Source organism: Sturnira hondurensis, unplaced genomic scaffold, assembly GCF_014824575.4.
Source record: "Sturnira hondurensis isolate 20B ecotype Veracruz unplaced genomic scaffold, ASM1482457v3 Scaffold0000942, whole genome shotgun sequence".
NCBI lineage: Eukaryota > Metazoa > Chordata > Mammalia > Chiroptera > Phyllostomidae > Sturnira > Sturnira hondurensis.
The window spans coordinates 593393-663290 of NW_028073573.1; the positions used below are offsets into that span (position 1 = coordinate 593393).

At 49.6% G+C, this 69898-nt stretch overlaps 4 protein-coding genes across 5 annotated transcripts in view; 2 read left to right on the forward strand and 2 right to left on the reverse strand.

Annotated features, from left to right (window-relative positions):
- The first annotated feature begins 1235 nt into the window (after nucleotides 1-1235).
- Nucleotides 1236-3855, forward strand: MAP1LC3C (microtubule associated protein 1 light chain 3 gamma). Its single transcript, XM_037057594.1, has 4 exons — nucleotides 1236-1329; nucleotides 1434-1489; nucleotides 1643-1749; nucleotides 3383-3855. The coding sequence occupies exons 1-4, from the start codon at nucleotides 1272-1274 to the stop codon at nucleotides 3792-3794; spliced, it is 633 nt and encodes a 210-aa protein (XP_036913489.1). The 5' UTR covers nucleotides 1236-1271; the 3' UTR covers nucleotides 3795-3855.
- A 16414-nt stretch (nucleotides 3856-20269) lies between these two features.
- Nucleotides 20270-21574, reverse strand: LOC118994746 (beclin-2-like). Its single transcript, XM_037057423.1, has one exon. The coding sequence runs from the start codon at nucleotides 21572-21574 to the stop codon at nucleotides 20270-20272; it is 1305 nt and encodes a 434-aa protein (XP_036913318.1).
- Nucleotides 21575-31614: 10040 nt separating this feature from the next.
- On the reverse strand, nucleotides 31615-56342 carry EXO1 (exonuclease 1). The gene is made up of 15 exons (XM_037057482.1): nucleotides 55380-56342; nucleotides 54452-54625; nucleotides 50062-50181; nucleotides 49504-49627; nucleotides 48417-48554; nucleotides 47358-47570; nucleotides 45602-45789; nucleotides 44775-44871; nucleotides 42960-43185; nucleotides 42184-42186; nucleotides 40494-40737; nucleotides 39098-40076; nucleotides 36417-36518; nucleotides 34254-34447; nucleotides 31615-32086 (listed from the first exon to the last, which is right to left on the reverse strand). Exons 2-15 carry the CDS (start codon nucleotides 54610-54612, stop codon nucleotides 31945-31947), a joined length of 2931 nt encoding a protein of 976 aa, XP_036913377.1. The 5' UTR covers nucleotides 54613-54625; nucleotides 55380-56342; the 3' UTR covers nucleotides 31615-31944.
- Nucleotides 56343-67521: 11179 nt separating this feature from the next.
- The window catches only part of LOC118994772 (complement factor H-related protein 3-like), a 13536-nt gene continuing 11159 nt past the window's right edge, over nucleotides 67522-69898 (forward strand). The window contains exons 1-3 of one of the 2 annotated variants that reach the window (XM_037057495.1): nucleotides 67522-67704; nucleotides 68463-68639; nucleotides 69046-69219. In XM_037057495.1, coding sequence (XP_036913390.1) covers nucleotides 68579-68639; nucleotides 69046-69219 — 235 coding nt within the window. In that variant the 5' untranslated portion in view covers nucleotides 67522-67704; nucleotides 68463-68578. The remainder of the gene's footprint in view (nucleotides 67705-68462; nucleotides 68640-69045; nucleotides 69220-69898) is intronic. The other variant, XM_037057504.1, reaches the window with a different exon arrangement.

Genomic DNA, 69898 nt, shown 5'->3' on the forward strand with positions numbered 1-69898 from the left:
AAATGAGGCCATCTGTCTCCTCGGTGATGCCCTCCCTTAATCACTTGGCGCCATCCCTGATCACTAACCCTGAGGGCTGCTCCCTTCGATTCGCCCGGCAGACATGGGGGACACGCTGTCACCTTCCTTTACGACCCTCTGTTCATCTGAAGCCACCGTTGCGTGGCCTCACGGGACAGTCCGTGAAGGTCACAAAAACCCGCTCACCCGGAGTCCGAAGGTCTGCCTGGATGCCGTATGCTTCGGAGGCAGACTCTGGACTCCGGGGCCTGGCAGAGCTCTGTCTGCCTCTTACCGGCGCTTTGGTCCCAGGCAAACGGGCCTCCGCTTCCCATCTCACAAACGGGGATCTTGGGGGCAAATGTGCTTCCTCGCCTCCTTTGTTGCCGAGAAGGTAAGGTCCCAGAACATGCCGGCGTGTAGCCCGGCCTTGTGCCTAATCTGGACTTGAATCCCAACCGCCTTTCTTGCTAGCTGTGCGACCTTGGGCAAATCCATGAACGTTTCTTTTTTAAAAAAAATATTTTATTTATTTATTTTTAGAGAGAGGGAAGGGAAGGAGAAAGAGTGGGAGAGAAATATCAATGTATGGTTGCCTGTTGTGGGTCCCCTGCTGGGAATTGGTCTGCAACCCAGGCCTGTGCCCTGACTGGGAATCGAACCAGTGACCCTTTGCTTCACAGGCCCGTGCTCAATCCATTGAGCTACACCAGCCAGGGCCAATCCCTGGACATTTCTGACCCTCCATTTCTGTCTGGGGGGGAAGGGCGAGGACTGCTGTGAGAATTCCTCGTCCTGTCTCGGCCTCAGCTGGATGCATCTGGACCTTCCTTCAAGATGGTTCATTACTGACACACGCAAGTGTCCTTCCCACCCGGCAGCTTCACCTCCCCAGGGCCCTCCACCCAGGCCTGGGCTGTTTGATGACACAGTTGCTGACTTTATGATGAACCCTAATTTCTCCAGCAAAAAAACACACAAAATACATATATACATATATATCTTGCACTGGTCATAAGCAGAGTGACGTTTTCTGACCAATATGCAGGTGGCTATTCCGTTTCCATCTGCACACTTGACCTCCTCTGGCCCAGGGAGGGGGCGTGGGGGAGGGGAGGGGAGGGCCAGAGAGGCCTGATGTCACCCAGCCCTACAAAAGGGCCTCCTTTAGGCTCCTGCAGGCAGATTGGAAACAGATGGAGGAATGAGTTAGGTTCTGGCTGTGGGAATTTTTTTTTTTAAGCCAGGCACAGACACAGCTGTCGAGCAAAATGCAAACTCCACAAAAAAGCCCCAGCCTCCGACCCTTCAAGCAGAGGAAGAGCCTAGGTAACGTTCCCGGGCCAGCGTCTGGGTCAGCAGACGGAGAGGGGGGCAGGACACGGGCTTCTCTCGCTATTGACTTACTCTTTTTATACTTGAAACATTCGCAGCAACCAGACAAGAGGAAGTTGCTGGAATCCGGGCCAAGTTCCCAAACAAGATCCCGGTAAGACGGCACTGTACTTTTTGGAAAGGCTGTGCTGCTCTCCTTCTTGAAAACAAGAACAAGCACAGAAAACCCCGCTCCCTCTCTCTGCTCTGGGTTCCCAGGCCCTCGGGGCTCTGAGTCATGTCCTCAGGGGCTGACAACTTTCCACAGGTGGTCGTGGAGCGCTACTCCAAGGAGAAGTCCCTGCCTGTGCTGGACAAGACCAAGTTCTTGGTCCCTCAGGAGCTGACCATGACCCAGTTCCTCAGCATCATCCGGTAGGTGGCAAGGTGCTTGTGAAGGGTTCCCGGGTGCCTCCTTGGCCTTTGTGTTCCCCTGTTTGCTTTGTGAGTTTGTTTGGTTTTTGAGGATGGGGTGGTCCAGGAGACTAGAGGGAAAAGGGTTCCTTTTGTATTCCGTAGCAGCTGAAAAGATGTTGTGAGAGTTCCTCTATTTGAAACGGGTGGGAGAACCCCTCAGATAACTCATCTAAAGAATGTAGAGCTGCCAATATTTCTAAGAATTTTCTAAAGTTGTCTCGTCTGTGAGCTAGTCCTGAGTGTCTTTCCTGCCTGAGCGTAGGGAACACCCAACCCGCATTTTCCCAGGGAGACACCGCGCCTTTTCAGGGCATGTGCGCCTGGGGGGCGGGGACCTCTTCAAAGGGGTAAAGGCAACCTTCGCTGCTCAGAGAAGAGGGATGAGGACAGTGTCTCCAAAAGACACTCCTTCCTGGGACAAGGCCCAGCAAAGAAAACGTAGCTACCTTCAAAGCCTCAGAGGGTTACATGGTGTCTTCAGACCCACCCATGCCTTCAGTACAAATGACTGTGAGTACCGTGCATGGGACCTGGTGGGTAATTCTTCACAGGCCTACAGTCTGGAGAGGCCGGCCCTTGGAAGCCTGGGTAGCTACTGCAGCTTGTTTTTCAAGAATTCATTGCGAATATATATTTGTTTCTGTTGTCTTTGTTGTAATGAACTGTGTGCAAGCATCCCGACTCCTCTCCTCGGAGCCTGGCAAAGCCCGGAGGAGCTGGAGGTGTGGGTGCTGGGAACGGAGCTTCCTCCGGGATCCAGGGCAGCCCCACCCGTTCCCACTGCAGACCAGCTCTTTCTCGTCCAAATTGGGCCGTGCAGTTTATCAGAGTGAAAACCTTTGGGGTTATGCCGGGAGGGGTGATCTGGTTATAAAATGAACCAGGGCTCCAGCCACCAGTCTCCCGCGGATGCACGGACCACGCTCACCTGCAAATTCAAAGCTCTGAGGCTGGAGTGGGTGGGCTGCACCTGCCTGGCCCAGTAAAGGATATGGATATGAGCTGCAGGCGAGGCCAAGCCTTTGTCTGTGTGTTCCGCCATCAGGCTGTCTGTCTGTCCTCTACTCCGGGATGAACCCCAGCTCAGTTTGACATGTCTCGTTGAACTTTGCTGCTTCCCTGTCTCCTTGATGCCAGGGCGAGGGCGCAGGGGGAGCGGAGGTCCCTTCCAAAGGTCCTTCAAGGCTATTTAACACGAGATGCTGGAAGAGGCCGGGATCCCCTCTGTACCTCTGGGGAGATACCTTCAACCTCAGAGCAAAGAGAGGCTCATTTACTCGCGTTTTTGTGTTGGTGTGTCTCTTGGTTAACACTAGGAAGGCCTCCCCCTACTGGCCCAGCTAGGAGGCCCTGGGGCCGCTTAATCTCCAAGGAAGGCACCCGGAGCAGCTCCGCGGTCTGGAGCGCCACACAGCTGCGGATTCCCGGCCGCTTCCCAGATCTGCGAAACCGAAATCTCTGGGGGGGTGCCCAGGAATCTGCCTTTTCAACAAGCCTCTCCTGGCTGACGCTCAAGTTTGAGGACGACAAGCTGGAGCGAGCTTTGGGTTAACCTCTCCTTCCTGCCCTTCCCCTCCCCCCCCCGTGCCAGGAGCCGCATGGTCCTCGGGGCCACGGAGGCCTTTTACTTGCTGGTGAACGACAAGAGCGCCGTCAGCATGAGCGTGACCATGGCGGAGATCTACAGGGACTACCGGGACGAGGACGGCTTCCTGTACATGACCTACACCTCCCAGGAGATGTTCGGCGGCGCGGAGCCTTTGGTCGCAGGGATGGAGCGGCCCGGGTGGCGGGCCTCCCCCGGTTCTGGCCCTCCAGCCCAGGGGTGGACGCCTGCAGGGCCCACCAGCTCCCTCGCTGTCACAATGGACAGACAGACAGCCGGGCCTCCCCGAGGGAACAGCGCCAACCTGACCGCAGGTGCCCGCAGCCCTGATCCCTTGGATGCGCACGCGGTGTTTTCCCCAGAAAACCGCTGCAGCTCCTGCGAGTCCTGTAGCTAATGAGTCTATTTTGGGTCTAATGAGGTGCACACGGGGTGGGGTTTTGTACGAAGATTGTGTCTGCCGTTGGGGAAGCTGCAGGCCCTGGCTTGGGGCGTCTTCCGTGGGGCCGGAATCCCGTGAGTTTGGTCACAGAGAACGGGGCCTGGGGCGGGGAGTCTGGAACCAGGGAGCCAGCGTGAGCCTGGGGGTGGGGGGTGGCGGTGGGGTCCTTATCTCATTACAGAAATTGTTATATTCTGCAGCACCCACTGGACTTGGCTATTTCCCCTGTGTTCTGTCGTCTGTGTCTCCTAGCTTTATGCCGAAGTTGTAACTTTCAGCACAAAGCAGTTTAACCCTGAGTGCTGGCTGTGTGCCAGGCATTACCACACTCACTCTGCTTCCACCCGCGTGCCCCCACAGCTCCCGGTGGTTAATTATTCTCTTTCTACGGATGAGGAAACTGAGGCCTAGAAAGTCAGGGACGTTTGTAAGAGTCACACCACACGGTCTGCTGGGATTCGAAGCCAGGCTCCCGTCCCTCTGCTGGTCTCCCCACATGAGATGAAGTCACTCTGCAAGCTGAGCCCGGACTCAGCTTGAGCTCCGAGCCGAGGGTAGGGAAAGTGGCCCACAGGGAGACAGCACTACGGGGCACGGTGGTAGCCATCGCTGGGCAGATGTGCACCTGACACCCGTGCCCGGCGCTGGCCCTCCTCTCAGCCTTCCCTGTGTCTTTGGTCCTTGAACCCCGGTACCTAAGATGGTCATCTCACTGCAAGTGCAGAGGCCCCGCCCTGGGTGGCAGCTGGGTGAGCTGTTGTGTTCTGTGCGGCGTCCACGGTCCTTCCTGAGTAGCTTCCCTCCTACGTCAGCCTCTGGCTGGACATGAGTGGCTCCCGCAGCCTTTGGTGGTGACAGGCTGTGTTCACTTTCTACTCGTCTGTGACCAACCAGCTGAAACTCACTGCATCAGATCCTCGCGACTTCGTTACGTTTTCATGGGGTCTTCGGGTAAGGGTTTTAGAGTCTGCACATGTGTGCACACACACACACACAAATCCACCGTGTCTGCAGCCGGTCTCTGACCTGCGGTCTGGGGACTCAGCCTGGAAGAGCTTAAAGGCTGGGAGTGACTCGAACAGCTGGGAGCTGAAACCGTCTGAAGGCTTCTTACTGCTTTCGTCTGATTCCAGCTGGGCTGAGTCACGGCTGCGGCAGCCGAAGCGGCGGACCAGAGTGACTCCACGTGGCCTCCCTCGGCGTGGGTTCCAGCGGGGGACACCCCCGAAGGAGCAGCTGGACAGCATGTGATCCAAGAAGCCGAGACCGAAGCTGACCTGTGTGACAGTGATGAATTTCAGTTGAGTTAGGTCCAGATTTTTCGCTTTATTTTCTTAGCCTCTACTCGGGTAGTTAGAATTAACTGGCAATTTGGGCTGCAGTAAATTAGGACCGCTTTTCCTGTCGGCCATTCCTCATTATCTATTGATTCTTACAGGTCTGTGCATTTCAGTAATTAACTCTTTGAATGCCATGTGTGTTAAAAATCATTCCACAGCTCCTCTTGATCCTGTTTGTGGCAGACTGTCTTTCTCACGTAAACTGCCTTTTAGTCTTCTGTGACCTTTTCCTTTGTGGATTATGAGGTTCACAGTCTTAACAGAAAGGCTCTCCCGACCCCCAAATTATTAAGAAACGCAAGCCCTTCCTGTGTTTACTTCCAGCACCACGATTTCGTTTTGTTTACATTTAAGTGTTCAAACGCATTGGAATTGATTTTGAAAACGGAAGTACCGAGGTTCCACTCTCTCCACATGCCTAACCCATTGTCCCGTGTGCCTCATAAATAATGTCGTGTGGGGGGAGGGGCATAAGGGGACGAAATGGTCATGGGAAACGCAATAAAAATAAATACATAATGTGTCCATGGACCTTGAACTTGCTGTGACTGTCTGTCTGCTCACCGTGATAACCCAACCTCCGTGAGAACAGAGGCTGTGCCTCTCGGCTTCCCCATGGCTCCCAGCGATGCCCAGCACCTCTCAGGTGCCCGGTGAATGCGTGGTGATCAATTAGAGGCCCCCGGTGTTGACTTCAGAGGGACACCATGGAATGAGTGGACTGTGTTCGAAGTTGTTTGCACTGTGCCGAGGTCAGGCAGGGAAACCTTTTTTTCCCCTGTGCCTGTTGCAAGGCATTAGTCATCCTCTCCTCACCCCCAGAAAACCAAAGAGGGGGCAGGTAAAACGTGTGGCTATTTATGTCACAGCTGACATAGGGCTCACAGCTGACCCCAGACTTCCTTGACTGCCTAGACCAGAGGTCAGCAAACTGCTGCCTGGGGACGTCCCGCCTGGGGCCCCCTTTTGTAAGTACAGTTTTGGTGGGGTGCAGCCTCACCCCTTGGTTGCTGTCATCATCTCCGGCTGCTTTGGGACCACAGTGGCTCGGCTGAGGGATTGTGATGGCAGGCTTCGTACCTGCGAGGCCTAATATGGGGGTAAGAGGGGCAAAAGTAAGTTAAATTACCAGCCATCATTCCCTAAAAGATAAATCATAAGTAAGGATATGAGATAGTAATAATAAGAGGACAAATAATACAAATAAATTAAAATAAAAAAATAAATACAAACCATACAAGAATAAATCGTTTTACACACTCACAACTGTGAGCCCACTTTTAGCCACCCCTGTGTTTACCATCGGACCTTTTCCGGGAGTTTGCGGACCCCCAATGGTAGGTTAATCGTTACAACTTTCCCGTAAGATGGAGTGGAAGGTAAATCACAGCAGAAAGAAGTATCTAGTTCTTGTTGTTGTTCTGGTCCCACACGGGACAAGAGGAAAAGTCCTTCCAGGTCAGCCGGGTGCGCGGACTGTGTTACCAAGGCCTGGGCTGGAGGAGTGTAACACCCAGTTCCCCACAGGTGTCCTGGTGTTCAAGGTCACGGCTCCACCGGTGCTCGTCTTCCCCACGGCCCCTTACCTTTCATGTGAAGAAAATATGTACGGGTGACTTCGAAGGGCGTGTTGCTTTCTTTTGTGAACTAAAGTAAATAGATTGCACCTGTTTCCCAGGGAACTCGCGCCGGGTTAGGAGGACCTGCACTTCCTGTGGCAGATGGGTCCAAGGTGCAGAGGGCTAGGTCTAGGACAAGTTCCCCAACTTCCATGCAGTTGACCTTGGGCAAATAATTCTTTGTCCCGGGAAGCTGCCACATGCATCGTGGGATGTTCAGCAGTGTACCTGGTCCCCGCCCACTAGATGCAACTGGCCCTGCCCCCAACCCCCAACCGTGATACCAGGGACGTCTCCAAGGCGTCACCAACGGTCCCCTAGGGGCTGAAATTGTCTCCATCTCAGAACCACGGTCTAGTGGTCTGACTCCAGACCTCTAGACCCCCAGGGGGGGTCTGCAGGCCAGCAGCACCCTGGCCTGGGACCTGGTTAAACGTGCAGAACCTCAGGCCCCTCCCCAGAACTACTGGATCTGAACCTGGAATTCACCGAGATCCCCTTGCTGACTCATAAGCACGTTGGCCTCTGAGACGCACTGGGCCAGGCCTTTGGGGAGGTGGCACCGCAGCTGCATTCGCCTCGCTGCCCTGGGAAAGGGCGGTCATCGTCCTTCGTCTGACCCAGCCTGTGTCAACTTTTGGAGGCCATCCCTGACCCAGGACACTGCGGTGTCCTGGGAAGAGCCGGGCTTTGTCATCAGACCGACTTGGGGTCAAAAGCAGGGTCTTCCTCTGTGGTCTGGGGCCCCCATCTGAAAAATCGCCGGTTTGCCCTTCAGCACAGGAAGACCTTCTGAGCAGGTTATTGTCGAAAGGTCAGCACACCTGTCGCTTCAAGGTTCTCAAATAATTTATTTTATGGGAGTTTCTACACAGTGATAAAATCGCAAAGGCAGCACGTTTCGGTCTAACGACACTGTGCTGGGGATTCCTCTGTCCCTCCCAGAAACTCCCTGGTCAAAACCTGTCTCCCTTGACATTGAAGGCAGACCTGGAAAGGACCGCCAGGGGGCGCCAGCACCGCTTCATTAGATACAGGTGGCCCCATAAACATAAATACCCCAAAGTTAAAGTCCCTAATGGGTGTGTCAGAAACTTCTGAGAGGCTAGCTCTAGCCAAAAGGGTGAGCGGATATAAAGGCACGAGTGGCCCCGGGTGGATTCGGGAAGCAGGGTTTTCGAGAGAGCACCGTGTAGGAAAGGAAGTCAGGAAAGGGACAGAAGTAGAGAATTTCTAATAAGGAGTCTCGGATGTACATGTCATTTTATCCTCGGATGATGCCTGCTAACAGCCACTTCATTCGGAAAGCTTAGCCACCACTGTGCCTCTCACGCATTAAGCTATGGTATTAGAATGGCTGTTCAGTTACCGGAGTGGAATTGTCACGTGGGTGTCAACGGCGTGGACTCGTGGATACAGGGGCAACGGGAATCTGAATGAGGGTGGGGGCCAGTGGCCAAGAATCTCCCGTGAACTGATTCAGCTTCCAAACTAACTTGAGATAAAGAGCAGGGCGCCCTGCACGGGGGGACAGATTTTCAGCTGGTGAAAACGGCCAGCCCGATGCCAAAAACGAAACAGACGGCGGTATCTTGGGAATATTTAAGTAGCATGGTCTCCTCTAAAGGCCCCACCTCTCCTGGGAGCAACTCCCCTCGTTTTGGCCTTCAAAGAGGTCACCTTTTCTCCGCATTCTGTGTCGTTGTCACTTCCTGTCAAAAACTTCCTACACTGGCTCATTCTTTCCGGTTTGACTCTCTCTCTCTCTCTCTCTCTTTAAACATTTCAGTGTCATTGCTCAGGTTTTTTTCACATCTGGCGTGTCCATCCCTCTAGGGACCAGCTCCTCATCCTTCAAGATTCAGGGCAACCCCTTAACTTGGTTCTGTGCTCCTTCCCTTTTAATCTGTTTCACTCATTTATTTGGGATTTATGGCGATTTTAGTCAATATTGACTACCATCATAAAAGATTTCTTATTTTTTTAATTATTATTCCTACTTTGAGGACGAGGAAGCCAAGATGCAGGAAAACCAAATTATGTTCCTAAATGCATGGCTTTGGATTATGCTGGGTCCCAAATGTTGCATGGGACGTACTTAGAGTTAAAAAAAAAATGTTGTCCATCTGAAATCTCATTTAACTTATGTCCTTTATTTTCTTCCTCTCCCCCCATTTTTTCTTTTTATTTTCTAAATCTGGTAACCCCATGTGTGGCTCAGACATGGGCTGCAGATGCTAAGCCTTGCACAGTATATTTGAACAGATATCGCTCTGCGAGCTTTTGGCTCCCAAAATTTGCCAGCTTCTCTTCAAAACCAAGGCCAACTGGCTTCTACCACCCCAGGCATGGATGGCTGTCCCCGCCCCACCCCGTCCTTCCTGCATGCACACTTAGTTCGTACCTTGTTATCACATGCCCCACAGTGTCCATTATTGCAGTTAATACCTTGCCTGGCAGAATCAGTATGAGTTAAAATTGCATGTGTGAATTAGCAAACGAATGAATGAAGAAAGCGTTATGAAGACTGAATTAAGCAAGGAGGCCACCAGCCCGAGGTGGCTCCAATGTCCTAGAGACCCATGCAAACAACCCAAAAACCTAAGCCTGTAAATGTCTCAAGATTACAAAATCAAAAATGCTAAGGCTTTAGACTATAGCGCATCAATAATTTTCTTACTTTGTTCCCCCCTTTTCTCTATAAAAGTATCTTCCTGGGCTCCTGTTGGTGGGACATTCCTAAGCATTTCCATTTAAATTGATTATCAAGACAGCAAACATCATCTTTGAATCTACTTTATTGGCTTGGGGATAACAGGGAAGTTGCTGGGACCACAAAAGCACAAGTGAAGACACTGGGAAACCAGGGGCGTGGCGCAAGTCATGGGCCAGGACTTTGGGGTCCAAAACGCCCTCACACAAATACGAACCCACCCCAGATGTTTGGATCACGAGATCAGATCAATAAAGGGAAAAAGGAATGAGTAATGACAATGTTTTGGGTGATTGTATGTGCTTGGCTTTTCAAAGACAGTTCAGGGAGACTTCAGAAAAAAGGGATTTTTAGATTTCCACCTAAAGGAATTACCAGATGAGGCATGGGAGGGGGAAAGGGCGTGGGTCTGTGGGTGGGAGGGTGGGTGTGGGTGGAACAGAAGGCCGAAGAGTCCCCCCCCTTTATTCTGCAGGACTAATCACCTAAAAACCGGGTTTCTGAGTCGATTTGGAAACCCCCAAGACGGGCCTCCATAGTCCACAGACTGTTTTGAGCCAAAGGCAATGTTAGCCCTGGGCTCAGGGGAAGCTTCTGCCCCTCCCTTAACTACCTCTAAGAACCTGAATTAATTCGGAGCCTGTCCCAAAATAAGGTGATCAGAGATAACCTCTGACCCACCCAGAAGGCAGGACAAGCTTCTGTTTACTAAACGTCTGGGCTTCTTGGTCCAGCAATGGTGCTTTGAAGACTCCGAGGCGTTTTACCTCCTCTTTAGCAGAATTATCTTATAGACCTGTTTCCTTTCTGTCCTGAACCTCTCCTGCAGGTGGGGTCTCCAGTTTTCTCAGTCCTGGGGGTTCTCATACGTGTATGAGTCACTTTGTTATCTTCTCTTGTTGATCCGTCTCCTGCGGATTTAATCTCCAGGTCGGCTGAAAGAAGGTGGAGGGTGGGGGAAGTTTCCTCCCCTCCCACAAGTTCTAATGTTGAACACTTATTGACAGCAACAAGCCAAGCTCTTTCCATGAAAGGTTTTAGGTAAACCTCACCATAACCCTACCAAGTAGGCACAGCCATAACACCCATTTTAGAGGTGAAAAATCGAGAGATGGGAGGTTAAGAAAGGTCACCAGAGCAGGAAGGGGAATGTCTGCAATTCAGCACTGATTGGTCAGACTCCAGAACCCAGTCTCCTTCTCAAACATCACCGGCAGGAGTCTTATGTTCCGGCAGGATCCTGGACAGACACAACGGTCCTGCCCACTGGCCTTGGGACAGCGGACCTTTCTGTCCAAACTGCCCTCTTCTGGGGGTGCTGTCCCCTCACCCCACCCCACCCCGTGGTGGCCCAGACTCCCTAAAGCCCAGGCTGGACCCACATCTCTGGGACGTTGGGGGCAGTTCACTTGGGGACCAGCATGTCCAAATTTGAGGCATCTTGCTCTCGAGTTTATACACTTTAAAAATCTTAATATTAAATTGAAAATTCTGGCCCTGGCTGGTGTAGCTCAGCGGATTGAATTCGGGCCTGCAAACCACACGATTGCGGTTCCATTCCCAGTCAGGGCACATGCCTGGGTTGCAGGCCAGTTCCCAGCAGGGGACTCACGAGAGGCAACCACACATTGATATTTCTCTCCCTCTCTCCTTCCCTTCCCCTCTAAAAAAAATCAATAAATAAAATCTTTTAAAAAAATTAAATTCTAGAATGTGTTGTTTACATGGTTGTGTTTCCCAGGAGACCATGATTTGCTGATGGGCAAGAACATTCCTTATTCTGTGTTCCTAGAGCCGCCCACAGCCTGCCCCTGCAGAAATGCGCCCCCTCGGACTTACAACACCCCCATGGCCCCTGGTTCTTACTGAAAAGTAAAAATGAAATTAAACAATGAATTATTTAACTTTGGAAAAGGACAAGAACTGTGTCCTCTTGTTCTTACAGCCCAGCCAGGCCATGGTTCCCAGGTGGACACCGGAGACGCCCTCACTGCTGAGGTACGTTGCCTCCAGTCCTCCCGGATCGAATCCCCCACCTGGCCTCGTTTCTCGGGCCGCCACTCCCTATACAGAAAGCTACAGGCAGGTATGTTATTTACATTTCATGGAGTTCCGTCACCTGTGCCTGGAGCCCGGGGTATGTACAGTGTATTTCGGCCAACAGCGCGTCTCCTCCTGCCTTCCCCTTCATTGTAAGCTGAGCAGAGGTGGGTCCCAGCTCCAGCCCGGCTTCACGTTCCTCAGACTCGCACTCGTCTCCCTCCAGGGGTTCTCCTAATCACCCCAAGGAAAGCAGCCTTCCTGCCCCCAACTTACCCTAGAGAGAGACAGAGGTCAGTACCAGCTGGGCATAGCTAGCTAGCAGCAGTTTCCAGCCAGGAAAGCCAAAGTTTGGGGGATGCGAAAACCAGATTTATGTATTGGGATGTGGGACTCGATGGGCCTTGGGAAACTTTTTAAAACCCCAGCGCCTTTTTTTAGCATCTTTTAGAGACATAACTAAATTCACTGCCTGGCACAGACATGGGCTCCGTTCATGATGTCTGGGACCCCGTTTTCCCTGGAGAAAGGGGCCGGTGTTTGAGGAGCAGCTGACAGAGGCCGCACCCCACCAGACAGCGTGGATTTCGTGGCCCAGCGCGTGGGGTCCGCAAGCTTTTTCTCCAAAGGGGGCCGATAGCGAGTACTTTAGCTCCCATACTCTGTCATGGCTCTGCCCTCCCATCTCAGAGCAGCCAGGGGTGGCGTGTCCTTGAACAGGCATGGCCATGTGCCTATAAAACCTCGTTTGTGGACACCAACACTCGCATTTAAAATAACGTTTCACATATCTTGAGGTATCATGTGTATTTGTATGTTCCCCCCAACCACTGGAAAATGTAAAAGCCATTCTTAGCTGGAGAGCTGTATGCACAGAGCCAGGTGACAGGCTGAATTTTGTCCAGGGCCGCAGTTTGAGGGGGGACCTAAAGGACATTAGCGGCACTCCCTGAACATTTCTTAACCTCCCTCCATGGGTTTATTAAACAAGATTACCAGGCCTCAACCTGAGAGTTTCTGGTTCAGAAAATTTAGGAAGAGGCCTGACTAGTTCTAAGAGGTTCCCAGGTGATTTATCGCCACAGGTCAGGTGACCACATGCTTTGAGTGCCCCTGGCCTGGGAGTCTAGAATGGCCCTTGTCTTGCTTTATCCACGAGTGTTCTGGTTTCATCCCTGCTGGCAGTCACTGCTGTGTAAGGACTTAAGGTGTCACCTATATTCTGAGTTAGCTGTGACTGTGGCCCAGAAAGTCCCAAGGAGAGCTTCCGTCGGAGGTGCCTCGGGCCAGAGGGCAGGAAGAATTCCCACCCAGATGGGCAGCTGGCGGAGAACAGGGTGCGGTGCAGAATCTGGGAGAAACTGAGGCCCCTAGGAGTGCCCGGGAAGGCACGACCTGAACCTGGTGTGGGGCTTGGGTTCTGGGTGCCCCGGCCCCAGCAGGTGGGAGGAGCGGGGAGCAGACTCCCCCCTCCCCCCCACCCCGGGAAGGAGGCCAGTCTGAGTGTGTGGGGCCAGTGATTGAACCCCACCTCGATTTCTGCAGGAACTTTCTTCCCAGTGACAAGAAACACCAGGGCTGGGAAAACAGAATCCAGGGGGGAGGGGGGCTGTTTTTAAACTGTGTTTGGTGTATGTTTTCATTTGCGGTTGCTTTCTTTTTACCACCCAAGCGCTTTCATGCTGGCTTGGCACCCGGGAACTGGGCATCTGGCTTCTGGCACAGCACAGGGTGGGGTGAGCGGCCCACTCCCTCTGTGACTGGGATTGGGACCAGGCTCCCATCATTACTGTAAGGAAGAAAAGATTTTTCTCTGCTCTCTCATGTCCAGTTCCTTGGACCCTTTGAACTGAACTAACCAAAGACAAGCCCCGGTCAGGTAGCTCAGCGGGTTAGAGTGTCATCCTGGGACACCAAGGTTGCAGGTTCAGTCCCCAGTCAGGGTGCGTACAGGAATCAACCAACAAATGCATAAATAAGTAGAACAACAAATCAGTCTTCCTCTCTCTCTGAAATCAAAAATAAAACATTTAAAAATAACGAAACCTTTAAAATACAATAAAAATAAAGACGGATAAACAAGAGAAAAGGCACACGACTTTTTTGCATGTCGACACACAAGCAGCAGCGAAACTCAAAGAGGTGAAAGTCAAGTTCACACTTGGGGTCTGCACACAGGAAAGGCGCTTGGGCCTCAGGGGACAGCAGCTCATGAATGAGGAAGAAATATGAGCGGGGCAGAAGTAGGGTCACAGCTGTGAGTACAGGAGACAGAGTTTATTCTTGTGTCATTATTTGTTCATTCTTATATTATTTCCCATACAAAGCACGGCAAACCTGCTTCTGCCCCACGCTCTGCCTAGGCAAACTCGTGAGAGGCAGGGCATGTTAGTGAGGCCTGTTCGTGCGGATTCGTCTCCCCATCTCGGGCGATCAGAGTCACTCTCCTTGTGGGGGTCCAGGGGGCTGCTTCCCAAAGGGAATTCCGCCCCCCCCCCCATGCTTTTAGGCAGGTTAAGAAGCACAGAGACCTGTTCCTGTGTCTGCTGATCCTCAAATGCCTTCAGCTGAAAGTAACCCACACACCAATGCACACACACTCCTGCGGTGTTTTGGGGCAGCGTGTGCTGACTGCCTTCACGATCGTCACCACAGACTTGGGGGCCAGCCTGCTGCGAGGTGAGTGGTGTCTCCCCACCCGATCTGTGACATTGGTCAAGTTCCTAAGAAGTCTCGGCCTCAGAGCCCTCACCTGTAAAAGCGGAGATAAAAATAGCACCTACCTGGAAGACCTAATGGAAATTTAACAAGTTAATGAGCTCCAATAATGCCTAATAAAGACAGATGAGTAAGCATTGCCCACTACGGTCAGGCAGCCGGCCTGCTGGGCTTCCGTGCACACAACAGTCTATTTTCTGGTAGGATTTTGTTTCAAACAAAACCTCCCTATTTTTTCGACTCTTCTTTAATGTCTCCCGGCAGTATTTTGAAATTTAAAAAAAAAACTCCTGCAAACATTTTATTTTTTATTTATAATGTAATGTTTTACTTTATTTGCTTATTTTTCAATTACAATTGACATTTTCTGAGTTCTGGTGCTTCTAAAGAATTCCAGCTTTACAGCTCAGTGGACAAAAGAACCCTGGGCTCTGGGAACAGCTGAGAGACCTTTAAATGGTCCATTCTGGCCACTCCCCGGGCTGGGCTCCTTCAGGGTCCCGCTGCTCAGGTCCCTAACTTTGGCTGCAAGACCTGAGGCGGCCTGTGAAAGGGGGCAGAACATGCCCCCTCCACATGGGACACTGGGCACGGAGAGTATTTTGAGCTGCAGGCACTCGAAAAACGGCAAATGCAGGGAGAGGCTTTTTCAGGCTGATGCCCTAAGGGAGCTCAGTTGTCACACATCCCGGAGTCCCATCGACCGGGCAAGACAGAGTCCTGTCACAGGAGAGGAGACTGGAAGTCACCACATCCTGACCAACTGCCGCAAACTGTCATACCTCACATCTGTCCCCCGAAAGGACCCGTATTCTTTCCTAAAAATCACTGACATTCTCCCAGGGGGCTTACACCTCTCTCCCCTTTCCCTACCGAGACGGTATTTAAGACTGAATTCTAAGCCACCTCTCTGAGTTACTCATTTCTGTTGGTTCTCGCCCATCGATACAGGAGCAATACGTGCCAATATGGTTTTTTTCTCTGTTAAGCTGTCTTTCACTTTAGTCCGAGCCCAGGCCTCAGAGGGACAGAGGACATTCCATCTTCCTCCCCTGCACCTGCCTCCGTCCACGTCTCCAGGCAGATGCTATCCTGCCCTCTTTGCTCCTTCCAGGCAGCTCCTTGTCCTCATCTTTCCCCCACCCCAGGCTCTCTAGCAGCCCACACCGTCCTTCTATAGCGCTTGCCGCCATTGCTGGCCGGTTCCCATTCGTGAGTTGTCTCCTGTCTGTCTCCTCTACCAGGCTGCAAATTTGGCTGGTGCAGGTGCCTGATAGTAATCCAGCCTGAACTCCCGGCACCGGGCACAGCCCCTGGCATCCTGTAGGCACTTGGACGGCGCCATGTGTGGGGTGAACGAAAGGCTGAGGGACCGGCAAAGATGCTGGAGAACGTGCCATTATACAGGACTCGTTGGAACTGCTTAGTCGGTCCTGCTAGTGAGAGGCCACAATCACTAACACTTGCTACCATTCACTGAGAGCCTACTATTCAGTCAACGAGCACTAATGGAGCACCTACTGTGGGCAAAACCCTGGACTTGGTAGTGAGTCAGAGCAATGGACACAACAGCCAGAAAGCCCTGCCCTCGTAAATCACCAGGTGCTCCGATTATTTCATTGTAACTTTGTGTTTGGATAGAATTCAAATGTATATATACACATCGCAATAGCAGCACAAGGAACTCCCCATGCCCTTTCCCAAGATGGACCAATGGATGTCATGCACCCATTTGGAGAGAAGACTTTTCTTTAGTGGTTAAATTTCCCTGAATAAAGTTAGAGAAATTTAGGTAAAGGAGGGTTTGGGGGTCCAAACTAGTTGGCGACATCGAGGGCCCCGTCCAGTTGCTGGGGAATGTTTCATGGCTCTGGCTCCTACTCATGAGTCACCGAGCTGACCACAGCGCCCATGAAGCGAGTGACTGTGCCCTCAGCATGGTGCTCAAGGAAGAAACAACCGAGCAGTGTGTTTTAATAACTGCCGGGGAAAGACATCACGCAAAAGCAAAACACACGTTACTCCCCTTTCGCGTCTCTCACAGCGAGCGGCTGTGACTGAATTTGTTTTTGTGACCAGGACTGGCGTACGTTTTCCCTCGCCTGGTCTCCATCTCCCTCCGGGTGGAATCGTGCCCTCACCCCTCCGCCGGCCACCAGCTCCAGGGGAGCAATCACATGTTCGCATACCCAGCTGCCTTTCCAATGGCATCATTTGTGAGCTGCGGTTGCCATGGCAGCAGGAGGGCTCTGAAGGGTGTGTTTCCCTTTGCGAAGACCGTTTCGCACTGCTCACCCCAGCAGTGAAGCGTTCGGACCTGACTGACCATTCAGATGGCCTTTGGTGAGTGTTCACAAGTAAAACTCTTTTATCGTTCCTAGCGACTTTCCCCCCAACGCTTGAATCCAGAACTGCCATGCTGCACACTTCCGGGGGTTTCCAGTCCCCGCGTAGTCAGTGGAAGTGGAGCCCCCTGGAGGTGTGCGGCCCTACCAAACCCCACCCTCCCCTCCGGCCGGCAGGAGCTTTCTGACAGTTCAAACTTACCTGCTCAGGACTTTATCTGACTGAGGGCATGTGATGTGTATTGGACAACTACTCCTTGGGAATTTCTGAAACCCAAGAATAGGTAAAAAACGCCTTAGTTCACAAGAGAGGAAATCCAAATGGGCTATAAATGCCAAAGGTTTAACAATGGCTCTAGAAATTCCAGTAGAAACAACACTGACATTTTTTTCATGCAACAGATTAGTACTTTTAGAGCTCCAAGTTAGGAAGACAGGCTCACATAGGAGCTGCGCCCCTCCCTTCCAGAGAATGGGATCAGGGCCCCTGACTTCTTGGTGCTAGCGGCTCAATGCTCTTGTCGGGGAACCACAGAGCCCGCCTTCCTTGGTCCCCAGGCAGCGAGGATCGGGCCGGGGTTCGCACCCCTGGCCTGGAGGGCGGGCCAGCTGCAGGCTGATGGCAGGGCTCTGGGTGCAGCTTGAAGCCGATGTGTCCACACGGAACCACGAGAGGCTCTTTGGGGAGTGGAGCCGGGATGGGGAGAGAAAAGGATGTGGTCCACGGGTGACCCACAGGGAAGGTCTGCAAGTTCAAGGCACTCGAGAACACTGACCTTGAACCTGGTCTTCCGGGTAAAGATGAAGGTACATTGGTCATGGTGGGCAGATAGGATGTAGTTTATTGAACAGTTTGTACCTTGATTTATTTTATCATAGGCATTTACACATACAGTACAAGGCCTCCACTGATGCTCCTGGCTTCAGTGTGTTAGGCTGGGTTTGGCTGCAGTCAGTGTGACACAAAGTACGGCAAACTTTTTATCATTTAAGAAACGGCGGGGGGCATGTGAGGGGACTCAGTGGTCATGGAAAACATACAATAAAGATTACACTTTAAAAAGTATCCCTGTTCATTCACTCAGAAATTCCCTATGCAGAAATTTATGACATAAACATAGTCACGTACGTAGGTCATATAAATACACGCAATTTTAAGGAGGAGGAGGATTACAATATCTTCATTCTTATGCTGACAGTAGTAATACCAACAAAATGGGTCCAGTACTCTACTGAGCACGTAAATGCCTTCACTGAATCCCCACAACTGGGTGAAATTAGTACCATTACCTCCATGTTATACGAGAGACAATTAAAGAAAAATGCCTAGTTCCCTAAATGAATTTAGCTCATCAGTGACAGCTGGAGAGCTGGGATTCTTTTTTTCAACTTTCAGTTACATTTTTCAGACTTAAAGTCTGTAGCTATGTGTCTACTCTACTCTTGCTTTTTTCACCTGCATGTGAAAACCAAAAGCCAAAAACAAAACCAAAGGACCTGAGCTGAATGATACCGAGAACATGGTTGCCAGAAGCGTTGGGGGGTGAGGGCATAAGCGAAATGGGAGGAGGCGGGTAAAGTACAGGATTCCAGTAACAGGATAAACTAAGTCCTGGGGGCATGACGCACAGCAGGGTGACTCCAGTCAGCTCTGAATTGTGGATTTGAAAGTTGCTAAGAGAGTATGTCTTAAAGGTTGTCATCACAAGAAAAAAATTCAGTGAGATCATGGAGTCCTGTGGTATCTTGCATATTGCAAGTTGCTGATCCCAGGCCAAAGCTTAGTAAAGATTAGCTCTCCCAGTGGCCCACCTAAGACAGCAGGGATCTCTCTGCTCTTATTCGAGAAAAAAAAAATGACTGTTTTAATCGGATTTTCTGATAAAACTCTTTCCTTTGCATTAACTCATTTAGTTTTCAGCTCGGGAAATAAGCCAGGTTTCAAATAATTGGCCCTAGGGCCAAATGTGGCCCCCAAATGGTTTTTGACTCAAAGTGTTTTAAAACATTGTAACTGGTTGCTGTGGTTTAGAAACCAAGGAATTGCCTAAAACACCCGGATGTACAGGTTGTCCGGAGAATTTGGACGCAGGGAGCCGGGCTTCCAGGCTGGAAGTGGCGGCCGCTGCAAAGCCCTTGACCCCGTTCGATAGTTTATATGCTTTCCAGTTCACCACATTTTTAAAAAATATATTTATTGATTATACCATTACAGTTGTTCTGTTCCTCCCTTCATTCCCCTCCACCCTACACACTCCCTCCCCCACTCTTCCCCCCTTTAGTTTATGCCTATGTGTCTCAGGTTCTTTAGATTCTATATTTCCCCTACTATTCTTGCCCTCCCCCCTGTCTATTTTCTACCTATTGTCTATGCTATTTTCTGTGCCTTCTCCCCCCTTCTCCTCCTCCCACTCCCCTGTTGCTAACCCTCCATGTGTTCTTCATTTCTATGGTTCCACCCCTGATCTAGCTGTCCTCTTGGTTTGCTTTTGTTTTAGGTGTGGTTGTTAGTACCAGTTCACCACATTTTTAACAGGCCCAATTTTTCACCTTCTTGGCTCTCGGTAAAGACATTGAGAGTGCAGTTTTTCGGAGTGTGAGTGGACTAGCCAAGCAAGCCATTCTAGCCATGCCATTGAACTCCACCTCCTTGCAGTCACGGCAGGGACTTGAGACTTTGTTCTGAGAGCACAGGAGATGCGTGTGCCTGCCGTGATAAAATTTGCATTTTAAAGTCCTCTCGCTAACTTTTTTTTTTTTTACTCTTTAGCGTTCCATAGGGGCTCAGCTCCTGACCCTTAACAGAGCCTTGGACTCACCTGCCAGCCCGTCTACTTTGGCCACCCCACCCCTCACCTCCAGGTGAGTCTCCACCTAATCGCACAGCCCCAGGACACACTTCTCACTTGAAATCACGGGAGAATGTGCAGCAATTTACTGAACGTTTCAGAGGGGGAGGAGGGCTGGCACCATGCATCACAGCAAAAACTGCAAAACTCTCACAGATACAGAGACCAGACTGGCGGCTGTTAGAGAGCCGGATAGAAACGGTGACGGGACTAAGCAAAATGACCACAACGAAACCCCAACTCACAGGCACAGACTGGGGCGTGGTGGTTCTGGGGGCAAAGGGGGGTGGAGGCAGGCAGAACAGGACAAAGGGTGGATAAACGGGGTGAAAGGAGGCTTGGGCTGGTGAACGCAGTACAACGGGCAGATTCGTACGTGTGCAATCTTATACTTTTATTAACAGACGTCCCCCCCATACTTTCAATTAAGATATCTTTGAACAAGCCCCTCTCAAAGCCCCACTGTAAGGACCCATGGCCCAAACTCATTTTCTCACAAAAGCATCAAGGACTTTGCCTTTCTCTTCCCCACCCCTCCCTCTCACCCCCACATCCCATCACTGTGATTCAGTCCTTCGGCCAGCGGGAATTTGTCCAGGGCGGAAAGACGGCAATGGCTTTAATCTGCTCTGGGCAGTCCTTTCGTCCCTCTTAGGTTGCCGTCTAGGTAGTCAGTTACCATTCAAAGGGACAGACCTGTTGTAGGCTTCAGTTTTACGATTGATCTAAGACTTTCACACATAAAATATTCTACAGCAAGACAAGAGCCCTCTCCCCCAGAGAAAATACACGTTTTATTTTTGACGCTACCTCGAGGAGACCCAGTCGAGACTGCACTTGAAATTGGTCAGCAGGAGCTTGAGGGCCTTGCTCCACCGCTCCTCCGTGTTCGACTTGGTTCTGATGGAGTAACATTCCCCGCCGGCCCCGGGCTCCTCTAGGAGACCGTGCCTCGCGTGCATGCGGCAGGGCATGCAGACCCCCGGCTCCTCGCCTCTCTCGGCTTCTTCCTTGAACTGCTGCGTGCAGTCCAGGAAAGCCAGCAGGGCGCGGTCAAAGTTGCTCCTCGAGGGGCCACTGCGCCCCGGGTGGAAGAACAAGGGCAGCTCAGTGGAGTCCTGGCTTAAACACCGCAGGTGCGAGCGGGTGCCGCAGGGGACCAGGCGGAACCTCCGGAACTGCAGGCCGACCTTGCGAGACAGGGCCAGCAGCAGCAAGGCAGCTTGCCCCCAGGCCGCGTTGATCTCACCCCAGTCCACGGGGACAGTGGGGAGGCAGCCCAGCCTGAAGTCATTGATGCTGGCCAAGGGGCCGTCATCCCGGATCTGGAACGTGGACCTCCAGGCGTCGGTTTCCTCCAGCCAAGCCAGCTGGGCCTGGACGTACCGCAGCTGGTTCTGGGCGCTCGCGAGCTCGTCAGACAGGTCCAGCTGCTGCCACCGCAGCAGGCTGTAGTCCCGCAGGTGCTGCCTTTCCCGCCGCTGCAGCTGCTCGGTCTCGGCCCGGGCCGCCTCCAGAGCCGCAGCCACCCTCTCTCGGTTCCCGTCCAGCTCCTCCAGCTCCCGGACCAGCCGCGCTTCCTCCAGCTCCACCCGCTTCAGTTCCTCCTGCAGGGCCTCCCCCTCGTCCTCGCCGCTGACTGTCTGCCTGGTCTCCAAACAGCGTCTGTAGTCCTGCACGTCGGCTTCTGAGGTCGTGAGCTGGGTGTCCAGATGCTCCAGGAGATTGTCGGTGCATTCCTGACACAGGGGCTGGTCCAGGTCTCCTTCGCCGGAAAGGATGTCGAAGGTGCCCCGAAAGGACGTCTGGATACTGTGGAGCGTTCTCCCAGAGCCCAGCTTCCCAAGCAGGGTGAAGGTGCTGGAACCGGGCCCGGACACCCTGCCGCCGCCAGGGCGGGTCCTGCCAGAGGCACCATTTTGCAGCTTTTCAACACCTGTGTCCACCGCGGACGCGGGGCCTTCCTCTGGAGTGTCCTCTGGCCCCCGCTGAGCTGAGGGGAGACGCGAAGCTGCAGGTTCTGAGCTGGTCTCCAGGCCCAGGGTCTCCCCGGACTGACTTTGCTTCAGGGGCTGGTAGCAGCGCTGGCAAGAGAAGCGCACGAAGGACATGGCCGGCTGTCTTGAGTCTCAACTTGGACTCTTCCGTTCCTGCTGGCTCCCTTGTTACCTCTTCATTGGGGCTTTTAAAGCTCCCTCAGAGATGTGAGTCCTTCCAGATGTGTGTCACCTGTCACCCTCCCACGTCAGATCTTACCACGTACCCGCCTTCCATACCTGCAGACCTCCTTCAGATTGAGGAGTCTTCTCCGAAGCAGATCCGATCATCTCTCTTGCCTTTACAACACCTTCCAGGCGTGTCTGAAGAGGAATCTTTCTAACTAAAATCCGATCATGGTACTTCCCTCCTCAATATGTTTAATGCCCTTATCTAACCTTAAGAGAAAGTCTGAGCATCTTTACCTGATATCAGTCCCTCTGGCCAGATTTCCAGCTTCTTCTTTCCCCATTTCCTACCACCCTCTCTCACGGGCTCCTGCAGTTCCTGAAAACTAAATGCATTTCAGTTCTTCCCACATATCCTGTTGTTCCCACTGACCAGACCACTCTTCTTCCCCTTCCTTACCTGGATAGCTCCTACCCACCCTTCAGGCCTGGGTTACAAGTCATTTCCTCCAGGAAGCCTTCCCTGATCACCAACTACAGACTCCCTTGCTCTGTTGACATTCTTTACCACACGGTGATGTAAGGGGAACACATGAAAAAGAGTCTAGTTTAAAGAACAAATCAAATCAAATGAGTAGTTCCGAGGTATACATCTTGCCATTGGGTCAGCCAGAAGCTCAGATAAGGAGATTAAGATACCAAGTGTTTGCATAACAAAAAAACAAACTAACCAAAGACTTTACCAAGACCTTGACCTCCAACTATCAACTGAGATCCAGCTAAGCTCACCAACAAGCCAGAGATACTTGCTCTAAAGCAGAAACCTATGAGCTTTTAATTTATTGACCTGGTAGAGCAGAGCATAAAAGAAACACAGAAAAAAATAAAAATAAAAAATAAACTCAGAAGGCCCCAGTGCCTGGACCACAACAAGGGTTGGAAAACCACACAGGGCCCGTCTGTCCCGGGGTCCAGCAGGATGCAGCTAGCTAGTCACACCCACCCTGGTAGTGGGGGCCGTGGGCACAGGAGGCCTTCCTGCGGACTCACTGGGTTGTGTCAGGGGCTACGTGTTTAGGCAATTCAGTCTCCCCCCCAATCTGCCTAGTGGGCCCAAGTCACCCCCGCAATTGACTAGATGATGGCTCAGCTGCTACAGCAATAACCAGTGTTTGCTACGAATTTAGCAACAAGGACTGCACACGGCGGCGAAGGGGTGCTGCCTGGCTTCATTTTACCAAGGTCGGGTTGTCCCCAGGAGTGAGAAGTCTGTGGCTTGGACTCTGGGGATGTTTAGGGCAGGAATTCCCATCTGCTTTGTTCATGGTTCTTTGGGCGGAGCCCAGAACAGTGCCTGGTGTGTAATGGGTGACCGATAGCAATATGTTTCATGCAGTGACGTAGAGATTCAAAATTAGTGGGATGGAGAATGGCAAGTGCGTGGAAATTACAGGTCTCTATGGGAAAAAAACCCAGAAAGGCTGTCCAAATTCACTTTTTGAGGAAGCCACCCACGCCCCCAGGGCCCTGTCGCCTGAGAGGATCCAAGCCAGACTTTGGTTTCTTCGGCTCCTCCTGGACTCACCGAACCTTCAGCAGGTCGGAGGAGGCTGGGGCATGTTCTTGCAGAGCTCATCCATCCAAAAATCACCAGGAACGCTCGGAAGAAACTGCCTGTGTCCGCCAGAAGCTTTGAGAGGGTGTTTCCGCACCAGGGGACGCACACCCCAGCCCTGTCTCACGGGCCCCCGTCAGCCGCTTTCGGGTTCGTGTCATTTTGTGTTGTGTCTAGCTGGCAGGGGACAACTTTCATCTCTTGAGCTTTGTTTTTCAAAGTCAGGGACATTTGCTTTGCTTTGCCTTTCTTTGTTCTGAGTGGGAGGCCACTGGAGGTGGGGAAGGCCTGGTTTCTCTGCCCAGGGAGTCCAGCAAGTGGACAGTATTCCCCCGCCCCACCCCTCCCGCCAAGAAGTCCCTCCTGGCCACGCGGGGGAGAATGCTCAGAGGCAGAATGCTGTCTTTGGCCTTTCCAAGCACCTAAAATCGGGGAGGGGGTGGGGGGTTGGTGTAGTTTCCAAAGTTTCTTTTGGAAAATTCACAGAGAAATCTGGTCAGAAATTAAACTACCGTACCAGTAAGATGTTGAAATTAGAGCGAAAACAACTGTCCTGTCAACATTGGGAGCTTATACTTTTTTTAGGTTTGCTGGCAAGGTACTTGCCGCCTGTTAAAAATTGGTGATTTATGCCCTGGCTGGCATAGCTCAGTGGATTGAGCGCGGGCCTGCGAACCAGACGATTGCAGTTCGATTCCCAGTCAGGGCACATGCCTGGGTTGCAGGCCAGTTCCCAGCAGGGGACTCACGAGAGGCAACCATACATTGATATTTCTCCTCCTCTCTCCTTCCCTTCCCCTCTAAAGATAAATATATAAACTCTTTAAAAAATTGGTTATTTGTGCTCTGACCAGTGTGGCTCAGGTGGTTGGCTGTCATCCCACGGAGCGAGGGGTCGCCGTTTGATTCTTGGTCCCGGCACCTGCCTGGGTTGGGGCTTCGGTCCCCGGTCCAGGTATGTACAGGAGGCAACGGACTGATGCTTTTGTCTCCCACCAATATTTCCCTCCCTCTTTCTCCTTACCTTCTCCTCTGTCTAAAAATAACTTCATAAATTATTTTTAAAAATCGGTTGTTCGTGAGAGCATCCTTTTTTAGAGCACAATTGAAGGGACAAGATGAAGAAGCATAAATTCTTCTCTTTTTTGCGCTGCTGGATCCCATGTTCCCCGAGTCCCAGGGCACCTGGCACCCTGCCCTGTGTGTCCCCTGTCACCTACCAGCTGATGCTGAGGAACAGAGTCACAGTCAGCTCCTGAGAAACCAGGAGCTTGGGCCCGTCCAGCGGGGAAGGGGGTGCTCCACTGTCACCCGTCAAGAGGCCCAGCATGAGTCTCTTCTGAGACGGGGGCCTAAAAAAGCACCTCCGTTCTCTGTGTCTTAGGCCGGAACAGAGAGAATGCGGTCATGCGCTGGTTTGTGGCATTTTTCAAAGAACAGGAAATCCAGGCCCCCTAAGGAAGCGGCGTGGAGTCTCTCCAGGACCTCGGTGGGGACTTCGCCCAGATCCCAGCGACCTCCTCTGAAGGGTCTGCTTCCAAGGTGTCTCACTCACATGGCGGGAAGTCGATGCCGGCTGTTGGTGGGAGCCCCTCGCCCCTTTGACTTGTCAGGTGGGCCTTTTTGTAAATGCTGTTTGAATGTCCTCACAACATGACAGCTGGCTCAACCACGATGACTTGATATAGAAGGAGCGCAAGGCGGAAGGCACAACCTCTGTCCCCGCTCCCCCCCCCCCCGGGGGACAATAAAAATTGTTATATCAACACCAGTTATGGATATAATTGGTGCTGTGTAAGTGGGCGATGTGATGCTCTGACATCACAGACACTGCAAAAGGACCACCACAATAATACGGCCAACTAACATCCATCACCACGCAGTTGCCGTTTTCTGCTGTGTGTGGGAAGGACTGTTAAGGTCCATTCTCCTGCCAGCTTCCAAGTATACAATGCAGTACTGTGAGCTACAGTTTCTACCTTTAATGACCTGCTCCCATTTCCCCAGCTTGGCTTATATATATATATATATATGTATGTATGTAAATGAAAAGCCAAAGTGAACAGGAAAAAAGAGGGCCTTGGAATTTCTGTTCAGACGGGAAGCGATGGGGGAGAGCTGCCCCCTTGTGGTCGGTCCTTTAGAAGCAGTTTTTCAGTCACTATAAATCAAGGAATTTTCCGTGTTGGGTTCACAGAATTTTGAAGTTGCAACTTCTGAGGCTGCAGTTACAGGTCAACCCCTCGGGTCAGTCTTGTGAGAGAGGGAAAAAAAAACACAACAAAATTGCAGTGGTTGACCCAAAGTCACTTCCAGTTTTAGGTTAGAGCCGCATACACGTCAAGTCTTCTGATTCGTAACTGAAATTCTTCCCATTGTTTCTCTGCCTTCCTTAAGCCATGAGTGAACAAGCATCACACACAAAACATGTTTAGAAAGACTTCAGGTGCACGGTATGAGGTACGACAGCCTGGTAGCTGGAATCATCTAAGGAGAAGCGTGTGGAACGCTGACTGTGTGGCCAGGAATTGAGAAACAGGAAGAAAATGCTTTGATTGTCTTGCGGGTTGTAAAATTTAACACAACGGACACATTGACTGGTAGCATCACCCTCAGGGCTGCATCGAGCCATTAAGCACCAAACTGCAAGCAACAGCCTGTGGCTGGAGAGGGTCAAGGGCGTGGAGACACCTTCGGAGCCACAGGTGCGTGCGAAGGCTGAAGACTGAGGGTTAGCGCAGGAACATGGAAGAAAACAACAGCAAAAACAACCACCACTATGAACAGGACGCCCCAGCCCGCGGCCAGCAGCAGGGTTACACTGGCCGAATTCGAGGTTGGAGGTGCATGTGCGAGGCCTCAGCAGCTGCAGTGAGCCCTGTGCTGCTCAGCCCCCAGATTTCTTTTGAGAAATCCGCTGACAGTGTGTTGGGAACTCCTTTGTAGGTGACTGTCCCCTTATCTCTTGCTGCTTCTAGGATTCTCTCCTTCATTTGAATCTTGGCTAATGTAATTATGATCTGCCTTGGTGTGCTCCTTCTTGGGTCCAACTTCTTTGGGACTCTCTGAGCTTCCTGGATTTCCTGCAAGTCTATTTCCTTTGCCAGACTGGGGAAGTTCTCCTTTATTATTTGTTCTAAGAAGTTTTCCACTCATGTCTGTTCTTCTTCCCCTTCTGGTACCCCTACAATTCAGATGTTAGAACATTTAAAGATGTCCTGGAGGTTCCTAAGCCTCTCCTCATTTTTTTGAATTCTTGTTTCCTCATTCTTTTCTGTTTGGTCATTTTTTTAATTCCTTCTGGTCCACTCCCTTGATTTGAGTCCCAGTTTCCTTTCCCTCACTATTGGTTTCCTGTGCGTTTCCCTTCATTTCAATTAGTTTAGCCTTCATTTGTTCCTGTAATTTGTGACTAAAACCAACCAGTTCTGTGAGCATCCTGATCACCAGTGTTTTGAACTGTGCATCTGATAGGTTGGCTATGCCCTGGACGCTCAGAAGTATTGGCTCTGGGGCTTTGAGCTGTTCTTGTGTCATAATGTTTGGTCTGTTCGCACCTGTTATGTTTGAGGGGCGGAGCCTTAGGTGTTCGTCAGGGCCGGGCGACCCAGTCGCTGGGTTGTGACGCTGTACGTGGGGGCGGGGTCAGAGAAGGGTAATGGCGCTCGTTCCATGCTCTCTTGGATTCTGGTCTCCTCTGCCGCTTCCCGCAAGAGAATTGGGCCCTTCTGCTGCTGGTTCTCAGGTGGGTGGTCTTGTGTACCCTCCAGGACCCTGTGGGTCTCTCCAGTGAACTCTCTGAGGGTCTGGGAGCTTCTCCTGGCCCCTTGACCGGGAGAAGCTCCAATCGGTGATTTTAGGCTTTAATTCCCATCGCTGGGGCCCTGGTTTGCGCGGCCTGTCTCACTACTTGTTTTTTTTGCCTGGTTTATCTGCGCACAAAGGTGTGACCACGGTCAGCCAGCTGCCTTGGGCACTCACTGGGTCCGCCTGTTGCCACCCCGCGACTGGGATCTGCCAACCCCCGCCTGGCACCTGGGATCGGTCTGGCCACTTTTTCCTGCACGACCCGCTCCACCAGCCGCTGACTTCGCCCCTCTTAATGGTCTGGATGAACGGTTCGTTGTTGTCAGGATTCCGTTCAGTTCAATTTTCCGTCTGTTTTGGTTGAGTTTTTGTTACTGAAACTTTGTTGTCTTTAAACCTGGTTGTGTGAGGAGGCACAGTGTTTCCACCTACGCCTCCATCTGGGCCGGAAGTCCCCAACCAGCATTTTGAACTGTGTGTCTGATAGGTTGGCTATCTAGTCGTGGCCTAGTTGTATTTTTTATGGAGCTTTGATCTGTTTTTTCATTTGGGCTTTTTTTTTTCTTGGCACACCTGTTACATAGTAAGGGGTGGAACCTTAGGTACTGGCCTGGGCTGGTCAACCCACGTTGGGCACTGTGTGTAGGGGAGAGGTCCAAGAGGGAACAGTGCCCCTTGCTTGGCTCTGGTCTGGGTTTCCGTGTCTCTTCCTCCACTGCCCACAAGCAATTTGGACCCTTCTAGGGCTGATTCCCAGGTGGGTCGGTCTGTGTACATTCCAGGACCCTGTGGGTCTTTCCAATGAACTCTGCTGTGAGGCTGGGAGTTTCCACCACTGCGGCACCCCCCACAGGTGTTTTCAATCAGAGGGTTTTTGTTTTCTTTTAAAGATTTTATTTATTTATCTTTAGAGGAGAAGGGAGGGAGAGAGGGAGAGAAATATCAATGTATGGTTGCCTCTCGTGAGTCTCCTGCTGGGAACTGGCCTGCAACCCAGGCATGTGCCCTGACTGGGAATCAAACCGCGATCCTCTGTTTCGCAGGCCCACGCTCAATCCACTGAGCTACAGGAGTCAGGGCCCAGAGGTTTGAGGCTTTATTTCCCGGTGCTGGAACCCTGGGTTGCATGGTGTCTCGCTCCCCAACTGTTCCTCCTGGTTTACCCGCATGTTAATGTGGGGCTGCCAGCTCTGCCGGTGGCCACCTTGCCGCTTGTCCTCTCTGCCCTGGCTGCCCGTCTCCACCCCTCCTGCCCGTCTGGGTGAATGTTTCTTCAACTCCTTGGGTGTCAGGCTTCCATACAGTTGGATTTTCTGGCAGTTTCCTGTTTTGTTTTTTAGTTTCTTTTTTAAAAAATATATTTTCTTGATTATGCCATTACAGTTGTTCTATTTCCCCCCTTCATTCCCCTCCACCCTGCACACCCCTCCCCCACCATTCTCCCCCTTTAGTTTATGTCCACGTGTCTCAAGTTCTTTAGATTTTATATTTCCCCTACTATTCTTGCCCTCCCCCCATCTATTTTCTACCTACCATCTACGCTACTTATTTTCTGTACCTTCTCCTCCTCCCACTCCCCTGTTGCTAACCCTCCATGTGATCTCCATTTCTATGGTTCTGCTCCTGATCTAGCTGTCCTCTTGGTTTGCTTTCGTTTTAGGTGTGGTTGTTAATAACTGTGAGTTTGCTGTCCTTTCACTGTTCGTATTTTTTATCTTCTTTTTCTTAGATAAGTCCCTTTAACATTTCATAGAATAAGGGCTTGGTGATGATGAACTCCTTCAACTTGATCTTATCTGAGAAGCACTTTATCTGCCCTTCCATTCTAAATGAAAGCTTTGCTGGATAGAGCAGTCTTGGCTGTAGGTCTTTGGATTTCATGAGTTGGAATACTTCTTTCCAGCCCCTTCTTGCCTGTAAGGTCTCTTTGGAGAAATCCGCTGACAGTCTGATGGGTACTCCTTTGTAGGTGACTGTCCCCTTATCCCTTGCCGCTTCTAGGATTCTCTCCTTCATTTTCATCTTGGCTAATGTAATTACAATGTGCCTGGGTGTGTTCCTCCTTGGGTCCAACTTCTTTGGGATTCTTTGAGCATCCTGGATTTCCTGGAAGTCTATGTCCTTTGCCAGACTGGGGAAGTTCTCCTTTATTATTTGTTCAAATAAGTTTTTCACTGGTGACTGTTCCTCTTCCCCTTCCGGTACCCCTATAATTCAGATGTCGGAACGTTTAAAGCTGTCCTAGAGGTTCCTAAGCCTCTCCTCATTTCTTGTTTCTTCCTTCTTTTCTGTTTGGTTGTTTCTTTCTTCCTTCTGGTCCACTCCCTTGATTTGAGTCCTAGTTTCCTTCCCATCATTATCGGTTTCCTGTGCATTTTCCTGCATTTCGCTTAGTGTAGCCTTCATTTGTTCCTCTAATTGGTGACTAAAATCCACCAGTTCTGTGAGCACCCTGATCACCAGTGTTTTGAACTGTGCCTCTGATAGGTTAGCTATTTCTTGGTTGCTTAGTTATCGGCTCTGGGGCTTTGAGTGCTTCTTGAGCCATAATGTTTTGGTCTGTTCGTGCCTGGTATGTATGAGGGGCGGAGCCCTAGGAGTTCACCAGGGCGGGGCAACCCAGTCACTGGGTTGTGATGCCGTATGTGGGGGTGGGGTCAAAGAGGGGCAATGGCGGTCCCCTCTGCTGCTTTTCACGCTGGGGCCTGCTGGGTCTGTCTCACTGCTCAATCCTTCATTGGTTTATCTACATGCGAATGCGTGACCGTGGTCCACCCATTGTCACCCCACACCTGGGATCCGCCCACGGGTCGGGGGATCTTTCCTACCCAGCCCGCTCGGCTGCTGGCTCCACCCATTACTGGTCTGACTGAACGGTTCATTGTTGTTGGACTTCTGTATAGTTCAAATTTCTGTGTTTGGGCTGCGTTTTTGTTGCTAAAATGTTGTTTTTAAACTTGGTTGTGTGAGAAGGCAGTGTTTCCACCTACGCCTCCATCTTGGTGGAAGTCCCTGTCAGTTTCGTTTTAAAATTGGTTGTTGTCCTTTTGGTTGCACAAGGAGGCAAAGTGTATCTACACCTCCATCTTAGCCAGAAGTCCTTTTTTTTTTTAAATATCCAATACGGTGTTCTGCTGAGCTGTCCTGCCCAGCTGTTCCTCCCTCTCTCCTGCTCAGTATTGGTTTAACTTCAGTTTCTCTTCTGTAGGGACTGGGCCCTAGAAGGAGGCCGGGGCTCACCAGCTCCAATAGCTCCCTCGGTCTAGACCGAATCCCTCCCTCCAACATCACTGCAGCCGCATCGCATCCCCCCCGAGGCACCGGCAGGCGGAGCCATTGTTTGAAAGGCAGTTTCCATCTCGGCCTGCTGTGCGTTTTCAATGGCTCTTCAGCTCTCCCGCCACTAGGTGTCCCTCTAGGACTCCTTTCTTCTCCCCCTAGACGCCCTCCCGTATCTTTATGTGGTTTTCCTGGCTGTTGTATTTTGGGACATTGCGTCAATTGGTCGTAAGGCTCAAAGGTTTTGATTTGCTACCCAGTTGTGGGGACTTGAGGACTGGAAAACTATGGTGTTGCCACCGCCCCCCCTTCCCCAACACTGATTGTAAATGCCTCCGGCCCGATGTTGGGCCCCCACTTGAAAGGAAACTGCTTCAACCCATCTCAGCTTCTTGTTGGCTCCTGCCACTGGAGAAACGATTTCTCAAATCCCTCGTCCTTTACATGCTTCTTTGCCGGTCTCCTCTGCTGTTAACCCTTGAGCCTTTAGTATGCTTTACTGCTTTTCTGTCATTTGAGTGGCATTTCAAATAGGTGAGAAGATACAGATTAGTAGGCAATGTTTGAGTCACAGTCCCACTTTGTGCTATAGCAGGAAATAATGCTAGGAAACGGAGACTTGCATCTGTTCTTTAGATTGTTTTTTCCAGATTGGTTTTTATTTTTTTTTAAATTTATGTTGTTTCCTACAATGTTGTGTTTATGGTTCCTTTCTGACCTCTTTAGCATGTACTTTAAGAGTCTCATTTAAAAATGAAAACACCCTGGGTCCCCAGCCTTCCCCTTCTCTATCTCGGATACGCTGGTACCAACTGCTTTGCTTCATGGCAGAGCTTCCCTTGTGGGGCTGGCTCGCTTTCCGGGTTTCTGCCTAGTTCTCGGCGCATATTACAGACTTTGCTAGTCTAGTATCTTGCATCACACCTAAGACAGCAGTTTTAAATGTGTTAAGGAATTGCTAGCCTGTACGTTAAAAAAGACATAAAAATAGGCTGTTTGAAGTTTGAGACTATTAATAGCCTAGGTAGTTCCTCTTACAAAAGGCTAAAAGCAGTTTCCATCCACAGGCACATCTGTAACTGTAACCCAACCGGACTCTTCGAGGACGGCAAAGCACTGTCCCAACTGTGCAGTGACCCTCAGCTGGCCAAGGGCCCCTCCCATCCCAAGACTTTATTTTCAATTCAACCCTGAAGGACAGACAAGTAAGGCAGGTGGAAACATGTAACACGCGGAGAAATGCGGTGATTTCCACTAGGCCCAAATAACTACAGACCGTGGTTCTCCATTCACCACCCTTCTGTGGGACAATGTGACAGAAATGGGGTGACACAAAAGAAAGAGAGTCAACTTCCAAATTCCATGGACGTGCCCATTTAATATTAAAACTTCCCAGAATTGTCAAAAATCAAGTAGTTTCTCATTAGCTTCTTATGAAAATATAAAAAGCTAAACAGAAGAAACACATAGTTAATGTACAAAATGTGTTCTAGGAAAAAAAAAATGGTGTGCATCTAAGAACACATCCTTCCGAATGGTAACTGCCTCATGTCCAAACAGGACTTCAAATTGATAGACAGTCTCGTGGGGGCAGTAGCTTCCCAGCTTCCCGGGTTTATTGGAATATTGCTCTCTGAACACGCGTGCACTCTGATTTGTTAAATATTTCTTCTTCTGTTTCTGGAGTTAGTTGGATATTATCCTTGACTGGAGACAGAGGATCCGGCTTCTTACAAGAAGAAAGCTTCTCAGAATCTCTGCAAAACATAACCGAAGAAAGCGGAGTTGGTGCTTTCAGACAGTGAGTACTGACGAGCATGGCCCCCCCGCCCCACACCGCGGCATGCCCAGAGGACGAGACCCCTGGCTGTATGACGTGCCTCAGCTCACCGTATGCACAGTCGGGTTCTGAGAACAGCCAACAAAACCTGCCTCAAAGGTCACTTTTCAGCGACCTTTCACAGCAGGCACCAGGGCACGCACAGCGATGGACCAGCTAAGGCCGAATGGCGCCCATGAGGAAACGAGGTCCTATCTGCGTAGCACTCGTCTCAAGTCTCGCGAAGAACCAGTGCAGCTGAGGCGTGACGGACTGTTTCAGCCCATCTTCTACGCCCCCCTGTTGTGTGGTGTTACTGGAAGAGGGTATCTGCAGTCTCCACCTCCAAGTACTTACGGTTAAAAAAAAATAGAAGCCAGTCTGACCTAAGAACATTCTTGACAAAGTAGTAAAAACCACTAAGTTCATTCAGTCTGGATCCTCAGCTTGTTACTACCCTCCATGCCCATCGCTGGACACTGACTTCTGTGCTGGACACTGAAGTCTGGTCACCGTCTCAAGGAAAAGCACCCATACTGCCACTGCTATCGGAGTTAGGTGTCTGGCCAAGGGTGCGCCAAGATGAGCAAGAGCCTGTAAGTAACTTCAAATGTGTCAATATTTGAAAAATAAGCACAACACTTTCCAAATGGCCGGCTCACGGTCCTGGGCATCCTGTGTGAGTAACAGACCCAGGGACTGGGGCCCAAGGCCAAGTCCACTGATGGCGTTCCACAGTCTGTGGGGCCACGGCTCCAAAGCTACTGCTCGATGGATTTTGATGTAATGTCCAAAAGAAAATTTACAATTCAATAAAAAGGGCATGAAAATAAAATATGCATTTTCAAACTACAAATATGTGTGGGGCCAGATTTCCTTCATATACTTTAACCAAAACAACACACTAACAGATCAAACGGGGTGTTAAGGATTTGCAAAAATGTAAAAACAATGTCACTCTTCTAACATTTTGGGTTTAGAAAATAGCTGTATTTTTTTAGGAAAAAATATACCATTGATTTTAATACTTAATGAACTTATTGTTTAAATATAACTACATATTTTTTTCATCTATTGATTTTAGAGAGAGGAAAGGGAAGAGAGAAAACAACACAAACAGATTTGTTGTTACATTTGTGCCTTCATTGGTTGCTTCTTGTATGTGCCCTGACCACAGGTTGACCCACAACCTAGTTGTACCGGGACAACGCTGAGACCGTCTGAGCTGATGGGCCAGGGCCATTTTATCCTCTCAAATGGCTAAAGGAGAACAGATATAACACAGAGACCAACGTGTTTTGGGACCCTCAGTGACTTTTAAGAGTATAAAGGGTTCCTGAAGGCAAAAAGTTTGAGAACTGCTGCTGTATGGTTTAATCCTAGACTTCACACAATGTAAAATAAGAAAAATAAATTGTGTTTCCACTCACACCATTTCATCTGTGTGAGTTGTGACATTTCTAGTAGGTAAGGTTTAATCTTACCACACTCGTGTAATTTTTCCGTTTTTCACTTTTAATCTTAGCATGTTTGCTTTCTTAAGGACAAGAAAATAAGTGAATTATAAATCAGAGTTACTCTGTCACTAATTTTGTAGTCTAACAGAAGTATTGTGGTTCAAAACATGTAGCTATGGACAGGGTCAAATAATTTGAAACAGTGTCTGCCACATGCATCAGAAAGCTGGCCAACGCCCTCACGTAAACGCAGTGACGTCCCCCACTTCAGATGTGACAACGTAGGGAAGCGAACGGCTTTACAGCCAGGAAGCCCCGTTGGCTTCCCGCCCCCGTGTCTGACCAGCTTTGGCTCATCCCACTGCTGAGCGGGAAGACGGAGAGGCAGCCGCACGCAGGCCGGGAAGCGTCATCGGCTTAACAACAGCGACGCCCAGGGCCGGGCTGAGAACCGCGGCCCCTCACTCGCCGTCTCCCACTAAACGGAGGTGCAGCCATGGAAGTGAGAATACTTACTACAGGGAGGAAATAGACCCCTCTCTTAGGTGAGAGAAAAGAGAAATTAATTCACATGAACACAGAGTTGGGAGAAGGACTGAAATTACAGAAACTAGTAATCGTCCTACTTGAAGTAACGAGACAACTCACTTTTTAAATCCAAAATTCTTCCAGAGCGCGTTGATTTTTATCTGCAGCCCCGGCCTGTTCTCGGCGTTGTGCTGCTGCCTCTTCTGGACGCCCGCCGGCTTCCTGCCCAGCCCGCTGGCCCTGGCGGGCACCAGAGCTTTGATCCTGGTCGTAGGAAGGCTGCCCGTGGAACGGGACTTACACAGCCCGGGAGCCTGAGGGTTAAACGCTCACTTTAATACGGTTCTGTTAAAGCAGCTACCTTTAGCTAACGTCCCACTATTCTTTATATTCTGCACAGAAAAATAACGTACAAGCACTGGGACTAAGGCGGTTCCCATTAGCAGCATAACTGAACTGCAGTAACGGCACCCCCACCCTTGCGCTTCGGGGTCCTTCTTCAGGGCGACTTGGCCGCAGGAACTGAGCTAACGCGACAGGTGGCCTGACTCCCGAGGTGGCGACTACGCGACAACCGGGCGGGTGGTGTACACAGTGGGAATACACTGAACAATGGGAGGACTCACATCCCCGGCACGACGGACGGGACATGAAATCTCACCACACTGCTCAGACCGTGACATGCCATTTGAAACTTACAAACTGTTTATTTCTGGAATTTTCCACTCGGTATGTTCAGACCCCAGCTGACCGTGGGTGACTGAAACTGTGGGTGAGGGGGCTGCTGTGTACACACACCCACGGGAACCCACTACACACTGTTGTGCGCTTTGCTGTTCTTACTCACTGTGCCCCGAATCCACTTAATGATGTGTCTTGGCGATTTTTCCATTTTACACGAAGGACTAAATTTTGTTTCGAACAGGTCGCCTGTTTTCCCGGTGTGTAAACACACCACTTACGTTATTTGCACCCAAGGGCTGATTTTGACGGGGTGAAATACGGGGTCATCAGAATGCTGGTGTGTTGGGGTAGTGCCAGTGGGGCACACAAAACAAGGCTGTGGGACGAACGCGCTGGCAGACAGTGTATAACGGAGGGGAAGGGTTCGGCAGAAAGAAAAAGGCTTGGACAGCAGTATGGCCGTGACCAGAGGGAAAGGGGGCGGGGCAGGAGAGGCTGAAAGGGGGTGAATGGCGACAGGACTTGGGGCGGCGAGCACACAGTGCAGCATACAGACGGTGTGGTACAGGAGTGAACCCTGCGCTATTAATTTTATTAACCAATGATCCCCCACTAAACCAAATAAAAAAGATTCACACAAGAAAGGTAAGACCCTAAGTCAGGGTGTTGGTGACGGGGACAAGGCAGTGAGTAAGGGCCAAGACCAGCAGGGAGGCCCCGAACCTGGATGGGTGGGGGTGCGCGTCTGCTTTTCTTTGTGCCGCTGGAGGAGGAGCAGGCCGCAGTTACAAAGAAAAAGGACAACCTTAGAAACTACAGAGTACGGTTTTGAAACTAAGTGAGAGAGAGAGGATACAAATAAAAATGCTCTGAGACGAAGAGGTCAGAGGTGAAGCGGGCGAGGGGTGCTGGGGGCAGAGGGGAAGGTGCATCGGACTTTTCACAGGGACAGAAGCGCCAGTGAACCCCCGACAGTGAGAACAACGACCAAAGATGACAGTTTAACCTCCAGACGTAAATCCTGTCGGGAAGGTGCCTTCTACTTTTCCAGGCCTGTCTCTCACTGCAAACAGTTTTGGTATTTACTTCCAGACTTTTTACTGTTGTTACACAAATACACATACATGCACACGGACATTTTTAAGTATTCCAGCAAACAAAAACGCCATGCCAATCACATTTTTCCCCTTCATTCAAAAATAATACGGACATCTTTCCAACACAGGATATGTTTGGACAAGTCTTTCTCATTAAAAGACATTAAAAAGTCTTATATTTATATTATATTTAACATTAATATTTTAATAAGTTTGAGATTTACATTTATATAGTATGAGATGAGAGTCTTACATGGATATGCATACTACTTAAATTTTTAAAAAGCTTTATGTTTAAAAAAATATACGTTTACTGTAGAAAAACATGAGAACACAAAGAATAACAACAACAACCAAACACAAACACGACCCCGGTTGGAAAGTAGACTTTTTTATGTCAATAAAATTAGAGGGGTTCTAATTTTTAATTGTGGTCATATTTCTTATTTTCTGATAATAACCATGCACTGCTTCTGAAATGTAAAAAAATTAAATGTTTTACCTTGTTCGTTAGAAGTGTGTCGTTTTTTGAGATATGAGAGAAATGTAGCTTGGATTTCTGATTACCTTGATTATCGAGTGACTTAAAATTGCAATCAGATTCCTAGATCCCCCAGATCAAAAAATAAAATAGAATTAGATTTTTACTTGGAATTTTTATGACACACAATCAAAACTCAACAAAACACAAGACAAGTCAACGAGAAAAACCAGTGTAAATGCAATGTCATCACGCAGAGAAGAAAGTAAAAGAAGCTTGAGAGAGAACCAAAGAAAATGAACGTAATGTGACAAGAATGAGGTTTGCCGGTGTTATTTCAAGTCACATTAAAGAAGCTAAGAAAAGTGTTTTGCTGGAGAATAAATTCTACAGAAAAAAGTACACATTTCAAACGGCAGCCCTGCCAGAACAGCACCCAGCCAAATGCAGAAATTCAGGACACACAAGGAGGCCCTGCCGGCCAACTGCTTTCCCAGATCACTGGCGACAAAACGCTGAACCAGCGTGGGTCCACATCTTGCTCTCTGTCTAATGATTTGAGAGGGAGACAGACAGACAGATGGCAGCATCTTCTGTGTGCCCGGATCAGAGACGGAGCCCACAACCTCGGTGCGCCCACACTCTAACCCACCAAGCTACCCGGCCAGGGTTAGCTCGACATCTCTGAATCGCGCAACACGTGCAACAGCGAAGAGAACAGACATCCAACGCACGACCGCCCTTCGAAGGACTCGGAGACCTATCCTCTGCACCCCAGCCCCTCCACCATTACTCGTCTACAGACAGAATAATCTGACGCCCACTAAGGTCAAATCAAAAGGACAGCAAATGGAAATGTACAAGACTTTACATTTTCTGCATTTTTCACAAGGGGTTTCTTTTAATATCTATCTTGGGTTCTACACAGTGTTATACATTATACTTAACAAAAGTGAAAAGCACTCCGTTAACTTGGGTTGCAACTCATCCGAACGCTAATACTCTCCACTCGCAGCCAACAGCAGGGGTGACTTGGGGCTAAACCATTTCTCCAAAAACCTCGAGTGAGAGCCTCAGATGACTCCCCTCAGCCGGGGTCACTGAACCAACAGGGGTGCTGCATTTCAGGGAGCCACAGGCGAAGGCTCCAAAAGAGGGGCATCCCCCTGGGAGCCACACCGTGAGCACCGACCCCCAGGCCGAGCCCCGGTGGCACGGCTTTCTGCAACACGGAGTCAGAGACAGAGGGCACAGTCTGTATTAGCCTCGTTTCTCCTGGGAGGGGCGCTCTGCATCTGCAGGCAGAGACCACCCACAGCGGGCTTTCTAGTCCAGGGTCTTTCTGGTTCACGTTTCTGCGGTGAATCAGCACCACCACCAGGGGGCCCACAGCCTGCAAGCGGGCCAGGCTTCTGGGTGACACGACGCCAAGGGCTCTCAGAGCGAGAGGCCTGGCTCCGGAAGGAGGGAGACAAATGCCGCAGGGACGCTGCAGGGGCCCCGCAGACGTAAAAGTGCCCTCCCGGAACATGGGGATGTTTTCACCAAAGATGGTCCAGAGCAGGCCACTGGGGGGCGCCCAGGGGGTCCCAGAGAGCCCGCCGGGTGGAGGGGAACAGGGAGAAGATGGTATACAAGTGGAGGCACACGTGTCAGACCCGTCCGGACCGCCCGAGGCCCCGCAGCGGGAGGGGAAGAACCCAAGGGGTCGGCTCCCTCTAACGTTAGAAACACCACAGGACAGAGCTGGGATTCCAGCAGATGACCTGAGCTCAGCTTTCTCCAAGTGAGAACAGCTTTTTCCACATTTTAACTTGGTTCTTTTATGCAGTTTGAGCCCAAACACGAGTCAAGTTTCCTGTGGAACTTAACTACCTTCCTTTTGATAAATACAAGCTCTGCGGGTTTGTCCGACGCTGTTCATCCCTCAGCACCAGCGGACACCCAATCCCACCGAGGCCTCGGCTGTTCTCACAACTGGGTAATCCGAGTCACAACTGGGTAATGTAAAATGAAGTGTGTTACACGGACACATGTTATCTGTGACATCGCAAGTTGAGGGAGTGGAGTCTGCTGAGGTAACTCAGACTTGAAAAAAGCTATTGTGTTATCGCATCATTTGAATGTAATGTCACTGGGGTTCATGAACAGCACTGAGTGAGGGGTTTGATTATAAGTCAGATTAAAAGGTATTTTATGAATAAAAAATGGTTAGGATGCTTTTATGAATTTAAAACAAAATAATATAAAGTCGCTTGTTTCTGTTTTGTGACAAAGGGGAAGTTTAACAAGAATAAGAGAAAACGAAAATACATTTCTGAAGCAGTACGGCATTAGTGGGGCCATTTCCTTACAAGGCTTTAAATGTCCTCTGAATTCAAGAACATATTAAGGAATAAATATTAGATGTATAACAACTTGTCATTTCATAGCTTATCACTCTGCTTAGGTCTTCACTGCTCCACACCTGAGACAGTGACTCAAACAGCAGTTAGATTGGATGGGTCAGAGTCTAAAATCCGAAGGACAGAGAAGTCCTTCAGGTGAAAAAAATGTGAATTTTCTATGTAATAGTAACTAGAATGAAAAATGAAGACAGCCAATTATTTCTACACGTAGACAAACCTTTCTCAATGCCGTGACCAACACCCGACTTTGTTTTACACCCACGTTGAAAAGCAGAGGTTCCAAACGTGACTTACCTCTGAATCCAAGTCCTTGCTAGAAGGCTGAGGAAGGTCTGACGCGCTTAGGCTGAGCGGTGACGATTCTGCGCTTTCTGGGGACTTGGACGGCCCCCCAACTTCACGCGAGGGACGTGTGTCATCCCACAACTCGCCACGCCTCACCCGAGATACGCCGGGCGTCGCGTGCTCGGGCAGAGAGCTGGGGGAGCCATCCTTTCTCTGGAGCGGATGCGATGTGGTGCTTGGAGAGGGGCTTGGGGTTCTCGAAAAATCCCTAAGGCTTCCAGACCAACTAAAACAGCTTCTTAGTGTCCCTGCGGTGAGTGGTGAAACGGTCCTTGTGAATTTGCTGGTCTTAAAAGACCGAGTCTCTTCGTCGGCAACCACAGTTACATCACCTGGAACCTCATCATTTGAGTTCTGCGCTGTATTTCTATCACCCGGCTTCCGGCCCTTGAGACCATCTGATTGATTTAGATCCACCAGCTTCCTGCCCTCCAGACAACGGGATTCATTTAGATCGACCAGCGTCTTGCCCTCCAGACAACGGGATTCATTTAGATCGACCAGCGTCTTGCCCTCCAGACAACGGGATTCATTTAGATCGACCAGCTTCCTGCCCTCCAGACAACGGGATTCATTCAGATCCACCAGCTTCCTGCCCTCCAGACAATCCGATTCATTCAGATCCACCAGCTTCCTGCCCTCCAGACAACGGGATTCATTTAGATCCACCAGCTTCCTGCCCTCGAGACAATCCGATTCATTCAGATCCACCAGCTTCCTGCCCTCCAGACAATCCGATTCATTCAGATCCACCAGCTTCCTGCCCTCGAGACAATCCGATTCATTCAGATCCACCAGCTTCCTGCCCTCCAGACAATCCGATTCATTCAGACTGGTCTTTTTGTCTACGTCAGCAGTTTCATCTAGAGGCTGACTGCTTGCTTTCTTTGACAGACAGTCCACAGAATCCAGAGAATTACAAAAAAACCTAACAGAAAAAGTAACAGAAAGATTGCGTAAGTATTTTACTTTTCTCACAAGGTCATAAGATTCAGAGTATGGCCCAGATTGTTTTTAAAACAAAAGTTTCATCAATACATAACTCCATAAAAAAGGCAAAACAGAGCTCTTCTGATTACGCCAACAAGCACACATTTAGAAATTTTAGTTCCACAATAAATTTTTAGGGTGTTCTAAAAGCAGTCACCTCTCTCTATACACACACACATGTGTTTGGGGCTTGTGTATTTACTACAGCCCCTGTTAACTCGGGCAACACACAAAACTGGAGCTGTATTAAACCTGCCCCTGCCCCGTCTGACTCCATGTTTGTTTACGGCCATTACGCGCGCAGACAGAGCACACAGTACAGCGGACAGACCGCGTTCTGCAGGGACCGCCATACCTGCTTCTGGTCCCCGGAACCACGACTGCGCCGCTTTCTTTGTTTTTTCTCTGTAAAAACGCTGCAAACTTATTTCTGGCTGTGGGGGGTGCACTTGAGCTTCTTTTAACAGCAGTTGCACCCCCCGGGTCGGGCGTACACACTCTCGGAGAGCCCGGTGACGTACTGCCATCGCAGCTGTCCCTCTTGGTCTTCTTCGGACATGAAAGAGAGTACTGGCTCAGCAGGTCATCTTCTGACAGCCCTTCGGAAGAAAAACGGAGCAATAACCCTGTGTCCACGTGTAGCTAGGGTCCTGGCCTTCACCTCCCAGTTCACAGCCTTGGCCCTAAGAATGAAGTCTTTTTTTTTTTTAAACTATGCATCAGAAAAGGAAACCCAAGGATAACTAAAATGAATAAATTCCTTAGCTGTGTTTTATGATTTCACAAGTTAGCTTCCATTTAACGTCACTTGAATAATTTTATGTGAAATTACCCAAACCGAAATTTCAGGAGGCAATCAATTCTGTATGGCAACATACTCAGTATACTAAGGGCCTAATTTTGAATGTAAAAAAATTTAACAGAATTTACATGTAAATACATATTTGATTTAAAAAGTGTTCCAGCCCTGGCCGGTCGGTGTGCCTCAGTGGACTGTGGACTGAGCACCGGCGCCTGAACCAGGGGGCTGCCAGTTCGATTCCCAGTCAGGGCACATGCCTGGGTTGTGGGCCAGGCCCCCACTGGGGGGGCGCACAAGAGGCAACTACATGTGGATGTTTTTTCTCTTTTCCCTGCCTTCCCCTGTCTAAAAATTAATTAATACGATCTTTTTTTAAAATGCCCCAGCCCGAGATAGGCAAGGACACAGAGATGGCAGCGAGAAGTTTCAAGTCAGCCCAGCCAGCCCCCGGTCAGAGCAGCGGCACACACAGGAGTAAGCGCGCGTCACTCTAAAACACCCTTAAGACAACTGAGGGCACTGAAACACTACAGACAAGATGACGATGCTCAAATTTTAAAGTGCACAGATTTTTAAACAGATCAGTAAATCTGACTGACTCCTGACAAGAGCCTAAATCTGTTTATTATGAAGAGAATTATGAGCCCTTACAAAAGAGCAAAAGCAGATGCTGTAGGAGCCCGACAAGGCTCCGAGGAAGCCATGCCAGACTGACCTCACTTCCTCCCGCGACAAGCCTCAGACTCGCCACCCAGGGGATGTCAGAGGTCTGAGTCACCCGCACCCCCCCTCTCACCCAGGCAGACAAGGCAGAGCAGAACCTACTGCGCAGCAGTCGGGTGGCTCGGCAGCAGCTGGACGGCCCTGAAAGTCCGGTAAGCACCCTGAGTGTGACAGCTGGTCCAGCTGGACCTCATGCTCAGATTTCCGTGCTCGCCCTGACTCACTGAGACAGGCGGTAAGCAGCCACATTTTAACCAGAACTTTAAGGTGCAGGAAGCCACACCTCTCCAAGTTTTAGCTGGCATAGATAATACCCATATAAAGATTCAAAAACAAGTATTAGTGGGAAAGTCCCTGGCAAGAAAAGAAACAAAAGGCACGCAGACTGGAAAGCGGGAAGCAAGGCTGCCTTCACTCGGACGCAGTATGACTGTTTACATGGAGAGGCAGAGAGTGTACAAAGCGAACTCCGCAAGGCCGCGGGATACGAGATCGATGCACAAAGTCCGTATCTTTGTACGCGCTGGCAATGAGCAACGAGAAATCAGAATTCGAATACCATACACAACAGCATCAAAGTCTGATACGCAGGGATAAACTTCATAAGGGATGTGCCAGCCCGTGCAGTGTAAACTACCAGGCGCTGCCCAAGACTTAAACTTAAACGGATCAGAAAAGTCAGTGTTGTCCAGCTGCCAATTTTCCCCAAACCGATCAACACGTTAAACTAAACCCCAATCAAAATCACAACAGGCTCTTTAATAAACAAACAAACACACAAACAAACTGGCGGTTGATTTCAAGATGTAAATGGGAATGTGGGAAACAGAGAATGAACCAAAACAACTTTTCAGACAACCTTAAGGAACTTAAACTACCGGTTTCAAAACTGACATAAGGCTGCAGTGGCGAAGACAGTGTGTCTGGTGCAGGGGCAGGAAAAGAGACTGACGTGCAGACAGACCGACGTGCAGACAGACAGCCCCAGGGCACAGCAGCAGACCTACACACACACACAGTCTATCGACTGCGGACACACGTACCACGGCGATTCAATGGGAGAAGGATGACCTGCTGAGCAACTGACCTGCCACGTACACAAAAATGGGAACCTTGACCCTCACCTCATACTGCATTTAAAAATCCATTCAGAATTAATCATAGGCCTAAATGAAGGGTTAAGACTATAAACCTGCTAGACAAACCGGGAGAAAAATCGTAGTGGCCTTGGGTTCAGCAAAGATTTCGTCGATGTGACTGACACACACTAGCACGTCACCAAAATGAGCTACGTACCACCTCTCGGTCTCTTCGCGGGGGACGGCCTCCCGGGAAGACGGAGGCCTTTGGGACTGACCACGTGTTCCATGCCCACAGGGCTCGGGGTTTCCCTCCGTCCTGCGGCGCCTGGACCCACATCCAGCTCCAGTCTGGGGCGGCAATTCCTGTGCCAAATGCTACTGATGTTGGACGGCTTTGGACATGTTTTATCATCCCAGCTGCAGCTTCTTGACTGGGCAGGCTAGAACAGTAAAAGAAAAACAGTTCTTTGAAGGAAAATGGCCAATTTATTCTCCTCTGCATCAACATAAATTATAGGCAAATAATTAAATGACCCTCGAAAAGAACAGCTTTTTGATGAAATATCTGTCCTATAATAATAACCTTTCCTACTTTTCGTCCTACACTGTTATCAAATGTGTCTTGTATTCTTAGGCCTGTTTCTCTTCTAACAAGGGTCAAGTGACCTTGTTAGCTCATTTCTCAGAAATAGAAAATAAAACTTCCTAAGATGAATAGTGCAAGAGACGAGATTGCAAATAAGAAGTGTAGACCAAAAAATGGACTTTAAAAATTAGGTATTTACAGTAACCACGACCCCACCCCTAGAAACTGGTGGAGTCAAACGGAAACCACAGACCTCACGAAACACCAGTTCCCACTCGGCCCTCACTTGGCACCACCTTCAGTGGGCAAGAGGAAGAAACGGCTACATTGAGACGTACATGAAACTTCCCCTGTACGAGGCCTTCCTGCGGTCAGTACGGGCATGCCCTCCCCCTCTGTCTGCGGAGTGACTGGATGGCAGTCACACGGCCTCCTGCAGCCTCTCGGACCAGAAAACGTGCACCCAGCTGGTCTCCTTTCATTGCTAAGTCCCTTCACTTCTCTTAGTGGCCTTGTTATCTGATAGTTCTGCTTTCTCAGTGTTTCCAGTCCAGTCCAGGCGTTTTTACCCTTGCTCATTAATTCAGTCCTTTGCTAAGCTTTTATTAAGCAGATTGAACATAGTTAGGTTAGCTAGTATTCTGGAGTCCAAAGGAAAATAAAATATAATCTTTGCTTGTAAGGACTTAGCAACGAAAGAAGATAAAAAAAAAACCCCACGTTTATGAAGATTGTGTTCTTTTGGGAAGGATCAAAAAATAAACCATAGACACATAAATTATGTAGCAGAAAGTGCCAAAAAGGAAAAAAGAGAGAAATGTAACTAGGGAAAGCCGAATTCCCTAATTACAGAAGAGTAATGAAGAGTTCGTTTTTTGACTGCGGTCAAAAAGGTCACAGAGGTCATTTACATAGATTTGAGAGACATTTAGAATCATGGGCCGCGCACACAGGCCAAAGACTGGGTCAGAACACGTATGAATGAAACGAAAACAGTCCGAATGGAAATGCGAACAGGAAAGAGAACGGTGGGAGGGTGCGCTATAGGGGCACCTACAACCAGGAGCGAGCAGAAGAAAACAGGAAGGGGCTTAACGGACACAGCAGGTGCCGATTCGATATATTCGCTAGACCGTGAGAGCCAGCTCAGGCTCCCAAGCGCAGTGAGCTTCTAGGTTCCAGCCTCCCGCAATTCCAAAGAACAAAGACCACACATAATGTGGTCACTTTTTAATTTAAGGACATTAACTGATATACCTACATTCTAAGAGAGAGAATTTCTCTAGCATCAACGTGTTTTCAACCTATTCTCTGCTGTATGCCTCGATATAAAAATGCTTAAAATATGTTTACCAAATGAAGATTTGCCCTTAGTCACAGTTCTGAGACATAACCGAAATACAACTAAAATGTGCTTTCGGAAAGAAGCCATTAAAATGTTACCATAGCAGTGTCTGGATTGTAGTCATCAATCTGTTCAAAAGTATTTATATCTTTATTTCCAAGTGCTATTTGAAGAGCTATAGAATCATCAATATACCTAGGTTGGTAAGATTAAGGAAAGATGCTTGTATCTGCAAGCAAACAAAAGCCACTGTATCAAGATTAAAAAGCACATTCATCCATCAGAGAAAACCCCCAGTCCCGTAACTTCGGCGGACTTCGGCGGTGGGCCGTCCCCTACACCCAGCCGCACCAAAAGCAGCACTGATCCACCTCCAGCTGTCACTGCAGGAGCTGGCCGTTTCCGAAGCAAAGCCCCCAGTCATCACTGACTCCCTTTCAAGATACACTGGGAAGTCCTAGCCCCGACCTGAGTGGCTGGGGCGGGGGGGGGGGGGGGGGGGGGGGGGGGGGGGGGGGGGGGGGGGGGGGCGGTCCCAGGGCCCGAGGGTGTGGCCAGTGGATGGGGGCGGGGCCTCCCCGGGGGAGGCCACCCTGCTCCTCCTGATACCTGGGGCTGTTTCTCTTACCAGGAGTGTCTGTCTTCAGTGCCACCTCTGGGATATGTCCCTGAAGTGCCCGACTCTGGACGTGTTACTATCGAGTCACTCTAAGTAATTAGCAAGTCATAATGAACGAGACTCAGATTTATAAAGAAGTTGCTCTACCTTTTCACTAGAATGGTAATTAAAATCAACAAATTGCAGATTTCACCATCAAAAAAAAAGCAAAAAAAAATTGTGAGCTTTTTACTGTCTCACTAGGCATGTCACCAAAAGCACACAGAGGAATTGAAAATTTCTGCCACCCTGTCTCAGAAAGGATACCGCCCAGCATAGCTGAGGGTTTCAGGGTCGACGTCATCGCCATAATCATTCAGAGGGATGAGTTTCCTCCTGATGGGGTCGAAAACGAGCTGATAGAGGAAGGTATTGTTGGCCCGAATAAACCCTTTGATGTAATCCTCTGGTACTGTTATGTTCATCTTGAGATAGTACCCGATTTTCTTGATGACCTAATAATGGATGCAAAAATACTTATGAGTTATCTGCAAACAAAGAATACAGAGTGTATTAGCCCCAAGACCAACCAGTTTACATGGAAGGAGGGTGAGGAGAAACAGAGAAACCAACTGCTTTCACCTCCATTAAAATCCTCTCCCACCAACCAAAATTCTGAGTCTCTACAACAGTATTTTGTTTGCTTTTTCTATTATTAATCCAAAGAGTGAAAAGCTCAGTGACACATCAAGTTTCTACTCCCAGGTATAAGTTTCAGATACTCTTCACCCTCAAAGGCCCTTCCATTCAGAAGGCAAAAAACGACGTACAAACTCGAGAATTAAAAAGCCCCAAGTAGCCCCAGCTGGTGTAGCCCAGTGGATTGAGGGCGGACCTGGGAACCAGGGGATCGTGGTTCGATTCCCAGTCAGGGCACATGCCTGGGTTGCAGGCCAGTTCCCATTGGGGGACACACGAGAGGCAACCATACATTGATATTTCCCTCTCTCCTTCCCTTCCCCTCTAAAGATAAACAAAATCTTAAAAAAAAAAACACACCAAAACCCCCAGTATTCCCAGATCACATTTTCAAAGCGAAGTTGGCATTCTAACTCCTCCTGACAGAGTCATGGGCGATGAGAGCTGGAAGTGGTTTTGAACATTTTATATCGAACCCCTGGATGGCACGGGAAAGACCCAGGAGCTGAAGGGATCCGGCGTCACAGATGGCGAGGGTGCGTCACTCTCGCCAGCTCTGCCACTGTCCCAGTCCAGAGATCTTCCCCCCAAACCGCGCCTCCCCCAGCCCTGAGGACTCACCCCCCGTCCCGGGAAACGGAACAGGGAGCTCTGCTCTGCGCACTCTAAGGGCTCTAGAGAACCACCCGACGGGGAGAAAACGAGCTCCTATCAGAGAACTCACAGGGCAGTGACCTGCGGCAACTCAGAACTTCCCAGAGTTCCCGCCTGCACGAGGCGGGACACGGCATCGGACTGCGTGGGGAAGTAGACAGGAGAGCCCACTGTCTCCTGGTGAGCCACATCAAAGAGGTGCGTGTAAACCTGCAATTCTCACCACTTTCACTGGGTTTAGAAGACACGGCTACTTTTTAAAAAGAATGTATTATCATTAATTTTAAGTGAATTAATAAACTTCTGTTTTCATTTCTGATTTGGTAAATGTCAAGAGCTATAACCCACATAAACACAAAGCACCTGCAAAAAGAGCTTTAAGAGCGTAAAGGGGTCCTGAGACCCAAAGTTGGAGGACCACTACGGAGCAACAGGACAAAAACCCAAAGCAGTATGTGTTAACGCTATTTCTACCGGAATATTTTAAAGAGCCCCTAAGTCTCTTTGTATTTCTCTTCATTTAAAGAGTCACTACTGCTCTTTGGTCCGTTGCGGAGAACGTGGTTCGTCTGTAGCCAAAAGCAGAGTTCCAGAGTGTCGAGTCATTTTCTCAGTTCAGTGACAGAGTTGGCTCTTAACAGACTGTTTAAAACCCACATTCTGGGTGTTCCACCCACTGTTTAGGAATCGCTTCCAACAGCGAGCGTGCCGCCTGGTGAGCCGCCCTCACCTTCACGATGTCCGGGTTGTTGGCCAGCCGCAGCACCCTGCAGGCCTTTGCCAGGCCGATGCCGCGCAGCGAGGAGAGGTAGTCGCAGCCCGACAGGATGCACATGTAGCGGAACTTCTCTTCCGTGAACGCCCCGCCAAGCTGTCTGCACATGCCCAGCCGCGCCTGGTCGATTTCCAGTGCGTTGCCAACCTGGTCCATCTTTAAAATCACCTTCCAAAGGAAGGGAAACTGTTAGTACCTATAAGGCCGCAACCCACTGCAGTATTTCTGAGGCCTGTCTTGCCCTTCACCGTAACGACGGGACAGGGCGGGAGAAACACGCTAGTTACCTGCTGCCGTATCTGCAGATGACTAAGCCGTGGCTGGGACCCAAGGAGAGCCCCTGCTGCGCCCACTGTCCCCACTTACGCCCCACAGCTGTGAAACGGCAAGGGGTGCAGAAAGCACTCACCTTCCACTGCTACTCTTTTTAAGTAACCCTTTTCTTATCTTTAAAGTGAGACGTGTTCATTATAGAAAATCTGGAAAACAGAGATTCACGAGGAGCTACGCAGAAGTTGCCCTAAATTTCCCATCTACCACTGTTACCCAGCACATTGACCTTCGGACATAGATCCTTCTAGTTGTCTATGAAACATAGATAACATAAATAACACAGTACTAACAAAAGTGAGGTCCTCCTATACTTTCATATCTTAATTTTCCCCTTTAATATACCATAAAAATTTCCATTGAAGTTTTATGCACAATCCCATCCATAGATAAATTAGTTAACTTAATCTAACTGAAAAATATAAAGCACCTAAATTGTCATTACTAAGAAGTAAGACTAGTAAGTCCATATTCTACTAAAGAACTTGGACAAAACAACAATGTAACACTTCAACTTAAGGCCTATTCTGAAAAAACACACAGATGATACAAAATGGCAAACTGCAACACACTTTCATTTGAAGTAATTTTTAACACCGTAACTAGAAATCAATGTCAGGCATTAAATAAAATACTACCGGCGAGGGAAAACACCAGCTCCGTTAAGCACACTCTTTTGAGTACCTTTCTGCAGCCGAACGCGAGGAGGTCGGAGTCCTCCGTGATGATGGCCTGGGCAATCCCAGCCTTGTTCAGATAGGCCAACTGCGCGTCCGCTTCGTACGGCGCCACGAGGCAGTCGACGCCCTGGGCCCGAGCAGCCTGTGACAGAGACCCGTCAATGTGCAGGACGGCGTCTGCAAATAGTGACCACGTCCCATTCCACACGCACGCCGCTGCCAGCCCCCACGTGCAGAACACAGCGTCAAACCCGTCTCCTCTGCAGTACGCTTTTCCTGCTTGTAGTCCCGGCATATGCGTATTCAACTGCTCATACAGCCACTAAGTCTTTCAAAAACCAACTTATACATTTGGAGAAAATACTGCCATACACTGAGGGAGCGAGGGGGGCAATAACTGATAAGCCACAAAACTTAATTATTTCAAACTCAAGAAAGCTTCCCTCTTAAGAATGGTTATGCTCTGAAGTACCTAAGACAATTTTGGACATCGGAATACATGTTCAGGGATGGGTTCTCTTGTCAGACTGCAAGAGTGCGATAAGGATGAACTGCAGAGTCGAGTCACTACATGTATCTTCCCGTTTGTTTATCAAGCAGTTTGAGCACCGGCCTGCGAGGGGAAGTGAGGCTGTGACTGTGGGCACGTGGACCCTAACATTTGCAGCAACGAAAAGAGGCTTCTAAGCAGAGCAGGTCAGGTGGCCTGGAAGCCCCAGAGATCCCAAGCCTGCAAGGCTGGTCGGAGGTCTCTACCAGTCACCGGGCAGTGAAGGGTCAGTAAACGGCGGAGACTCCAGGAGGGTGGGGCGGAGCTGATCCTCCCGGAAGGCACCCCTTCCAGCTCTGCAGCGCGTGCTGATGGAGTTAAAGTGACTTATCTGAAAAGGGGGCTTTCTCCCTTGGAAACTGCTGGGTCCCTCCATCGAACATACTGTTCCTTCTTCCTCCTCCGACCTCAGCCTGCCCAGATTAGGACGACAGTAACGTTCCTCCCTTGGCCCCGTCTGCTCTCCCATGAACAAGCAACTCATAACCAGCTTCAGTGACCCCCGCCCCATCACCCCAGCATCGCTGCCGCTCTGGCTTACTTTAATCACTTTGTGGGCCATGGCGTGTGTGATGTTGACGCAGCGGGTGAAACACTCCCTGGCCTCCGAGACCTTCCCCTCGCGGAGAAGCTGCTTCCCCTTAAGAAGGTTGGCTTGTCGTCTTCTGCAAGGGAAAACAGTTAAGAAGCCAAATCAAGAAACTGTAATAAAACTCCAATTCAAGAAACGTTCCTAGAACAGAGAGAAGCTGGACTCCTTTGAAAGTGCACACCAGGTCCTTGAGCCTGTTAACCCAGTTCCCTTGGGCTTCTGGGAAAAAGGAGTGATTTATAATCACATCAGCTCTCCGGGCCTGCCCACAGCAAGGCTTTACATCAGAAGAAGATGAATTAACGAAGACACTTAAGAGGAAGACACTGTGACTCGAGACTTTTGCATTAAAACTGACCCTCAAGCATGAAGGACAGAACTTTATCCACATACAAGGAACCTGAGGGATCCTTTCTGTGAGGCTTAGAACAAGCCTCAGCAAATGAAAACCCACAGCATCAGACCTCAGTGCAAGTGAGTCAGAGATTGAACAGAGACTCGACTTACTCTCTTCTAGACACCTCCACCTCTTTCTTAGAAGGTAAAGTACATCCATCAAATACAAGAATGGGCTTGATTCCATGACACAGCAACATATTCACAAATTTCATACAAAATCCTACATACCTGGGAAAAGAAAGGAAACACATTTAGGTGTTCTGCGTCTTGTAAGGTAAAAGTTTTGCTTTTTAAAACCAATGACATGAACTATGAAGGGAGGTTTTTATTTATTTTTTAAGAAAATGTTTTCATAGGAAATGGAAACTAATTTAGACACGGGCCCAAATCCGGCCCTGGACCCCGATAAGCTACGCGCCAGCCAGCGGGTACCCCGCCCTGCACGCCTGGCTGTCTCCGCCTGCAGAAGAAAAGGCTTCGGGAACCTCCGGTCCCAACACTGTGCGGCTGCCCACCTTGCCTTGTCTCCCGTTTTGATTCTTCTGGCTTGGAACAATTTCAACGTTACCGAAAAGTTGAAGGGATTGTCCAACCACCCCATTATCACGCTCAAGGAATTTAACAGCAATAACACATCATCTATTATCCAGTCTACATTAGAATTCGTCCCACTGTCCCAGTGATGTTCCTTAGAGTCAGTGGCATCCCGGTAAATGCCCAACAACCAGTTTGGGGTAAGGGGTGCCTGCCTGACATGTAGCGTGTCAGTATCCCCGACAGGAACGGCCTACGATGACTGCAAACTACCAGCGTGGGGTCCCTGAACTGCGAGGAGGTGTGCAGGACACTGGTGTGAACTGCGGTTCCCAACACGGCTCTGCTACAGATTTTACCCCCAGGCCGAGATCCAAACACGGATCATGTACTGCATTTAGTTTTTTGTTCTGTCCAGGCAATTAACAAAAATAACTACTTCTATGACTCCCATTATTTCATTTAAAAAGGGGTCTTTTAACTCAAAATAGAAATAGAAAGGCATAATCTTAAAAAGTAATCATTTAAATCAAATACATTCAATGAAAGGTTTACTTTGTTGTCCTTATTTCTTTTTCTTGTGAACCAGTGAAAACAAAGCCGCGCTGATCTACACAGCAATCGCTGTGATCCTATTAAATGTCATATAAAAATAGGGGAAAGCCACACAAAGTTGTAACTCTGTAAAAAACCTTTAACCAGACAGAACACAAACATCAGCTACCGGTGCCCTCGTTTTCTGTTCTTCCAGGTGAGCACATACAGACTACCTCACGCTTTGTAAAGGTCCCAAAAGTTTATCCTAGGCTCCCTGACTCTTCTGTCCTCGTCTGATTAATATTCCCATCCAAGGGTGGACAAAAAAGGGATAATAAACTCTCTGAGATGTGATTTATTAGCTGCTTTGGGAAAGGAAATTAAAATACACAATACTCTGTTCAAAATCCTGAAACTTTTTAGCTCAGTGCACATTTACTGGACCTGAACCACACGGCAGGTCCCACTGCAAAGGGTATTCATTCCCTGCATTTGGACAGCTCTTCCAACTAGTCAAAAGCCTCCGAATCCCCAGGAATTACAAAAAGGAGAAACGAAGGTCTCCCCCCATGGAGAAATATTCAAAGACAATGAGGAAGCAATAAAAAAACTTGCAGTTTTCAAGTACAATTGCAACTGCTCAGATTTAATGGTGAAAAAGAAATTGGCTTAGGGACTTCCGCCAAGATGGAGGCGTAGGTGGAAACACCATGCCTTCTCCCACAACCAGGTTTAAAGACAACGAAGTTTTAGTAAACAAAAACGCAGCCAAAACAGTGAAAATTGAACTATGCGGAAGTCTGACAACAAGGAACCACTCAGCCAGACCAGTAAGAGGGGCGGAGTCAGCGGAGGAGCAGAGTCGGGCTGGAAAGACCGTTTGGTCCGATCGACCCAGGAGTGTAGGCGGAGGCGGTTGGTGGAGCCCAGGTGTGGGGTGGCGACAGGCAGACCCCCTGAGGGCGCAGGGTGGCTGGCTGACTGCGGTCACACATTCGCGAGCAGATAAACCAAGCGAAGGAGCGAACAGTGAGACAGACCCTGCAAGCTAGGGCCCCAGTGACGGGATTTAGAGCCTGAAAGCACCAACTGGAAAAAGACTTTCTCGGGGTTGAGGGGCCGGGAGAGGCTCCCAGGCTCACTGAGAGTTTGTTGGAGAGCCCCACAGGGTCCTGGAGAGTATACGGGCCCACACACCCGGGAACCAGCACCAGAGGGGCCCAATTTGCTTGTGGGAAGCTGCAGAGGGGACAGAAATCTCAGAGAGAGCGGAGTGGAGCAAACACCATTTTTCCCCTCTGACCCCGCCCCGACATACAGCATCACAACCCAGCGACTGGGTCGACGGCCCTGGTGAACACCTAAGGCTCCGCCCCACAAACATAACAGGTGCGAATAGACCAAACATTATGAGTCAAAAACAACTCAAAGCCCCAGAGCCTATAATTCTAAGTGACCAAGAAATACCCAGCCTTTCAAATGCACAGTTCAAAACACTGGTAATCAGGATGATCACAGAATTGTTTGATTTTAGCCACAAATTAGAGGAACATATGAAGACTAAACTGATTGAAATGAAGGGAAATGCACAGGAAACCAATAGTGATGGAAAGAAAGCTGGGACTCAAATCAAGGGAGTGGACCAGAAGGAAGAAAAAAACAACCAAACAGAAAAGAAGGAAGAAACAAGAATTCAAAAAAATGAGGAGAGGCTTAGCAACCTCCAGGACATGTTTAAATGTTCCAACATCCAAATTATAGGGGTACCAGAAGGGGAAGAGGAACAGCCATGAGTGGAAAACTTATTTCGACAAATAATAAAGAACTTCCCCAATCTGGCAAAGGAAATAGACTTCCAGGAAATCCAGGAAGCTCAGAGAGTCCCAAAGAAGTTGGACCCAAGAAGGAACACACCAAGGCACATCATAATTAGCCAAGATTCAAATGAAGGAGAGAATCCTAGAAGCAGCAAGAGATAAGGGGACAGTCACCTACAAAGGAGTACCCATCAGACTGTCAGCGGATTTCTCAAAAGAGACCTTACAGGCAAGAAGGGGCTGGAAAGAAGTATTCCAAGTCATGAAATCCAAAGGCCTACAGCCAAGACTGCTCTATCCAGCAAAACTTTCATTTAGAATGGAAGGACAGATAAAGTGCTTCTCAGATAAGGTCAAGTTCAAGGAGTTCATCATCACCAAGCCCTTATTATATGAAATGCTAAAGGGACTTATATAAGAAAAAGAAGATGAAAAATATGAACAGTGAAAGGACAGCAAACACACAGTTATTAACAACCACACCTAAAACAAAAGCAAACCAAGAGGACAGCTAGATCAGGAGTGGAACCATAGAAATGGAGATCACATGGAGGGTTAGCAACAGGAGAGTGGGAGGAGGAGAAGGGGGGAGAAGGCACAGAAAATAGCATAGATAGTAGGTAGAAAATAGACAGGGGGGAGGGTGAGAATAGTAAGGGAAATGTAGAAGCTAACATGGACATGAACTAAAGGGGGGAAATGGTGGGGGGGGTGCAGGATGGAGGGGAATGAAGGGAGGGAATGGGACAACTGTAATGGCATAATCAATAAAATGTATTTTTAAAAAAAGAAAAAGAAATTGGCTTAAAAAACTGACCCCAGCAGCCGGAGCGGCAGACGAGTCACAACCCTTAGCCCCACTCACTGCACAGGCCACGCGGTCAAAGTGACTCCGCAGGCCTGAGGCCCCAACTCTCACCGTTCAGTAACGACTTTCCCCCTTTCTCCTAAGACACAAACAGGGTTAACAAACCCATTCTCCCTACAGTCCACTGTGTTTAAGGAAGTCACATAAGATCTGTGAGCCTTTCCTCTGGGAAACCAATGACCCAACATATCGCAAAAAAGAAAACACATAGTAAGTACCCAAATCCCTGGAGAAAAATCTGTCCAGAAATCGTGCTTGCTGTGCTAACGTTTTTATTTAACAGAGAGAGAGGACACAGTCCTGCCTCAAGTGAGGTCAAGTGTATGTCCACGCGGCCCACCATGTAGTCCCCAGTGAAGCAAAAAGGAGGCAGGACACCTCGCTCCTTTGACGCAAATGCTTTGCTTTGCTAACAGGGCTTGGCACTGTTGTCTGTACCCAAGAAAGTAAAAGTCTGAAATCACAGCGGATTTTCAGAATATTGTTAATGCATTTATCTTAGACAAAGAATCAAGGAGACGCTCTTCAGTCTTTGCCCATCAGTGGGTGGACAGCTGGCTCATTCCAAATAAAAACTAGGCCTGTGTCACAGAGGGAAGTCATTCCCCATTTGGCAAAGTTCTAACACATACACTCACTTCCCGATAAACCTGGCCGTGAATGAAAACGATCCTTCTCTGAAAATAAGGCATTATAATCTCACTCTTGTCTGGCAACGAATTAACAGGAGGCCCAAACTTACTTATCAGTAGGTTCACCTTTGGCCAGTTTTTCGGCACAAGCAATGGCGCCTTTGTGAAGCCAGCAGTACGTGTCCACGGCTACTACCTGCCCTTTATACTTCCTCACGTGGATGGGTTCGGAAGCTTCTCTGATGAACTGCAGTAATCCATGGATTCCCATTGTGCCAAGTTACCTATACGATACGAAAGGAGGAAGGGGAAACAGCAATATTTAAAGCAAATATATTATTAACCAAAAGCCTTAGAAAAAAAGATGATGGCAGCTGAGGAACACCTGTTACTGTTCAGATGTCTGCAAATCCATGTTCTCAACTACCTGGAGCCCAGTTTACCTGGGCTCCTCCCTGTCAAACCATTTCCCCAGTCTAGAATTTTCATACCTAACCCTAATACCATCTCTAATGCCATTTGCTAGTTCCTTAAAGTTTATTCTTTCCCAAAGCGCTTCCCCACTTGGAAGCATAGGTACTCCAAGCCCTTACTTATTTAACACAGCACTGGACACGTGGAGGGGCTAAGAAAGTAGGAGGCTTTCTTGCCTGTAAAAAGGCTGCTAAAATCAACATCAAATGCCCTCTACACATGCATCATAAGAGCCCATATGCACATCAGCATAGGAAGGTGAACATTTCAACTGGAAAATATAATAAATGCTTTGGGAGAGAAGTGCTAACTTCCCACTCCTTCCATCCAGAGGGCAACCCCCATGGTCCTTCTGGATAGAAATCGTGGATTTCCTTCCCGAAGGAACTATTTCCCCGAGCAACACATTCCTTCCCGAAGCAACTGCTTCCCCCAAACCCCCAGGATGAGAAGAGACAGCAATGAGCATGGTGCAGTTGCCTGGCATTTCATAACATAAATCTCTCCGGCCGAACATTAGGTTTGGGAGGAAGGGGGGAGCGCAGGATCAGAAGTCGGCCTTACCCTGTTGACACCGTATTGAAGCTGATGCTGTAGTGCAACAGTTGTCAAGTTTCAGCAGTTCTCAGGCTCTCACCTCCACTCCAGGTGGCTGCGATTCACTTAGGGAGTGAGGTGGGGGGCGGGGGGGGGGTTCTGAATTTTAATCTCAGCAGGTAACCTGGATGCAGGTGGTCCTCAAGCCACAGTTCAAGAATAACAATCTCCTACGTCTCAAATAATGTCCCTAAAGAGTTTTCTTGCACTCGGAGGAAAACTGACACAGTTTACATTTCGTGAAACATACTTTCTTCCAAGCTAGGCGAATATCCTCGAGTACGTAATTCCTTTTCAGCATAGTGAGACTGAGTGCCACCAGACTCGAATCACTCAAGTAGCCCACCAGAGGGACTGGGAACAGCAGCGACATCACCCTTTCACTCCCGTGCCGCGCAGAGATGTACAGGAGTGGCTCGCCAGCCCATTCCAGAGGACACGCTTTGCACTAAGGGAAAAAATCTATCTGTCAACATTTAAAAGTCGGGAGATGGCACGTAAAAACGGGACTGCTAGCTTCTGCAGAAAGTTTGAGTCCGACGACCGGCGCCCGGTCCTGCAGGGGAGGGTCCGCGGGGAGCGCGGACGGCCTCTCCACTCGCCAGCTGCAGCGCTCGCCTGGCCAAGCGCGTTGCCTCGGGATCTAACACCCTCCCGCACCACGAACGGCCCTCGGGCAGCGCCTCCGCCGCGCTCTGGGATCGGGAAGAACCCGCAGAGCCGGAATCCCGAGACCGGAACGGGAGACGCGCAGACGGACCCCGCGGGGACCAGCAAGAACCCACCCGAAGACTCCGTACAGCCCGCTCCGCTCTCTTCCCGGGAAGGGTTCTCCCCGCCCGCTCGAGGGCAGCCGGGCCGGGTCCCGAAACCGGTCCCCAACGCCTGTGACTCACTACGGGCCGCAGCACCGGAGGCACGCGCGCTGGAAAGGCCAAACCATTCAATTTGCGCGGGAGAGGCAGAGGCCCGCCCAGCGGAAGTGAGGTCACCCCAACGCTGCCACGCCGGCTCCTCCTTCCGGACCGCTTGCCTCCACGGAGGCGACTGCGGATGGTACTGCACGCCGATAGGCCAGACACCGTTTTGAAGGGGCGGGAGGAGCGGAGCTGATGACCAATAGAGAACGGAGCCCGGAAACTTGAACTTTTTTCTTTCGCCAGGGATGCTGGGAATTGTAGTTCTCTCCCGACTGCAGCCTCAGTTGCGGGCTCCTAAGTTCGGGCCTGCGCCGCGTGTCTGCGTTGAGATTTTTAAAACCTAAGAAAGGGTTCCAGGGAAGCAGAAGATACATCTAGGGTTATAACAGTCTTTGGACCCTTCCTGCAGAATTTGGGAAGGGAGAGAGGTGGCGCTTGGTAAATAATTTCACTGAGAAGTGGCAAAGATTCTCTCCTTACCCAAATTATAGCCAGGCTCCTTTAAGCCCTCTTTCTCAACCAGGCCTCAATCTTGGACTATAAAGACTTGAAAACACACTAACATAGTTTCTAACAGCTCACGGCCACACCCCTGGGATGACTCTGGCACCCCCTTAAAGTGCCTCGGCAAGAAAACGCAGGGTTGCCAAAAGAATTAACTGCTTGTTCTAGCCAACAGCCTAAGATAAGGGCGCCTGTCTCCGGTAGAAGGGTAGGAGCCTAAGTCTCGTTAGGGCTGCTTAGCAATAACCAGCGGGGTGTCACTCTTCGCCCCCCCCAATGTCTGCAGCTTTTCACCTTGGGGACTCTAATGAACCCCCATTCCCTCGTTCTCTCTTTAACGTCCCCCCCCCTCCGCCCCCCCATCACCTCTGTACAAATGGAGTTGAGTTCCATTCACTTTGGACCCTTTTCCTGTCGCAACAGTATTACGATTAAAATCTGCCCACACCGCTCTACGTAGTGTCCAGCTTTGTTCCTTATCTCAGAGGAATCTTCGAGATAAGTCAGGGGAAACCTTAAAACCAAACAATCGTGAATGTGGTTCTTAGGGGGGCACGGACTTTAAAGCCATTTTGGACTTGGTGGCCACTTGCAACCAGGCTTCCAGTTCCTCGTAACACTCTAGACCTCCGTTCTTAGGCTGTTGGCATAAAAGGAAAAAACATCGGTAAGAACCTTAATTAGGCCAGACTGCAAAATACGCCCTGTGTTTAGGGATGGGCAGGAATTTCCCTCCATGCCAGGGATGCATGAAACTGGGGATGAACTCAGGTGCTGGGCCAGTCAGTCGGCGTGGCTTTGCAACAGAGTTGCTAGGCTGTGTTTTCATTTTGTTCCTCTGTCGCATTCATTGTGAATAATGTTAAAAACGAGATGCTTCGAGGACAAAGGTGAAGGTGATGATGGACAGGCGAGCGGTGGTGGTGACAGACAGGGAACAGAATGCCCTTGCCCCCCCCCAACTGATCATTAACAGCTCTGGGTTTCTAACTGAGGAACTAACTTTTAGGTGTGAGGTTCTATAGCTTGATTTGACTGATTTTCATTTACAGTGCATTGTTTTTGCATTTTTAAATTATTTTACCTGAATGGCTTGTTTTCGTTGTACTTTCCCAACTACTCCTATTATGGCAAGTGATACCCATAGTGTGACTGTGGAGTTTGCTTTCAAATAAGTTAAAAATTATCCAATTGAAGAAAAAAATCTTAAGTAAATAATAGGACAGGTGTTTCTCTTTCACGGAAAATATGACTAAGTGGAGTTTCCAAAAACAGTCATTTCTCTCCTCTTTAAAATAACCCTTTAAAAAACAAAAAGAAAAAAGAAACAAAAGGAAAAACTAAGCAGCTAAAAGAAGAGAAAAGAAAATAACCCTTTGGCTGTTACACTGTTTCTCGGCTCCTCTTGTGGTAGAATTTCTTGAAAGGATTGTCTGTACTTGTTCTCTCAAATTGTCCCATTCACAGTTGTGTATTTTTTATTTTAAAAATTGATATATAACATGTACAGAAAGGTGCACAAATGTTACGTGAATGACCACAGAGTGACACACCACACACTTCCTCTCGGCCTCCCCAGAAGACCCCTTGGGCCCTCTTTCTAGTAAAAAAATATCTACTTCCTTGTCAAAGGTAACTAGAATCTCTCTTCTATTTGCGTATGTTAGCTTCGCCTTGTTTGTAAGTTTATATAAATGGAATCACACAGTTTTAAAAATTGTATTATTATTATTATATTTTCTCTTCACCAGAGGACACATTTTTTTCCCATCGCCTTTAGAGAGGAAGGGAGAGAGGAAAACATGAGTGTGAGAAATACTGATTGGTTGCCCGCCCCCACCCCCTCCCCCAGTCCCCCTGCACCCNCCCAGAGCCCAGGACACACGCTTAAACTGGGGATAGAACCTATAATCTAGGGATGTGCCCTGACCGGAAACCCAACCTGCGACTTTCTGGCTATGGAATGACGCTCCAACCCACCGAGTCACACTGGCCAGGGCTCGTGCAGTTTTTATTATGCAGCATTTGGCCTCTTTGCTTCACAGTGTGTTTGTGAGATTTCCCCGTGTTATTGAGAGAGCCTGTAGTCTTTCTTCCTTTTTGTGTCCCTGTAGAATTTTATTATCTAACTACATTATAGCGTATCCATTCTGCTATCAATAGATAGATAACCTTGGTGTTTCCAGGTTTGGGCCATTGTTCATTCACACTTCATGAATGCTCTTACAACTCCCTGAGCATGTTCCTTCGGACTCCTGCTGCTCTTGCTCACTCCAGGTTGGCCACACTGGCTTCCTTGCCATTCCTGGAACAGTCTGAGCCCGCATGTGCTACCCCGTCTTCCTGGAACGCTCTTCCACCAGGTGCCCGCTCTCACTCCCTCCTGCTCTCAGGACTTGGCTGATGATTTCTCTCACAGCGAGATTTGAGTGATGCAGTGTTCTGCACAGATAATGCCCCCCTTTTTAATTACAAAATCATAAGGCTATAATTCTGTCACATAACAATATCACACTCAAGTGCACCATATGACATTTTAGGTGAAATGTTCAAATGAAAGCTATAAATTATTACACCCATATTGTTACTCTATCAACCACACACAAGCAGGCATTGCTTCTGTTGGGCACCATGTAACTGTTGCAAAGCAGTTTGACGGTCAAATTAAACAGTTTTCAGCATGAGTGTTATTTGAGTAATACAGGACATAGGTTGCAGAAAGAATGAATGTTGGTTCTCATTCCTTACCACAGAAGAACTATTATTTTAAACAAGCCTCTTTTTTTTTCTTTGAAAAAAATTGTAGCCCTGGCTGGTGTAGCTCAGTGGATTGAGCACGGGCCTGTGAAGCAAAGGGTCACTGGTTCGATTCCCAGTCAGGGCACACGCCTGGGTAGTGGGCCAGGTCCCCAGTAGGGGACACATGAGAGGCAACCAGACATTGATGTTTCTCTCACACTCTTTCTCCTTCCCTTTCCCTCTCTCTAAAAAATAAATAAGTAAAATATTTTAAAAATTAAGATTTAAAAAAATTGTAACTCATTGACACAAATGATAGTTCTAAAAAATAATAAAACTGATCCCAAAATATGCATTTTTAGAGAAATTGCCTAGATGTTCGGCAAAGTCCTCTTTTAGGGGACTATGATAGTAAGATAAACATTCACTTTCTGTCCAAATAATAAGTTTCATTACGAGATTCCTGAATTATTATAACACTTAGAAAGCACTTAGTTATGTTTCAAATTTGTTGTATATTTTTACCTGCTTAACTCTTTCATACTCATTACAGGACTGTGAGGTTTGTGAATTCGTTATTCTCATTTACAAATAAACAAGCGCACTACAATGGGATCTGAAGCCAAGGCATTTTGGCTGCTGAGTCTGTGTTTTGATGGCCTCTATATGGATTTATCTTTAGAGAGAGAGAGAGAGACATCGTGTTAGCATTTCAAAGTCATTATTTGCTGATCCCCTTCAGAATTATTTGTTTCATTTTGAGATCATTTGGGAAGAAAAAGGAAAAGGAACAACTTTTACTTAGAATCTACTGTGTGTTGCTTGTGTTCACATTTTAAAAAAAGATATACTTATTTTTAGAGAGAGGAGAAGGAAGGGAGAAAGAGAAGGAGAGAAACACCAACATGTGGGAGAAACATCAGTCAGTTGCGTCTCACACTCAACCCTGCTGGGAAGGGGCCCACAACCCAGGCATGTGCCCTGACTGGGAATCGAACTGGTGACCTTTCACTTTGTGGAACAACACTCAACCAACTGAACCACGCTGGTGGGGGTGCATGTTTTCACATTCAATGCTCAAAATACTCTGGACGTAACTATTATCACCCCGTTTGTAGTAGAGAAAACTGGAGCACGGAGAAGTAGATAAACTTATCACATCCTAAAGCTACTCTGCCTCATGCCGAAAGCCCACGTTCTTCACGATGACACAGGGGGAACTGGTGCGACCCAGTGAACCGTGGAGGCCCAGGAGCGGAGGAGGGCCCACGGTGCCAGCTGGGAGCAGGCTGTGGGGTAGCCGAGAAATCAGGATGATGGCAGACACAATTCCTGGGAGAACTTCTGGGTCCACAGATACCTTCTTCCAACCGCGTCCTCCAAAGCTACGTTCTCAGGTGAGTGTCAGCGAGCGAGTGGACAGGGCCCCTGCGATGGCCACCGGGCTCACTCTTCGTCCTTGTATAAGATCATTAACAACCACACAGCCTGGGCCCAGACGTCCAGCCTGAGGGAGCTTCTCCACCTACTCTTGGAGCAGCAACAGCCTTTGCTACGATTCTCAGTGTGACCCCAATATTTCCACAGTCCGAGGTTATTGCCTCATCTCACTGCGCCCACTCTTTATTATGTCGGAAAAAATTTAAAAATACAAAGTGTTCAGAGAATGCTATTCACTTTCCTGGCGGGTATGGGATTGGCCACACCAGAAATGCAACATGTCTCTGGCTTTTTTGACTTCAGAGGGAAGGTGTGATTTTCAGTCGGGTATCACGATAATGGTACCAAGGTTGTCCTCCGATGGAGGACATTCCACGGACCAGATGGCCCGAAGGGAGACTTTTCTGTGGAGAAACTCAGTGAAAGACAACCAGAAACAACCAAACAGACACCAGTACATCAACAGAGTGAGAGGAGCAACCAGGGCCGGACCGCTTAGTGGGGAGAAACACGAGATGGAGAGGCTCAGCCTGCACAAGGAGTCACACTGATCGAAAAGCGGTCCTTACGGGGTGACAGCCGGGTTCTGCGACTCTGCACGGAGCAGCTGCGCTCAGATTGAGCCGGTGACGAAGTCGGGGCCGCTCATTGGCCGCTCGGCCTCCAGGGACCGAGCCAGCAGTTTTAGCACCTGCCTTAATCTCACTATTTAAAATCGGGTAAACACACTCATCAAACATCTGTGGCCCCGCTTTCCTGTGCAACTTTGCGCATCTGTGCACATCTCTGCAGTCCTGTGGATTCCTCCTGTTCTCCCCTACCGGCCGCCCCACGTGATTAAGAGCTGAAGCTCCGAAGATACCTTACTTGGATTCACCTCAGGCCTGCACAACTTATCTGATGTTATTAGCTGACCTTGGAACCATGTCTTTGTCTCTATTTTTTAAGTTCTTCATCTGAAAGCTGGGGTGAATAATAAATCCACCCTAGCGGCTTCCTGGGACCGTGGAGAGCAAATGAGACAATGTGTGTAGAGTGTGTGCTACCTGTCCGGGTCAGTTAAGTGGGAAGCAAGTCCGCAGTTCTGAACTGTGTGTAGCGACCTGAGGCTGGGTGTAGTGACCAGGAGCTTGCGCACACAGGTCTCCTTGGGTCTTCACGTCACCTCGGGAGACAGGCTAGGTCCGCATTTGAACCCTCCAAACCAGGCTAGGGCGCCTCCAGCTCTGTTTGGGAGCTCACCCAATCTCACAGAGAAAACTCTGGAGTCGGAATATTGTTTTCTATTTATTTTTAGAGAGAGAGAGGGCGGGAGAGAGAGACAGATTTATCCATGTGCTAGAGAAACATCGACTGGTTGCCTCTCATGCCCTGACTGGGAATCAAACCAGTGACCTTTTGGTTCTCAAGCCAGTGCTCAATCCACTTGGCCACACCAGCCAGGGCAGAATATTTTTCATCTAAAAAGGTATTTTGATCCTAAAACTAACATCCTTTTCACAACTTTATGCTCCTTTCCTTTAAAATACAATTGCCACTCCTTTTGTACCTGTCTCGGCTGACGTCACTCCCAGCAAATGTTAAGCCCTATCCTCCTGCCTACCCCATTCTGAGCTCTGGTTTCACACCTGAACTGCTCTGAAGAAACAGGCTTAGTTAAGTAAGAGCTGTCCCTGTGTGCATTATCACCCCTTTCTGGAAACTCGCTGTACTTCAAAGGAAATGGGGTAAGCTAGTTACTCAAGGTGGGGAAATGGAAATTTACTGAGCAGAAGAAGGCATTTGGTTATAAGTGACAGAAACCCAACTCACATCAGCTCCTATAACCGTGGAATTGTGGTTCTTTTAAGAAAGATACATTGAAGGCTTAACCCCCAGAACCTCAGCACGTGACCTTGTCGTGAGATAGGATGACGACAGAGGCAATTAAATTAAAATGAGGTTAGGAGGGTGGGCCCTACTCCCAGGTGCCTGGTGTCCTTATAAAAAGGGACTATTCAGAGACAGACATTTACACGGGGGGGCGCCATGTGAAGCTAAAAACAGCCGTCTGCAAGCTAAGGAGAGACGCCTGGAACAGATTCCCCCTGAGAAGGAAGCAGCTGTGCCAATATCTGAATTTTGGACTTCTCGCCTTCAGAGCTGAGACAATAAATCTCTATTGTTTAAGCCACTCAGTTTGTGGTGTCTTGTTATTGCAACCCTACCACAGTAACGCACCTTCATGGATCTGGGAAGTGCGGGTGTAGTTTAGGGTTTAGGCACGGGCGAATCTAATAGATCAAATGATCTCATTAGGACCTGATATATCTGTTCATCTCCTTTTCCTCTGTGCTGCTTTTATATATTTCATTTATTCTAAAGTGCGTATTTTTCCTTGCATTTCCACATGACCAAACTCAATGAGTAACTTATAATTATAATTATAATTATAATTATAAAGTCCGTGACAACGATCATGAAGGCAGAAAAAACACATGAGAAACAACGTTCAATTCTCAGTATCCAAGGAAATAAAATATAAAAGGAGATTCTGCTGACATTCAGCTACTTCCCGTGCAACCTCCACTTGTCTCTTCCAATCCCTCACCAGTGATAAACTTCTTATATTATAAACTTCGTCTTATATTTCTTCCTTCTTAGTGGTACATACAATAATGGTGTGCTTTGCAATCGATGGAATTTTAGAGCAGGTTAGAAGTGCAGTGTGCCCAGTCAGGCTGTGCGTGTGGGCAATCTTGGCAGCTCGGAGCTTGCTATCTAAGCCACCTAGCAATCCCCATGGGACAAAGGCGCCTTTCCTAACTGTTTCAGCAAGTGGCCTAGGCTCCCTGACCAACGTGGCTCTGGTTAGACCCAAGCCAAGAGAGCAGGGTTGGCAGAAGGGGCTAGCGGATGCAGCACCCTTGAAATCATATGACCTGTGAGTATTGGAAGGGTGATTTCCCAAAGGAATTAGTTCACAATCTCAGGAGTTCCTGGGGTACAGCTGGAAACTGGCGCCATCTGCGGAGGGCAAAAAGAGACTCAAGAAAGAGGCAGACCACTTCAGACTGTCAGGTAGCAATTTAATACTCAAGGGGACTTGCATTTGTGGTTTGTCTTGGGGCTGAAGGTGAATGGACTTCTGCACCTGCCCATCAGAGTCTCAGACATTCGTGGAGAGGCCTTGACTGGGATCAGACATGGATTCAACCCGGATGCCTCGCCAACTCATTACTCTCTCAGGTTGGTGTCCCCAAAACAGCTGAGCCTTCCCTTGCCCCCGTCTAGCTTTTGGGACAATGAAAAGTCACACTCTCTCTATCTCCTCCTCCAGTAAAAGGGAAACGAAATGCTGTTACCAGGAGAAAGGGGGCTGAGTGCTCAGCGGGCTCGGGCCACCACAGCCTGTGCCAGGTGCTGTCCCATGACTCTTGCCTAATGGCCTTGTCTGTTTCCCTGGCCAGGAGACTGAGGCGCAATGAGTCACACCCCTGCTGACGGAGCTGAGTATCAGCCAACAGTTACAGGGTGCTCACGATGGGTTAGAAATTCCCTAAGGGCTACAGATGGAAGAACGAAGGTTGTCCTTGTCCCAGGGCCCCTGAACACCAGTGGGGAGATGAGACCCAAACAATAAGCAGCTTGCTGTGATGTAAACAGGTCACGAAATAGAAGGACAGTGCTACGAACTTAAACTTGCATTGGCAGAAAGTGGGGGGAGTGGCCAGTATGGATGGGGAGCTGAAAAAATTCTTTTCCCACGAGTTAAAAACCCTTTTTTTACACTTTAGCAAATTGCCGCATCAGAGCACTGGGGAGCAATGCTGTCAAACCTTACACTGAACCCAGTGCGTGGAAATTCCTTGGTAAATATGTGTGGGGGAGGGGTCGGAAGAGACGAGTGGGGGTCGCACGGGAAGAAGCTGAATGTCAGTAGGATCTTCTTTTAGATACTGAGATTTGAACATTGTTTCTCATGTGGTTTTTTTTTCTGCCTTCACGATCGTCATCACGGACTTTATAATTACAGTTTGCCTCCTAGGCCCCTCCCTGTGGATCTAACCAGCTTTGGTTGTCATTGTCACTGCTGCTCTTCTAAATGACTGGGTAGGGCACGGTTAAAAGGCCAAGCCTCCTACAGGGACCCTCCTACTACGCGAGGCTCTTTCTCCCGGGGAGAAGGCATCAGCCGTGGGCTCTATAACAGGAGCTGTGTGTCTGAAGTCAGCTACACTTTAAGTTACAGGAGTTTCTTTGGCACGTGAAATGCTGAGTTCCAAAACCCAGCGTTTCAAGGATTTCTTCTCGCAAAGAGTTCGGGAGTCGCCAACAAGCTGGCCGCTCTGGCCAGCGCAGACGGGTTCCTCCAGGTCAGCGCAACCCCACGCTGCTCTGGTGGGCTTGGATTTCTCCGGATAGTCTGAACTGTGCAAAAGCCAAATCTCCACTTTTTGTGATGTCCACATTCAGCCGCGCACATTTCTCCTCGTGAGAATAAAGCCGTTGGCATGACCTTTTCCAAATTAGCTGCTTCTGCCAAGAGAATTGCTTCCCCTCTCCAAATGACAGCCAGTGAGTCAGTCCCCCGAAGGGATGCTGGGGACCTCCCCTGGCGGGTGCCCCTCCCAAATGGTATTATCGGCCTGCCCCTTACAGATGAAGAAACTGGGGTGTAGAGACCAGAGGTCTTGCTGTCAAAGGCCCACTCTCGGGCAGGGCAGGGCTGTTTCGGGTCTTTTGAAGTCACACCGCCTGCTTCCTGAGTTCAGGACCTGCGGAGGAGGCGGCATTGTGGTGGTGCATTTACAGGTGGGAATACAGATGGGAATACAGGTGGGTCCCTTCCTCCTCCTCAGCGGGAGGCTTTAGGTTAACGCGTGAAAGGCAGACTCCAGCCAACGGGGCTGACCGGTGGAGCTGGAAGGCGCCTCCGTGCCCTCTGGCTCTGTGCCTGCTTCAGTGTGCCAGGGCTGTCCTGGGCTCCTGAAGATTCTGCATCAGTGGAGTCTGGCCCAAGGATGGGCCGTCCCTGAGAGGAACATCATTTGAGATCTGGATTTCCATGGGAAATTTGAGACCTAGAAACCCATAGCGTTTGGCACATCAGGGCTTCAGACATGGCTCCGTCTAGGGAAGTGATCATCAGGCGGAATCTTTCAGACGGAAACCTAGAGACTGCAGGGACCTGCGGTGGCACCCCACCTGTCGAGGCCAGTGGGCGGTTGTTTGGCACGGCCTTTAGTCCCCAGGGGACAACCGCTTCCTTGTGCCCCGTGGCCCCCTGGCCTTAGGAGGCCTTCGTGGCCTTTGGTGCCTGTTCTGCAGGAGCCCGATTCCAAGCGGTACTGCTCTGGGTGTGTCTTCACAGACTCCGGGCTTTCTTCTCTGCCCAGAGTTTGCTCCTGCAGAGGAGGCTCCCCTCCTCGCAGGCAGGGCTCCCCCCCCCCCCAGCCTGGGCGGCCTCCAGCAAATGAGGGCTGGGATAGTGCTTAAGAGAAACATCTACATTGGATAAAAACTCAGGCTTCTTTTCCAACGAACCTGATGAACAGGCTTGGAAGTGACGGGAGGCGGCCAGAGGAGGAATTGGTTGGACTAAAAACACCTGGTCTGGCCTATTTGCGTTCCATCGAGAAGATGTTTCTCAAGGGAAGCTGCCAGTCTCTTAAATATCCCAGGAGCAGCGGCAGGTGGGCCGCAGGGCCTAGGAGGAGCCTTGGGGAGGAGACATGTCTCTCCCAGAGAAAGAAGCCACCAAGTGAAGGGAAGTCTTCACCCTGATGCCCCCCAAAAAGCGGCCTCCATGCTGGGGTCCTGGGCACCGCGGGGACAGCTATATGCACACCTCCTCTGGGGTGGCAGTGGTCCTCCCCGAGACAGGCTCGCAGGCCTGCAGCTCAGGAGCACAGCCAGGGCAAGTCCCCTGGGGAAGCAGATTGGAGGGGATGCTGGAGGCAGGCGAGCCCGGGCAGGGTGGATGGGCAGGGTGGGTGTCCGGGACAACGGCCAGCGGGCCTCGAGGTACGCTCGTGGCTGAGGTCAGACAGGCCATCCCGCCTAACCCAGGGCAATTGGGAAGCCGATTTACAGCCTCGTGCACCGGGGGACACATCCGAGTGAGAGAACTGAGCGGCTTCGGGAGGACAGTCTAGTTGGAAACAGGACCTGGGGGTTGTCTCCAAGCACAGTCTCTATTGGGATCGAGATTTATGGGGAAGCAGAAGGGCTGGCAGGCCTGGGGAATGGGCCCGTTCTGCTTGAGGAGCTGCGCGCCCCCTGCCTCCCGGGATCCCCAAGCCCCCAGGGCCAGCACCTCAGCCGGACGGTCTGGGCCCCCGCCCAGCTTCCCCACCCCTGGCGGCAGCAGGGCGGCGGTGGCGGCGGCAGGGCCTGGCCGACACTGAGGGGGTGTGTGGGGGGTGATAGATGGCGAGGGCGGGGCGCACGGGAGGGGTCGCGCCGGCTGTCCACAGCTGGCTCGGGTCGAGGGGGACCAAACCTCCCGGCTCACTGCTCCCGCCAGCGGAGCGAGGCTACCCTTTCTCTGCAGCCTGATTGATTTTCTGCTTTTCTTCTAACCTCTTCTAGGGAGAGGTTAGTGGTAACAGGCCGAGCTGGATGGATGGGTATGGGGAGAGGGGCGGGGCGATCAGCCCTGGGACTCTGGCGGACCCTGACCTGCCTTCTCTGCAGCTTCCCCGCAGGTAAGGCATTGCCGCCGGAGTGCCCCCGACCCCATCCCCGGGGGGATCCCGTCTCCCATTTCTACGGGGCCTTGTTTCTCCCGCGGCAGGCGTGATGGACGCCGTGGGGAAAGGGGAGTGGGCTATAGTGGGGCTTCCCTGAACCTAGGCTGGACTCGGAGGTCGCTTGAGCCAGAGGGACCGGTGTGTGAACCTTTCAAAGACCAGAGACGACGGTGCACAAACCTGCAGGCAGTGAAGTCTGGGTGAGGACGATGAGGTCAGAGGAGCCTTAGGGAAGTGAAAATGTCCCAGAATGTCGTTCCTTTCCTGAGAAGCTCTCCATGAAAACCACAGGAAATGTGAATGGGTCCTTACGAGAATAAGATATTAATCATACATTTCTAAGTAATAAAGACTGAAGTCACATTTTAACAAACATTTGCTAGCAGCTTTGGTGGTTGGTGCTCACAGACCCTAAGGACTGAGGCTGGGTGAGGACACATAACAGGACAAGGGACAGTTACAGGACATGGACTCAGAGTTTTTCCCACTCCATCTCTGCGTGGAGAAAAAAACCTTGGCCATTTCTAGAACTGTCAATTTAAAAATTACTGTTTCATGTCACTTTTGCATCAAGTGTGTTACTATCACTAAGAAATGTTGTGCAAGTACAATGAGAAAAGGAAGTCATGGAGAGATTGAGAAACTTTTGACAAAAATTTGCATATCTTGCAAAACTCTCTGAATTCTGATATCAAGTGAACTCAACAAACCAGCTTCCTGGCAGTGCGCTGAAATTCGGGCTCACACTTACTACCACGCACAAGGCAGACTCACAACCCACAGAGCACGGCTGGGATATTCGTGTTAAGACACCGTCGGGGTGCCCAGGATGCTGCTGTCCCTGATCAGTGTCACTGTCACCTTGTGGGTCTCTTGGGCTCATGGACAAGGTAAGCTGGACACAGAGCTGCACACTCAGCTCCCTCCAACCTGCAACTTCTTCTCGTTCCTACTTGCATGTGTCTCTGGGTTTAATGGATCGACTCGTGGGGATGGTGTGTTTCGTGACATCAAACAGAGAATAACTTGTAGAAAGACTATCATCTATTCATTTCCAGGGAGAATAAAATAAGTAGTTTTCTGTCTTCTGAGTTCCACAGTCTGAAAGCATCTCCACAGATACTAGAGAGTCGTGCTAATGTGCTCATGAAAACTTGACTGGAAAATGGGTGACAGAGAAGCTAGTTGTTACCCCAAAATGTCTGGGGGAGTCTTCCAACAGTCACTGTATTGTCACGGACTTGACTCTCCTGGGCAGTGGTTTCTGCACCATCCTCTTGTCCTTTTTCTTTGCAGAAACGACCTGTGACCCTCCAACTATTGCCAACGGCCTCTACGTTCCTGAGAGGACCTCATACAGACTTGGGGAGAGAATCACATACCAGTGTAAAAATGGCTTTTATCATTCTGCCCCAGGCAATACATCAAAATGCACCAATAGGGGCTGGCGCCCCCCTCCAAGGTGCACCTGTAAGTTCCAAGAGCATCCTGATCTGATCCTAATTCTGCAGTTACTTCCGTTGAACACCATGTAATGGGAACCGAAAGGGCCCCCACCTTTCCCTTCCTGAGCGCGTAACGCAGGGGATGCAGAGGCGTGGGGGGCTTTTCAAAGGAGCCCTTTCAAATGAAGTTCAAAATGATGTATTTCTTAAAGAAACCTTCTAATTTTTGGTACTCAGGGTTAAATATGTGTGGGTATGAATATGTGTTTCACTAATATTCTGACGTGCGAATTAAAACAGTAGCTAAGAACGCTACCATTCGCCATCTAGTATATTAGTTATTTACTGCTGTGTAACAAATATAACTGACTGAGAACAACCACCCTCTCATGAATCGGGATCACAGGATCAGCACCAAGGTTACTGCTCAGCCCCCAAGTTCCTGGTCACCCTCTGGGCAGCACTGGGACACTGGCCCAGAGTGTGGGCTGAGGGCTGAGTGCAGCTGGGACTGGCTTCCAAGTGGGCACCTCCCTGGTGGTGCAGGGGGCCCAGGGCCTGACCACCTGGGATGTCCATAGGAGACTCACTGGCACTGATGTCCCCAGGGTGAGTGATCTGAGACACAAAGGACACCTCCGTGCCATCTAGGACCTGCTCACACATTGTCAGCTGAGCCATTGGTACCTTTACAAGAGGGTCCC

What these genes read in the sequence shown, in the direction of transcription:
- MAP1LC3C (XM_037057594.1), top strand. Translation starts at nt 1,272, where the DNA reads ATGCAAACTCCACAAAAAAGCCCCAGCCTCCGACCCTTCAAGCAGAGG. An exon ending in AGTTCCCAAACAAGATCCCG is followed by an intron (nt 1,490 to 1,642) that starts GTAAGACGGCAC and finishes AACTTTCCACAG; the next exon opens with GTGGTCGTGGAGCGCTACTC. An exon ending in CAGTTCCTCAGCATCATCCG is followed by an intron (nt 1,750 to 3,382) that starts GTAGGTGGCAAG and finishes CCCCCGTGCCAG; the next exon opens with GAGCCGCATGGTCCTCGGGG.
- LOC118994746 (XM_037057423.1), bottom strand. Translation starts at nt 21,574, where the DNA reads ATGTCCTTCGTGCGCTTCTCTTGCCAGCGCTGCTACCAGCCCCTGAAG.
- EXO1 (XM_037057482.1), bottom strand. Translation starts at nt 54,612, where the DNA reads ATGGGAATCCATGGATTACTGCAGTTCATCAGAGAAGCTTCCGAACCC. An exon ending in ACAATCCAGACACTGCTATG is followed by an intron (nt 43,186 to 44,774) that starts GTAACATTTTAA and finishes TTACTGTTCTAG; the next exon opens with CCTGCCCAGTCAAGAAGCTG. An exon ending in GTTCCGGGGACCAGAAGCAG is followed by an intron (nt 40,077 to 40,493) that starts GTATGGCGGTCC and finishes TTTTTCTGTTAG; the next exon opens with GTTTTTTTGTAATTCTCTGG.